This window comes from Danio aesculapii, chromosome 12 (genome assembly GCF_903798145.1).
Source record: "Danio aesculapii chromosome 12, fDanAes4.1, whole genome shotgun sequence".
Lineage (NCBI taxonomy): Eukaryota > Metazoa > Chordata > Actinopteri > Cypriniformes > Danionidae > Danio > Danio aesculapii.
In genome coordinates, this window is record NC_079446.1 from 6295785 (window position 1) to 6367873 (window position 72089).

At 35.9% G+C, this 72089-nt stretch overlaps 2 protein-coding genes across 2 annotated transcripts in view; one reads left to right on the forward strand and one right to left on the reverse strand.

Moving 5' to 3' along the window:
* Positions 1–22431: 22431 nt before the first annotated feature.
* On the reverse strand, positions 22432–32400 carry abi3b (ABI family, member 3b). The gene is made up of 6 exons (XM_056469948.1): positions 32158–32400; positions 27849–28016; positions 27338–27532; positions 27129–27208; positions 26669–27024; positions 22432–23686 (listed from the first exon to the last, which is right to left on the reverse strand). Exons 1-6 carry the CDS (start codon positions 32398–32400, stop codon positions 23418–23420), a joined length of 1311 nt encoding a protein of 436 aa, XP_056325923.1. The 3' UTR covers positions 22432–23417.
* Positions 32401–56971: 24571 nt separating this feature from the next.
* The window catches only part of ace (angiotensin I converting enzyme (peptidyl-dipeptidase A) 1), a 56419-nt gene continuing 41301 nt past the window's right edge, over positions 56972–72089 (forward strand). Inside the window, exons 1-2 of the mRNA XM_056469949.1 lie at positions 56972–57026; positions 59413–59753. Of these exons, the coding sequence (XP_056325924.1) occupies positions 56972–57026; positions 59413–59753 (396 nt within the window). The remainder of the gene's footprint in view (positions 57027–59412; positions 59754–72089) is intronic.

Below are 72089 nucleotides of genomic sequence, written 5' to 3' on the forward strand. Positions count from 1 at the left end.
AATTACACATGTATACTGTGTATATTTAGCTATTCAACTATAAATAACTAAATACTGTACATAAAATATGCAAAAACACATTTACAATAATATAACAATGTAATTGCAATGTTACAACTAAGTTATAACAGTGCACTAACAATGTTATTACAATGTTACAACAAAGTTATAACAATGCAATTACAGTTTTATAACAATGTAATTACAGTTTTATAACAATGTAATTACATTGTTCTAACATTGTATTTACATAGTTATAAAAATGAAATTACACTGTTATAACAATGTTATAAGAACGTTAAAACAATGTAGTTACAATGTTATAACAATGTAATTATAATGTTACAACTAAGTTATAACAGTGCAATAACAATGTTATTATAATGTTACAACAAAGTTATAACAATGCAGTTACAGTTTTATAACAATGTAATTACATTGTTATAAAACTGTAATTACATTGTTGTAACATTGTAATTACATTGTTTAAAAATGTAGTTACGTTGTTACAACAATGTTATAACAATGTAGTTACAATGTTAAAACAATGTAATTACAATGTTATAATAATGTATTTACGTCCAAAATAAAAGTTTGTAATCACTTATATGCTGCATATATTTATGTATAAATACACAAATACTGTACATGAAATACACAAAGAAACATTTACATTTCTAATTATTATCTTGGATGTACATATTACAATGTAATGACATAGTAATTAAATTTGTAATTACACATGTATACTGTGTATATTTAGCTATTCAACTATAAATAACTAAATACTGTACATAAAATATGCAAAAACACATTTACAATAACATAAAAATGCAATTACAATGTTACAACAAAGTTATAACAATGCAATTATAGTTTTATAACAACGTTAAAACAATTTAATTACAATGTTAAAACAATGTAATTACAATGTTATAACAATGTAATTACGTCCAAAATAAAAGTTTGTAATCACTTATATGCTGCATATATTTATGTATAAATACACAAATACTGTACATGACATCCACAAAGAAACATTTACATTTCTAAATATTAGCTTGGATGTACATATTACAATCTATTGACAGTAATTAAGTTTGCAATTACATGTATACTGTGTATATTTAGCTATTCAACTATAAATATCTAAATACTGTACATAAATTATTAAAAAACACATTTACAATAATATAACAATGTAATTATAATGTTACAACTAAGTTATAACAGTGCAATAACAATGTTATTACAATGTTACAACAAAGTTATAACAATGCCATTACAGTTTTATAACAATGTAATTACAGTTGGATAACAATGTAATTACATTGTTATAACATTGTAATTACATTGTTATAACATTGTAACTACATTGTTATAAAAATGTAAATACATTGTTATAACATTGTAATTACATTGTTATAAAAATGTAATTACAATGTTACAACAATGTTATAACAATGTAATTACAATGTTGAAACAATGTTATTACAATGTTATAATAATGTATTTATGTCTAAAATAAAAGTTGGTAATCACTTATATGCTACATATATTTATGTATAAATACACAAATACTGTACATGAAATAGACAAAGAAACATTTACATTTCTAAATATTATCTTGGATGTACATATTACAATGTAATAACATAGTAATTAAGTTTGTAATTACACATGTATACTGTGTATATTTAGCTATTCAACTATAAATACCTAAATACTGTACATAAAATATGCAAAAACACATTTACAATAATATAACAATTTAATTACAACGTTACAACTAAGTTATAACAGTGCAATAACTATGTTATTACAATGTTACAACAAAGTTATAACAATGCCATTACAGTTTTATAACAATGTAATTACAGTTGGATAACAATGTAATTACATTGTTATAACATTGTAATTACATTGTTATAACATTGTAACTACATTGTTATAACATTGTAATTACATTGTTATAAAAATGTAATTACAATGTTACAACAATGTTATAACACTGTCAAAGAAAGCTGATCCTGATTGGCCCTCATGCGTGCATTCAAAATGCTGATTGGCTCACAGAAAGAACCTTACAGAGCCTAGCTAGAGTTTGACTTTGTAGATAAAACCTTTTTTGTTTTTTAAATAAAAAGTCTTAAAGTGTAAACAACTTATGAAAAAAATTACATAATGTAAATAAGTTGTCACTTAATAAGTGAATATGTGAATGACTCAATTTTGACAAAAATGTCAGATAGAACTTTACTGCCATAAGTTGGAAGGAAAGCACCAGTATTAAAGGCCAGATTTTTATGATTAAATCCAAGATAAAAGTTTGGAACTACATGTATACTGTGTATATTTATATACCTACAACACACAAATACTGTACATGAAATATACAAAAAAAAAAAACATTTACAATACTATCATGGATGTAATTACAATGTTATAACAATGTAAATACAATGTTATGACAATGTAATTACATCTAAAATAAAAGTTTGTAATTTCATATGTACTGCGTATATTTATGCATAAATACACAAATACTGTACATGCAATATACAAAGAGACATTTAAATTTACAAAATATTGAACCATTTTCATAAACCCCATTAAATACAAATTACAAAATATTATTAAAATACATATTTGAAATACATGTGTCATAAATACTTCCTATTCCTAATAACAACCACCTGGATGTACTTTATCCTTTACTTAGCAACATGATAATCCAAAACAATGTGATAAAATATGTTGGTAGTATACATAAACACTTAAACATCATAATGCTAATCCTAGCTTTGTGCTAGAAACATATAATATTAGTGAAATTGCTAAAACATGCTAGAAACGTATTAGTAACATGATAACAACATGCTAAACATGTTAGCAATATGTTAAAACATGCTAGCAACATACTAAAAATGTTATTACCACATTAATTCATGCTAGCATAATCCTCAAATGTTTAACAAACGTAGCTCTATGCTAAAATGATGTGTGGTAAATGATGTTAGCAACTTGTTAAATAATTATAGCAACATGTTGAAACATGCTAAGCTCTTAAAGTCTGTGTCTGTGGGTCTCTGTTTCATCATGTCTTAGTTGCTTTCTCTCTTTTTGCTGCGTTTATCCTGACATTCCACAGTGGTTATCCTTCTCTGAAGTAAAACATCCCAAGAGTGGCTGTGCATGATAACATGTTATCATAGTGCTAATCGATGCTAGAGAAAAAATTGGGATAAAGTACATCTAGATAGTTATTTTCACAGAATGCAGCTCTTCAGTCTTATAACAGCCCTCTGCTTTACATCTAGCTTTATTCTGTGATAACAACCACCTGGATGAACTTTATCCCTTACTTAGCAACATGATAATACAAAGCAATGTGATAATATACGTTGTTAGAATACATAAACATTGAAACATCACAATACTAATCCTAGCTCAGTGTTCGAAACATGATATTAGTGAAATTGATAAAACATGCCAGAAATGCATTAGTAGCACGATAGCAACATGCTAAATTGCTAAAACATACTAGAAATGCATTAGTAGCATGATAGCAATGTGCTAAAACATGTTAGCAATATGTTAAAACATGCTAGCCACTTACTAAAAATGTTATTACCACATTAATTCAAGCTAGCATAGTCCTCAAATGCTAATGTATATAACTCTGCGCTGAAAAGATGTTAGCAACTTGTTAAATAATTATAGCAACATGTTGAATCATGCTAAACTCTTAAAGTCTGTGTCTGTGGGTCTCTGTTTCATCGTGTCTGAGTTGCTTTCTCTCTTTTTGCTGCGTTTATCCTGACATTCCACAGTGGTTATCCTTCTCTGAAGTAAAACATCCCAAGAGTGGCTGTGCATGATAACATGTTATCATAGTGGTAATCGATGCTAGAGAAAAAATTGGGATAAAGTACATCTAGATAGTTATTTTCACAGAATGCAGCTCTTCAGTCTTATAACAGCCATCTGCTTTACATCTAGCTTTATTCTGAGATAACAACCACCTGGATGAACTTTATCCCTTACTTAGCAACATGATAATACTAAGCAATGTGATAATATATGTTGTTAGAATACATAAACATTGAAACATCATGCTAATCCTAGCTCAGTGCTCGAAACATGATATTAGTGAAATTGATAAAACATGCCAGAAATGCATTAGTAGCATGATAGCAACATGCTAAATTGCTAAAACATACTAGAAATGCATTAGTAGCATGATAGCAACATACTAAAACATGTTAGCAATATGTTAAAACATGCTAGCCACTTACTAAAAATGTTATTACCACATTAATTCAAGCTAGCATAGTCCTCAAATGCTAATGTATATAACTCTGTGCTAAAATGATGTTAACAACTTGTTAAATAATTATAGCAACATGTTGAAACATGCTAAGCTCTTAAAGTCTGTGTCTGTGGGTCTCTGTTTCATCGTGTCTTAGTTGCTTTTGCTCTTTTTGCTGTGTTTATCCTGACATTTCACCCTGGTTATCCTTCACTGAAGTAAAACATCCCAAGAGTGGCTGTGTATGATAACATGTTATCATAGTGCTAATCGATGCTAGAGAAAAAATTGGGATAAAGTACATCGAGACAGTTATTTTTACAGAATGCAGCTATTCAGTCTTATAACAGCCCTCTGCTTTACATCTAGCTTTATTCTGTGATAACAACCACCTGGATGAACTTTATCCCTTACTTAGCAACATGATAATACTAAGCAATGTGATAATATATGTTGTTAGAATACATAAACATTGAAACATCATGCTAATCCTAGCTCAGTGCTCGAAACATGATATTAGTGTAATTGATAAAACATGCCAGAAATTCATTAGTAGCATGATAGCAACGTGCTAAAACATGTTAGCAATATGTTAAAACATGCTAGCCACTTACTAAAAATGTTATTACCACATTAATTCAAGCTAGCATAGTCCTCAAATGCTAATGTATATAACTCTGTGCTAAAATGATGTTAGCAACTTGTTAAATCATTATAGCAACATGCTAAGTCTTAAAATTGTGTAAAAAACGATTTTTTCTTCTTGAGCAGATATATGTTTAGAAAATTGTACTGGCAAACAAAAATCTGATTGAAGTACACCTGTTGTGAGAAAAAAAGCATATGTTGCTATGTTTTGATGCTAGTTTGTTGGTTTATGCTGGCTTTTTTCTGGTAATGTACTGGTTTTTGCTGGTCATACCACATTAATAAGCGCAAAAACTTTAGTACTACCTAGACTGATGTACATTTCAGGCCTAATATTTCACTTGTAAACCAGTGTTCACATCACCCGATCCATTTAATTTGATTTTTAAAGTGCTTACAACGCAAAAAAAACATGTTTTCTCAGTTCCACACACATATATTCCTAGACATAAGTAAATATTGTGACAAGGAAATAATATGTCAATTGCTAGAAGAAATTAACTTGTGATTGAAGCTTACAGTTTTGTGATAACCGAACAAAAGAGAGAGCTGGACTGACAAAAGAAGATAAATACAGATACAGAGAGGCGATTTCAATAGCCTTCTTTGTATTCATATTACTATCTGAGGGAGTGAGCAGACTGGAGGATGCCATTTGTCTGTGTTTCTACCACTCTAAAAGCTATACATCAAACGACCACCCTGTCTAGCATATGCATATATGCATGTGCGGTTATACACAAATTGGGCCTATAACGAAATAAATCAAGCTTGCAATATTGCATATTTATTTCAGTGAAGCGGCTAAAACTCTCCATTAGCAGTAGGGACCAATTCATCCATCACAAGTCTGAATCTGGTGTGCTGTCAAAATCATTCAGCTGAAATGACAAAGGCACAGAAACACACACACACACACTAACCTGGAGGTCACATATGCAATGGCAGTGTTCTGCTTCACGGTTCGCCATTCACTCGTATCACTCTCAGTGGTGCATTATGGGAGAGGACGGCAAAGGCATTTCATTTCAGCATCTGCAGTGCCATTTTTCATCTTCTTCTTCGGAGCAAATCAACTCTTTACAACACAAGATGTCTAGAAAAGAAAGGTGTGCATCGAGAAATTCAATGCCAGTTCAGTCATCAGCGTTAGCTACAATAGTTTTAGAAAACAGAAACTTTTAAACAAATAAACAAAGCATATTTAACAATGTGTGAAAAAAATCATATGTTTTCAATGTTTCTAACAATGTGTGAAAAATGTATATATATATGGAGGAAAAACTTGTGAAAAATTGGCAGGAGCACTCGTGTCTGTTTGTTGTGTCATCTGAGCAATACCACAGTTGGGTCGAAAAAGAAAAAAGTTGAGGAGAATCTACTAATTCCCTTCAAAGGTCAAGTGAGCAAAATCAGTACATTTGTTTTACCCCACTAAAGGCTTCTTTCTCATTATGTAGTTAATAACAAAAGATATACTAGGCAACCTCACGTTGTTTCCATGTCACTTTTCACGTATGTGTTTGTTTGTGAGATGTAGTTTGTGGACCGAGACAAAGTTGTCAGTGATTCTTCCTATGGAAAAGACATGTAGTGTGAAACCCCCTGTTGCTGATCCGTCTTGCAGTGTAAAAGCAGCGACGGAATGGTTCTCCATGCAATGTGAAAACATCTGTGGCTACTCCAAAAATCGTGCAGTCTGAACTCAAGATAAGCAGTTCACTGCAGAAGCGAGCTGCTGAAGTCATATTAGGGGCGAATTCATATCACAATATTTTTCACTGTCCAGACCAGTGTTTCCCAACCCTGTTCCTGGAGACACACCAACAGTACATATTTTGAATGTCTCCCTATCTGACCCATTAACTTCAGGTTTTGGAGTCTCTTCTAATCTTCTGATAAGTTGATTCAGGTGTGTTTCATTAGGGAGAGGTTGAAAATGTGTGCTGTTGGTGTGCCTTCAGGAACAGGGTTGGGAAACACTGGTCCAGACGACATCGATATTATATCATGATATTAATATTTAAAAAAACCTAAATCACATTTTATTAGATCTTAGTTAAATGCAAAACCTTTTTTTAACTTTAAATGACTAGAAATTGACATAAACCTGTCATGTCACAGTACATTAGCCGTTTCCATTCTCCTAATTTATGAGCATTTTAGAATATGGCATAAAACAAATGCATAAAACAAGATGCTCATAAATTTTAAAAACTGAGTAAGATACACTTTTATAGTATAGGAAAATGTGCATAAACTATGATTGAAACACTTAATGAATAAATTCCAGCATCAAAACAAAAAAAATTGCTACACTAGTTGTGTTAGTGGCTGTTCATCTTTCAGTGTTTTTAAATGTTTATTATGCTCATGTAATTAAGTCATAATTTTGTTCTGATTTAATTTAATCACAGCATTTGAGGTTTGTAACTATCCGCTTGTTAAGTGGTGACGTATGAAATACTGTTTCCGGGGTCAAGCCGCTACTAATTTGAATTGAGAAAATATTCGTTTATGACCAATTTTTAGTCATATCACACATTAAAGTGAATTACATATAAAAGTATGATGTACACAATAGGGCTGGGAGATTTGAGCTAAAATCAAAATCTTGATTAATTGAACATTTTAACTCGATTACAATTAGTGAACGATTATATTATGTTTTTATTAAAATTTTTTGCCCTCATAATATACTGACAGGTTTTGTACAGTGAATATGCTCACTTATGCGCAATTTTTGCTCACGAAAAATGTTTGAATGAAGGGTGCAGGGTGTAGCAACCGGAGGGGACGGGGGGGGATACATCCCCCGCACTTTTAGAGACAGACCATTTGGAAACAGGTGATTAAGAATGTAAAACTTTGGATTTCATACAGCTGTCCCCCCCACTTTTATAATGTCCACTACACCCCTGGAAGGGTGCATTACTTGATTTTAAAATAATTGAAGAAGACACGCACTATCGACTATCTATGATTATTTATTGAACATCAACATTGAAAAACTGAAATTAAAACACACATTGCCTAAAACCAACTTTTCTCATTAAAAAAATGTTAATAAGTAACATTTTTGGATACAAAATAAATTATTTTCAATGTTTTTCATATTAAAAATTAGAAATTAAGCAGTCTCTATTCTAAATAAAATAACACTTTAAATAATATAATATTTTAAACAGTGCGTTTCTTGCATCCTCTGTAAACAAATATTTTAATGTAAATAATCATTTTAATGTACTGGATAATATGCCGTCTCGGGGCATCTCAGCGCAGCTTCCAATCGTCGTCAGTGTAGTGCAAAGTGAGGAGGTGATCAGATGTGCAGAGATCAGACGTGGCTGCAAAGTGTGGCTAAAAGAGTGGGTCACGTGACTCCACATGCGGTAGAGAAAGTAATAAAAATCAAACTGGAAATATTTGATTAATTATAGGCTATTAATGTCGATTTCTATTACTTTTCGATTAATTTCCCAGCCCTAGTACAAGTCTCTGGACTTGCTGCATCACAGACACCAATATTTTAACGAATTCTAAAAAAAAAATCATATTCTGTCCACCTGATATTAGGCATGGATATATAAATTGAACATAACTGTTTATTACTACCATTTGTTATGTCTCCCCATATAGTTTGATAGAGTGCATGGACCTGGAAGCCGCTTCGCTTGCCATTACACTTAACAAGTGGATACCACTATGATGTTACACTCTATGTACTTATATGTTATATTAATTTACATCTGGTTTTCCATGACTGTTTGTGTTCATAATCATTAAATATTGCTGATCACACTTCATTTTAACGTACAATTAACATTATTAATAAACCATTAACTATGCCTTTTAGCTCAATAAACTCCTAATTTGCTGCTTATTAATAGTTACCATATTTAGGTTTAGGTATTGGCTAGGATTAGGGCTGTAGAATAAGATCATGTAGAATATGTACTTTATAAGTACAAATAAACACCCAATAACTTAATAACAGGCAGGTAACAAGCCAACTGTCTAAACTTGGTCCTGGAGGGCCGGTGTCCTGCAGATTTTAGCTCCAACTTGCCTCAACACAACTGCATGGATGTTTCTAGAAAGCCTATTGAGAGCTTGATTAACTAGCCCAGGTGTGTCTGATTGGGGTTGGAACTAAACTTTACAGGACGCCGGCCCTCCAGGACTGATTTTGGGCCCTCTTGATCTAAAGTGTTAGCATAATCATTAAAAAGTTACACCAAGAATAAACAAATAACTGCATCTACTTTATTGTATGGATTAATAAGTTATTTGGACACTTTCATGCAGTTCATATTTGTTTAGCAGCATCAATATTTATTAAAATTCATCAAAGTATCCATTTTTACTCATTTAATTCACAATTTTCAACCATGTCTGTTTCTCATGACTTTTCCCTGCTGTACAATCACATGGTCAACAGCTAACAGCATTGATAGCTACGCATCAAGTCTAATTAGTCTCATATTAATGATAAAATTGCATGCTGAAAGTGTGTTGCATTAAAGGGGACCTATTATGCCCCTTTTTACAAGATGTGCAATAAGCCTCTGATGTCCCTAGAGTGTGTGTGTGTGTGAAGTTTCAGCTCAAAATACCACAGAAATGATATTTTATAACTCTTTGAAACTACCCCTTTTAGGCTTTGATCCAAATTGTGCCGTTTTGGTGACTGTCGCTTTAAATTTTGCCGCTTTATAGAATGTTCTCTTTTCAAAAGGGGGCAGAGCTACAAATGCATGTGCGTCAGCATAGTGGAAGATTCAAAACAGGACTATTGTTCTCTGTGTGGAAAAACTGAAAAGAAGTGGCTCAGAAAAACGCAGTCTATTGAGACTAGTGTTCCTTTGTGCATCCTAAAACACATTTATAAAGGCTCTTAGTTGCTGACATCATCTTTAGCATATATGGCATGAAAAGTCTAATGGCGGACGGCTGCTTCTCACTCAGGGCTGTCTATGCTAATGAGGGAGATATTGTCACTAATAGGTGGTACTTTCCCCTTTTGATGACATGAATAAGGGGAGAACGTCAATCAAAGTGTTTCTGCAGACTGTTTTTCTCAAGTGTGATCATAAAAAATAAAATGAATGAATTTTTACCATTAGAAACTGGCTGTATTCACAAACTGCTGCCACACAACTGTCTTTAAACCCCTTATAAAAGAGATTTTTGCATAATTTAATAAACAATGTGAACAGTACTCTGTATAATTTCAGTTTTTACATATGTGATGTTGGGTTTAGGGGTGGGGTAGACGTTAATAAAATACAGTTAATGGATAATTTAATAAATATTATAAATAATTCTCGTTAGGCAAGTTATGGCGCTTGTGGCCCTTTTTAGATTATCTGCTGGCTAACTCTCTTGATTCTTAAGCTGAGCAATAATGTATGAATACATATTCATTCTTCATTTTCATTTATTTATCTTTATTATTATTATTATTTATTATTCGTATTTTTTAATAACATAATTTTAATTTTATAATTTTAATTATGTATATTTTGTTTTTTTTGGGAAGTTAAAGGCTGTTGAGTGAGGGAAGTGTTTATTTGTTGTAGTGTTAACAACAACATGGAAGGATAATTGTAAAATGAATGTTGTAATTGATATTCAATGTAGAAAAACTACTAAAAGAAATTTTAAATAATAAATAATTCTCGTTAACTTCTGTCCACAGCTGTATCCCTTCTAGAAACAACCACAAAACATATCTCAAACTCTGTTGCACAACACTGCGCACCGTTTCCAAAAAACATGTCATTCAAACCTGGAAACCATCCTAAAACGTTGTGCACCAGTTTGAGCTCGATATCATGTTGGGAGTAAAATAATGGATATCATTCCTGACAGCACTGTTTCCTGTAAACATGTCATTCAACATGGAAACCATAGTAAAACGTTGTGCAAAGGTTTGAGCTTGAACGTGTGCACGCAGGCATCATGTTGGGAGAAAAATAATGGCTATTATTCATGACCATGCTTTGATGTAAAACAAATTAAGTCAAGCTGTCAAATAAATTAGCCTTAAATTTTAAATAAGTCATGGGTTTAGAAAATCTGGAACCGAACCTTAGCTAATACTGTAAAATAACACTTCTGCTGCTTATAATTCTGTGGAAACTCTGGCACATTTTTTTGTGAGAGATTCTTTGATGAATACAACAGAATGTGTCAGTTTTCTTGGGGCAATAAATAATGTGATTTTCGGTGGCGTTGAAGCACCACTGGCACATTTCAGGCTTATTGACTGTCCTGACAGATAGATGGACGGCTTGGCAGCACTGTTATATTGTTATATGTCCTTGGGTGAATAACATGAACATTTTGATAAATTAGGACATAGTCGGACAGCATGCGAAAACTTTTGGATTGACAGCCTGACACATGCAGTTATTACACTCAGTTTTACAGTCCAAAATATTACGAGACAAGCAGCTTTTTAGATTACTAGACAATATCGATATGTTTACTGTTATTGCCAAGAACGTAATGCTAAACAGCCTGTTACTGCGTACTTTTCACCATTACAAAAATTTAAAAAGTCAAACTAAGTTAACTGTATCCTTTAGTTTTTATTTTTTTATTTTTAAAGCAATATACATTCATGTTCTGTGAATGCAAGACATCATCTGATCCAATATAAGGTCATTCATAGGCTCCATTATTCTAAATCAAAACTTCATAAAATAATCACAACAATCTCTTCAAGTTGTAATAAGTGCAAAGTGTCAACAGGAACTTTGTTTCATTCTTTGTGATTATGCAGTAAACTACAACCATTCTGGAAAAATATGAAGTATATTCAACGAATCTAGAACCTGACCCTAGTATTGGACTTTTAGGAACAGAGGACAGTTCTTAGTAGAAACCAAACACAAGCAATTCTATTTTGTACGTGTAAATGTGGAAATCTGATGCAGGTCCTACCTTTGAAATGTGGGCTAGAGAACTTGGAAATATGTTACACTTAGAGCAGGGGAGGGCAAACTCGATCCTGGAGGGCCAGTGTCCTGCATAGTTTAGCTGCAACACTAATTAAATGTCTTCACATGTCTTCAAGATCACTAGAAATCTATAAACAGGTGTGTGTGATTAGAGTTGGAGCTAAACTGTGCAGGACACCGGCCCTCCAGGACTGAGTTTGCCCACTCCTGACTTGAGATACACACTAAATGACAAAATGTCTATTTTTAACAAGATTTGGGAACCGTTCATATTATTTTTGCAGATAGACTGACCTGATAGATTTTTACAAGACTATTGTTTATTAATTAATTAATTAATTTTATTTCATTAATTATTTTATAATTATCTTAAAATTATTTTATTATGTATCTTTTGGTTTCATTTTCCATGTATACCTTGCTTTAGTTTTTAAATTTTGTCCCAGCCAGTTCCATATTATATTTGTAAATGTGCACCTTGTACACACGTACATTTATTGTTCATCAACTTTAAAAAAAAATGTCTTTAAAAAATTGATCCTTGTGAATTCTTTTAGAAGTCTGACATGACATATGACATACAAGTTCATATTTGGGGTTCACATATTTAAAATCATAAAGCCTATGCAATATATATAAATTTATACAATATATTTGTGTGTGTATATATATATATATATATATATATATATATATATATATATATATATATATATATATATATATATATATATATATATATATATATATATATTTATTTATTTATTTATTTATTTATTTGATCAAATCACTTATTATTAAAAATTATTAAACATTATTACAATTATTTTATTATTTACATATTATAATGTATAATATTAATCATATATTAATTATAGAATTTATTTATTACAATGTGATAGTATTTTCATCTATTTTAATGTTTTTTTTTACAGTCTATGCTTCAGATAGATATAAACTTTGTCTGTCTGTGTGTGTTGGGGATATGTGAACACATATAACATTACAACTAAAATATTTAAACATATGTAGCTACGTATTTGTGATTCCAATATTTGAAAAAAAACTGAAAAATATTATGAAATATATGCTGCATATGACATTTTATACAAGATAAATCTAAATATGAACTTATATGCCATACAGTATTTTTGGCAAGTTTTGCCATGTATCAGATTTCTATGTTGTGGGCTATTGGGAAATTTTAGGTACCCAAAGCACTCTAGTTCCCCCTGTTGGACATTTGTAAGTTCAACAAATGACTGCTGAACCATGTTTGCTCTTTAATGACAGAAATAATACCAGACTGCTAAAAAAAGTGTCTGTTTATTGGATCGGACACTTGCTGATGCTGTTGTAAGATGATAAACACATCTTAACGTGACATTACAAGAACAAATCCTGACATGTTCATGCAACACTCCTGAAAGGTCTAACAAAAGCCAGCATCTTCTTATCAAAACCCAGAAAGTAGTTGATCAAGCACACACAGCAGACCAAGAATGAAGGAGATATGAAAGAAATCCTGTCCTCTTGTACAATTTTTGCATATTCTGTGAGTGTTTAGTTTGTTTGAAAGTTAAATTCATACTTTTTTATAGGGCAACATCGTCGACAGGAGGGCATTTCCAAGATCATTTGATAGCTGGATTAAATCTCATCCTGTTGTGCCAAATCATCTTCATCTTAAATGCTGGATGCTTTTCAGTTGGTCTGATGCCAGTAAATAACCTTCGAAAGTCTGTACCTTGTGTACAACTGCAGAAAGATTGTTAAACGTGTAGATCTCAGACACAGAACTCTTATGACACAAACCTCAATAAATTAATTAGTAGAAAACATATACAATCTCTGTAAAATAGATAAGTCAATTGTGCAATGGAGTGTGCAGTGTTTGACGTGATCAATTATGTGCTGTAAATAAGATAAAAGCACACAGCTGTAATAAGAGAACAGAATTATATGTTGTATAAATAAATGCATGCAGTAAACAAGCAGTTTCTCTCCTCTGAGGTGGAAAGATCTGTGTGTTTCTGTTAATCTGAAGAACCATCTGCTTTGATGATCTGGTGTGTAATGAGATATTCAGGATAAGCCTTTGTCTGTAAAATGTCATAAAAAGTGTTGGTTTTATATGATTATTATTATTATTTTTTTATATAAATGAATATTTTATTCAGCAAGGATGCATTCCATTACTCAAAGGTGACAGTAATAACATTTATAATATTACAAAATATTTCTATTGTGAAATGAATGCTATTCCATTCATTACGCCAGAGTTTCCCAACCCTGTTCCTGAAGGCACGCCAACAGTTCACGTTTTCATCCTCTCCCTAATCAAACACACCTGAAACAACTCATCAGAACATTAGAAGAGACTCCAAAACCTGAAGTTAATGGGTCAGATGAGGGAGACATCCAAAACATGAACTGTTGGTGTGCCTTCAGGAACAGGGTTGGGAAACACTGCATTACACTATATAAAAATGAGTATGATTTCCACCAAAAATGTAAATGCATCAACATTATTAATAATGTGATTCTTGAGCAGTGCAAATCTGCACATTAATAATGATTTGTGAAGGGCCATTTGACAATGCAGACTGGAGTAATGATGCTCAGATACTTAGCTTTGTATCAAAGGAATAAATCACATTTTAAAATATATTAAAATAGAAAACAGTGATCTTATAAAATATAAAGTATTATTGCTTTACTGTATTTAGTTCAAATACACAAAGCGTAAATAAAAATAATAAAAAAACACACCTACTCCATACTGTTGAACAGTAAACGGTTTACAGTGCATCCAGGAAAGTATTCATATCGCTTCACTTTTTCCACATTTTTTAATGTTACAGCCTTATTCCTAATTATATTAAATTCATTTATTTCCTCAAAATTCTACACACAATACCCCATAATGAAAATGTGATTTTTTTTTAATTGTTGCAAATTTATTAAAAATAAAAAACCTGAAAAATCACATGTACATCAGTATTCACAACCTTTGCTCAATACTTTGCTGATGCATCATTGGCAGCAGGTACAGCCTCAAGTCTTCTTAAATATGATGCCACAAGCTTGGCACACCTGTCTTTGGGAATTTTTGCCCATTCCTCTTTGCAGTACCTTTCAATGCTCTATCAGGTTGGATGGTAAGCGACAGCCATTTTCAGATCTCTCCAGAGATGTTCAATAGGATTTAGGTCTGGGCTCTGGCTGGGCCACTCAAGGACATTCACTGAGTTGTTGTGAAGATACTCCATTGATATTTTGGCGGTGTGCTTTGGGTCATTGTCCTGCTGGAAGATGAATCGTCTCCCCAGTCTGAGGTCAAGAGCACTCTGAAGCAGGTTTTCATTCAGGATGACTCTGTACATTGCTGCATTCATCTTTCCCTTTATCCTGCCTAGTCTTCCAGTTCCTGCTGCTGAAAAACATCCCCACAGCATGATGCTGCCATCACCATGCTTCACTGTAGGGATGGTATTAGCCTGGTGATGAGCGGTGTCTGGTTTTCTCCAAACGTAACGCCTGGCATTCACTCCAAAGAGTTCAATTTTAGTCTCATCAGACCAGAGAATTTTGTTTCTTACAGTCTGAGAGTCCTTCAGATGCATTTTGGCAAATTCCAGGCGGGGAGTGGCTTCCGTCTGGCCACCCTACCATACAGGTCTGATTGGTGGATTCCTGCACAGATGGTTGTCCTTCTGTAAGGTTCTCCTCTCTCCACAGAAGAACGCTGAAGCTCAGACAGAGTGACCATCGGGCTATTGATCACCTCCCTGACTGAGGCCCTTCTCCCCTGATCACTCAGCTTAGATGGCTGGTCAGCTCTATGGAGAGTCCTGGTGGTTCCAAACATCTTCCACTTACGGAAGATGGAGGCCACTGTGCTCATTGGAACTTTCAGAGCAGCAGAAATTTTACTGTAACCTTCCCCAGCCTTTTGCCTTGAGACAATCCTGTCTCTGATGTCTACAGACAATTCCTTTGTCTTCATGCTTGGTCTGCGCTTTGACATGCACTGTCAACCCTGGGACCTTTTATAGACTGGTGTATGTCTTTTCAAATCATGTCCAATCAACTGAATTTACCACAGGTGAACTCCAATTAAGCTGCTGAAACATCTCAAGAATGATCAGTGGAAACAGAATGTACCTGAGCTCAATTTAGAGCTTCACGGCAAACACTGTGAATACTGATGTACATGTGATTTTTCAGGTTTTTTATTTGTAATAAATTTGCAACAATTTTCACATTGTCAATATGGGAGATTGTGTGTGGAATTTTGAGGAAATAAATGAATTTAATCTATTTTGGAATAAGGCTGTAACATAAAAAAATGTGGAAAAAGTGAAGCGCTATCAATACTTTCCGGGTGCACTGTATGTGAAATGTATTGACTGCAGTACCTGCTATCCTCTGTAGATGACGTACTCCGCCAGAGCCACTGGGTTGACCGGTGACTGAGTGATGGCCCGGTGGAGAGTGGGCCATCTTCATAGCGCTGACCTGCAGCAAAGACTTCCCAAAGCCCAAAGTCACACGGCAGAACAGAAGATGCCTGAGAGGGACAGTAAGAAAGGAAATACGGAAATCAATTTCTCTTCAAGGTTTTGAAAAACAACACAGCAAGGCGATGCTTTGCTGACGAAACCCTTAGATGTGCAGATTGTGCTGGGAAACGTGAAGCGGATTAAATGAGAGTCGTGGCCTGCGTGTACTGCAAACGGATCTCATCTCACCTCTGACACACGTAGCAGGACCTGTCCTTGTGAAGAGGGCAGCCTGTTCCTCCTCCTATTCCATAGACATACTGATTGCTTCTGGAGGAGTCTTCTGTAAAGTTTACTCCGGCACCGAACGTTCCTCCGATGTACGCATGCCTCTCATCGAAGCCCTTGTGAATGATGGCGTTTACAAAAGGCGAGCCTGGAGAAGCACAATCAAAGCATTATTTCAAGATTATAGCTGTGCAATATATTAAAGTCCCCATGAACTGGAAGCTGCGACCGTTTTTTTATATTGTGACACATTTCCTAGAGAAACGGATTATTAAATGAGAAAACAGTGGGCGTGGCTTGTTTTTTTTCAACTGCGAGCTGATTGGATGTAGTAAAGTAGGCATTTCATTCTGAAAGATGAGGAAAAGGGTTTCGGGAGAGTTTTTACAACCTAATACAGTTGGAGGGGCGGGGTTAAGTGTGTTAGCCACGCCCAGATATACAATTTTTAACTAAAAACAAACAGGAAGTGCATTTTCAGATTTCAATTAAAGATAACAAGGGCAAACTATGCTTTTTTTCTTAATGACACGCACAGATGAATTGTTCAACATAAAAATAGCCATGTTAGCTAACAAAATCATATGGTTTGTTTTTGATTTCATCTGAACTTTAAAGGGATAGTTCACACACAAATTAAAATTTCCTCCTCATTTATTTACACTCAAGTGGTTCTAAACTTTTATGAATTTTGTTCTTCTGTTGAACACAAAACAAGAAATATATAGTTACGTATTGAGTAACTTTTTATTTTGACAATGCTGTTGTGTATTGTGCCTGTGTTTTGTATCCTCCTTTCTCTATCTCTTTCGTTTTCAGCTGCAGCTGTGTGAAGGGAAGTGCCAATTACTAAAGCAGGTAGCGTACTTTGTTTTGTTTTTTGTTTTGGACATTTGTTCCCTTACCACCTTGGTTTTGATTGGAAATATTTATGTTTAATAAATTTGTTAACCCTATTTTGACAACTCGGCCTGTGTGTGTGCTTGGGGAGCAGGAAAGGGGACTCCGGGTGAACTCTTTTAATAGACGGTCATCCTTTTCTTTATGTGCATAGCGCGGTGCTTCCGCTACGTAACAGTATATACAGTTAAAGTCAGCTTTCCCCTTAGCTCAGAGAGAGAGCATGAAAAATTGATAAAATTTTGTTTGTAAAAGCATTTTTGAACATTATAGAGCTGTTTAACATTAAAAGGGGAACTTTGGAGGGGAAAAATGTATAAAAACATATAATTTAACCCCATTAAAGAGCGGCTTATTCTTCGAAAAAGATCAGAGTTCTTAGTGGAAACAGATCAAAGTGATGGTTAAGCTCGTCTCTAATTAAGTATTCTCTCAAATGAATCTTCTGGATGAAAGCAGAAGCCTCTCTTACTCTGAGGTCCACTAATCAGTCTCTCCACTGCTTTGATGATCTTGTGTCTGTGGCCCTAAGCGCTGATGCCGATCTCCTTTAGCTCTTTGTGTCCCATTTCCACCAGGACGTCCAGCGTTATCTAACCAGACAGACACACATTAGCATCACACCTCCAGACATGTAAAGAATGATTACTCCACGACACATTCTTCTAATAGTATATAATAGTATCTGGATATTTCCGGTTAAACACTGTTTTTACATTTAGATACAGTTGAAGTCAAAATTATTATAAGCCCTCCTGAATTATTAGTCCCACTGTTTATTTTATTCCCCAAGTTCTGTTTAACAGAGAGAACACATTTCTAAACATAATAGTTTTAATAGCTCATTTCTAATAAATGATTTCTTTTTTTATTTGTCATCATGACAGTACATAACATTTTATTAGATGTTTTTCAAGATACTAGCATTAAAGTGACATTTAAAGGCTTAATTAGCTTAATTAGGCAAGTTAGGGTAGTTATGCAAGCCATTGTATAATGATGGTTTGTTCTGTAGACAACTGCAAAAATATTGCTGAAGGGGGCTAATAAAATTGACCTTAAAATGCTTTAAAAAAATTAAAAACTGCTTTTATTTTAGCAAAAACAGACATTCTCCAGAAGAAAAAATATTATAGGAATTACTGTGAAAAATTCCCTGCTCTGTTAAACATTATTTGGGAAATATTTGAAAACGAAAGAAAGAAAATAAATAAATCACAGGAGGGCGAATAAAATAACCTAGTTAAGCCTTTAAATGTCACATCATCTGCCTGGAAAGAGATGTAAAGGATGATCAACTTGTTGAGTTTGATATAAGAAAATAGATAAAAGAAAACAGAAAATCGTTTCAAACAAGCAAACCGTTGGCATGCATCTAAATTTAAAGTATTCTGTCATCATTTTGCTGAAATAGCATTAAAGGGATAGTTCAAGAATGAAAATTCTGTCATCGTTCACTTCAAACCATTACAAGCTTCTTTCTTCTGTGGAACACAAAAGAAGACAATTTGAAGAATGTTGGAAACCTGTAACCACTGACGTCCATAGTATTTGTTTATTCTACTTTGGAAGTCAATAGTTACAGGTTTTCTGCTTTTATCAAAGTATCTTCATTTGCATTCTACAGAAGAAAGAAGCTCATAATGGTTTATAACCAATTGAGGGAGAATAAATGAGTACATTTTCATTTTCAGAAGAACTGTCCCATTAATAGAAGATATATTGTGCAATACTGTAAATTTTTGTGAAATATGTTTGTGCTAATCGCCCAAGTATTGCTTAAAAATACTAAAAAGTCTTTATGCATAAACAAAACATTGGAGAACTTTGTGTTGGACTTGTGGACATTTGTAAAAAATCCCTATTTATGTTTTATTATGTAAAGCAAGTATTTATATAAGCAAATGGTTTAATGAAGCACTTTAAATGGGAAAGTTCACCCCAAAGATTTAAACTGTCACCACTGAATCACTCTTTACCTGTTTCAAACCTGTCTGACTTTCTTCTGTTGAACACAACAGAAGATATTTTGAAGAAAGCTGGACACCTGTAATCATAGTTTTTGTACATGATCATAAAATCTTTGCGGTCTTTCAGTCAGGTTTTAGAAAATATCATTCAACCGAGACCGCACATGTGAAGGTTTTAAGTTATATTTTATTAACTGATGATGCTGGAGATTGTTCTGTGCTTGTGCTCCGAGATCTGAGTGCTGCGTTTGACACAGTAGACCATGCCATCTTGCTGGCCCATTGGAGCATTGTGTAGGGATAAAAGGGAGTTCCCCTGGATTTGTTTAAATCTTATCTTTCCAATCGCAGTTTTAAAGTCACCATTGGTGAACAATCATCTGAGGCAGCCTTTTTGTCATGTGGTGTTCCCCAGGGATCTATTTTACCCCCTATTCTTTTTTTCCTTATATATGCTTCCCCCTGGGTTCTACTTTTAGAAAACATGGTCTGTCTATCCACTGTTATGCAGATGACACTCAAATGTACCTGCCCTTAAAACCAAGTTCAAGCGGGTTGGAGACTCTTTTGTCTTGCCTGTCGGATGTAAACGCCTGGTTGTCTTTAAACTTTCAAGATTTTAATGAGAGTAAAACTGAAATAATTTAGTTCGGCCCATCAAATTCGTCTAGGACACCACCTGTAAATCCAGTTTTTCTGGGAAGCCTTGGGTAAAAAAATCTGGGTGTTGTTTTGGATGATGGCTTGAGATTTGCTAAACAGATTAACGCAGTGGTCAAATCCTGCTTTTTTTCAGCTTTGACTTTTAAGAACAGTCAAACGTATTCTATCTAGAAAAAATGTGAAAAAATAATTCATGTTTTCATTACTTCTAGATTGGACTACTGTAATTCACTATGTTTTGGGATCAGTCAGACTACTCTATCCCACTTACAGTTAGTTTAAATTGCTGCTGCACAGCTTTTTACCGGTACCAAAAAACATGACCACATCACACCAGTCTTACACTCTTTCCACTGGTTGCCTGTGCAATATCAAGTCACTTTTAAAATTCCCCTCTTGGTTTTTAAATCCCTAAATGGCTTGGCTCCTTCTTACCTGTCAGACATGTTGACTGAACATCAGCCTGGTCGGTCTCTTCGGGCATCTAACAAGACTATTATACATCCCAATATCGAGGTTGAAATGCAGGGGTGACCAGGCTTTCGCAGTAGCTGGTCCTACCTTGTGGAATGCTCTGCCCCTCTGTATTAGATCTATATCATCTCTGTCTGTTTTTAAATCTAGGTTGAAAACTTGCCTGTTCGTCATTTTATCGGTGAGAATTGTTTGTTTTAGCTACGTATAATAATTATGAGTGTGAATTGTTTGTTTTAGCTATAATTTTATATCTTTCTCTTTGAGATTTGTATTGTGCAGCACATTGGTCAAGTTTGGTTGTGTTTAATAGTGCTATATAAATAAAACTGACAAATTGACATTGTTTTTTCTACTATGGAAGTCAATGATTTTCATCTTTCTTCAAAATATCTTCATTAGTGTTTAACAGAATTATGAAACTAATTTGTAGTTTATTTTATTTTTAATAGGGACAGTGCTCATTAATAAACAGTGAAACTGTAAATAAGCCAGAGTTAGCCACAAGGGCTAATTTTCATCTGTTGCCCCCTGCCAGATTTGAAAAGGCAACCTAAAATCAAAAAACACATCATCACACATACAAAAACAGTAAAGTTACACATGACAACAGGATAAAACATGTAATATAAATTTCTAAAAATGTTAGACAAAAGAATTACACATGATAACAAACTTGATTTGCTAAAGGTTCATAAAGGTTTGGAGTTATTAATCAGAGTACATTTTCAATTTTGTATGAACTATCCTGATACAGCTTACTATAATTATATTAGTACTATATGCAACACTTAGATTATTGGTATTAAATAATTTACCTAAAGGAAAAGTCAACTAAGGGCGACATGGTGGCTCAGTGATTAGCACTGTCACCTCACAGCAGGAAAGTCGCTGATTCGAGTCCCGGCTGGGTCAGTTGGCATTTCTCTGTGGGCTTTGCATGTTCTCCCCGTGTTGGCGTGGGTTTCCTCCGGGTGCTTCGGTTTCCCCCACAGTCCAAACACATGAGCTATAGGTGAATTGAATAAGCTAAATTGGCTATAGTGTATGTGTGTGAATGAGAGCGTGTGGGTGTTTCCCAGTACTGGGTTGCAGCTGGAAGGGCATCTGCTGTGTAAAACATTAGCTGGAATAGTTGGCGGTTCATTCCACTGTGGCAACCCCTGATGAATATAGTGAGTAATCCAAAGGAAAATGAATGAATGAAAAGTCCACTAATGAATTTTAGTTAGATTGGTTAATATAAACAAATATTAAATTGAGAGAAAAAATAAATTGCATAAACATTAAAACTATTATGTTTAGAAATGTGTTGAAAAAAAAATCTTCTTTCCGTTATATCCAATTTGGGAAAAAAATATACAGGGGGGCTAATAATTCTTCAACTGTACACGAGGAGAACATGGGGCATCATTTCCTCACCTTTACGACTTCCAGATCAGCAGACTTGAAGGTTTCTGAAAGCCTCTCTGTATTCAAGTTGCTTGTAAACACTCTCTAGGAATAGAAAATATATAATCTGGTAAAGTATGAGAGTCTTTAGCACATGTAAATTGGCAGTGCGAGTGTTTCATTTGCATGTGCGACTAAAAACAGATGTGTATGAACTGTAAAAGCTATTTTAGGAGCACATACAGTACAATTAAAAAAATCCTAGTATGGTGAAAGCTGAAAGCTAAAATAGGAGAATAGGGAAAAATAGCTGCATTAAATAAAAGTTTTTATTTGATATATTATTTGAAAAACAGATATTTACATTTTACTCAAACTCATCCCTAATTAACCCAGAAACTGAACATTTCAAGCGGTCTCCTAATTGTACATATTCAGTTGAAGTCTGAATTATTAGCCCCTTGTTTATATTTTCCCCCAATTTCTGTTTAACCGAGAGCAGATGTTTTCAACACATTTCTAAACACAATAGTTTTAATAACTCATTTCTAATAACCGATTTATTTTATCTTTGCCATCATGACAGTAAATAATATTTGACTAGATATTTTTCAAGACACTTCTATACAGCTTAAAGTGACATTTAAAGGCTTAGCTAGGTTAATTAGGTTAACTAGGCTGGTTAGGGTAATTAGGCAAGTTATTGTATAAGGATGGTTTGTTCTGTAGACTATCAAAAAAAAAAATAGCTTAAAGGGGCTAAAAATTTTGACCTTAAAATGGTTTAAAATTTTTTTTTAAACCTTTATTCTAGCCAAAATAAAATAAACAAGACTTTCTCCAGAAGAAATAATATTATCAGGCATACTGTGAAAATTTCCTTGCTCTGTTAAACATAATTTGGGAAATATTTAAAAAGGGAAAAAAAATAAAAAAGGGGCTAATAATTCTGACTTCAACTATATATAAATATATATATATATATATATATGAATTGCTAGTTTTTTTATTAGATGTTGGAAACAAACTTCCACATTATTCACACAATAAAGCATTTAAAGAGATTTCCTTTTGTTTTTTTGAGTATCATAAAACGGGTAAAAACATGTTGGTTATTACACACTTTAATGTGCTTTAAAAATACAACAGTTAATATTTAAACTGAACTATAAACATTTACAACATTTATGTAACATTTATAAAATAAATGTTCATACAGTTTAATAAAAATGATATATAAAAAACACTTATCCCATTGAACGTTTCACATTCTTTTACAAAAAAATAACATTGAAATTTAATATGGGGGTGGTGGAGGAGGAGGAGGAGGTGGAAGAAATTTTCCTCCAGTATTAGGAGCAGGAGGTGGTGGTGGTGGTGCCATGGAGACATTTTGTGGAGGTGGAGGTGCTGGTGGAGGAAGTGAAGACCCAGTGTAACCAGGAGGAGGTGGTGGTGGAGGTGGGATACACATATTACCTGGAGTGGGTGGTGGTGGTGGAGGCGGGACGCCCATATTACCTGGAGGAGGTGGTGGTGGTGGTGGAGGTGGGGCACCCATATTACCTGGAGAAGACGGTGGAGGTGGGACACCCATATTACACTCAAAATATTAATTTTTTTGCTGCTTAGTTTTTCTTTTTTTTAGTTTTTTTTAGTTTTTCTCAGTGCCTTTGCTGCATTTCTCACAACACTATTTACATTTGCACAACAGTTAATGCATTTCTCAAAATAATTAGTCATTTGTGCACATCATAGTAGCAGTTTCTCATTCCTCCAGACAAATTGCAAATGCTTTTGGACATGGATCAACTGCTCTCATACAACTCTCTGCTGTTTATAACATTATCATTTGCTTATGTCATGTCAGTCAAAATGAACTAAACCTGTGAATGCTGAATAGGCCTTCCATATAAAGCTAATAGTCCTCATTTCATTACTTGAGTCATTACATACAAAAATGTTGAACTAGTTGTCCAAATCTGTCTAGTAAAGCTGTCAAGCTTTTATTAAAAAAATATATATATATTTGTCTAACTTTACTGTAGTTTTCAAATGGCTGTGCAAATAGTATATAGCGTTGTCTTGAGCAGTTTCAGTAAATGAAAATAATGAAAACATGACAAAGCCATTTAACTATCTTGTTCATAAACAATGGTGTCAGGACTTTTCATCTTGATGACACTAACACTTTCATCAATACTTGCTTTTGAGGAACGAGCTATCTATTTTTAGCAAGTGACATGCTTTTGTGGGTTATCAACTACAAGCCACTGAGAAAAACTGTAAATGAGTTAAAACAACACAATTGTAATGTTTTTTTTGGAGCTACTTTGTAAAAACGATGCAGTGACAGTCAAATATTTGGCTGAACAGATCCACCACTTTACACTCATAAATTATCATATCTTGTGCTGCACGTATTAGGAGGTTTGCTGAAGGTGCCAGCTGATGTGCAATGAGAGGTTTGAATATATAATAAACTATAACAGTTTGCGTTCATTGAAATGTAAGAATGATTAATAAATCCATATGAAACTGTGCCTTAAAAGTGGCATCGCATCCTTAGTTTTGCACTCAGGTGCGCTTTGCACTCACACTACAAGTGTACGGCGCCAAAGCCCAACCGAACCGCGCTCTGGCACACCTCTTTCAACCACCAACTGAACCATGCCCAGGTGCGATTCGGAGCACTCACACTTGTCAAACGAGCCAGGAAATAGGAACAAACCAACACAATCTCACGACAATTCGTAACTTTTTGATTTAGTGGCTACTTTGTATGAATTCGTACGATCTAATTCGTACATTTTAGTACAATTTGCTTATCCCCCAATGACGTTGGGTTTAGGGGTGGGGTTAGGTGCCACGCCTCCTTTTTAAAATCGTACTGAACTCGTACGAAATAGTCACTAAACTGACAAAATGTAAAATACTCTCGTGAGATCAGGCTGGAACAAACGCGTCTGGGCATGGTTCGGATCCTTTACCCTGTGGGTACTTTCACACCTAGATATTTGTTTGGAACCTGGTGCGTTTTCCCCCCTGCGGTGGTCTCGGCTCGGCTGAAACGATTGAGCGATTTGGTTGTAGAGAGAAAGCAATACGATTCAATGAACCAGGCTATACCACTGTGTATACATAGGATGGAAGTTGGATGGGATGTCATTCCTATCGGTGAATGTGCATTTCAAGTTGAATATGAAAGTAAAAGCATGCTGTCGAATTATTAAACAATACATAACACCAATGCGACTTTTGATAGAATAAATTATATATATTTTACAACCCTTGACAATTGAAATTAGGCTATTTCTCATCGTCATGAATTAAAATAAGGATGTATGACAGCTGAGTGAAAACTCGGAAAATAAACCAAATCTGACCAATGTGAGGAGAGTTTACTCGCACGTGACTTGTTTTAATAACTTTGGTCAATTTAGAAGCTCTGCCGCGTGAAAGCAAACCGCACCAAAAACAAAAAGCAACACTGGAACCAGTTCAGGGTTCATACACATTTTTATTACAAAACTTCCATGACTTCTCAAGGATTTTCAAGTCAATTTTCATGACCTAATGTTTCATGTAATGTCTATGTATTTGTGGTAAATCATAAGCAAAACGTTTGCTTATGAACGTTTACATTTATTATAGCATATATATATATATATAAAACACACAACAATCTCTTTAGTTTGAATTTATTTTTATATCTATGTAAAATAGATGATGCTTACACAGCACTAATGATGTGAGACCATGTTTTTGATCAAGAAAAGAAGTAAAAACAACTAACCTCCATCGCAGTATACAGATATTTGTCACTAATAACTAATTTTAATAACTAATACTAACACTTATAACAAATTTTTTGTAACTAAACTAATTTTAGATGATAATAGTTTGTTAAACTAGTAATATTAGGTAAAACTACTTCTAATGTAAAGCCACGATCACATTGCACTTTTCACTCTATAGACTTCCATTCATAGGCATGCGAATGTGCCACACCAGAAACGCAAGCATGTGCGACAAGTTTCGCATCTGACTGCATTTAAAAGTTTAAGCTTGGTGAATTCTTACCTGTGAAATCCCATCAGGTGATTGTGTTAGACCAATAGAAGATCATTCAAAATAAGAAATTTAAAATATGGAGCAATCGCTCACTTTTATTAACGTCTAATCATATTGTTTTATCCTACCCCTATTCACAGCGCCTTACGACGGAATTTCGCAACCACAAGCTCTAGTGTGACTGCAGCTTAAGTCGCTTGGGACAAAAAACATCTGCTAAATGACTAAATGTAAATGTACTTTCCATGACTTTTCCAAAACCTTGTGGGCTTTTCTGTTTTTCCAAAACTTTTCCAGGCCTGGAAAATGCCATGTCATGACTTTTCTAGGTTTTCCATGACCGTATGAACCCTGCTAGTTTAATCCCTATTTCGGAACGAAACAACCGCTCTACTGGTGTGAAAGCACCCTTAATGGATTTGTGTTGAGGCAACATGAAGGAATTGTGTGGAACCAAGCATTTTTACAGTGTACCTGGAGGAGGAGGGGGTGGAGGTGGGACACCCATATTTCCAGGAGGAGGAGGAGGAGGCGGTGCTGTCATTGTGGTATTTGTGCCAGGTGGAGGTGGTGGAGGGGGAACCAAAGAGCCTCCATACACAGAACCAGGTGGAGGAGGAGACGGAGGAGGTGGTGGAGGTGGAGCGTCTCCCATGTCATCATCTGGCAGAAGTGGATAGTCGGGATAGGCAAACGGAGGCAGGGATGGAGAGCGGACAGACATTAATGAAGGAGAGGGTGAAGCTGGAGAGAAATCGGGTGGAGCTGCGACACTAGAACCCACTGAGGTAGGAACAGATGGTGGAGGAACGGCGATACCCAAAAAAGACCTGAAACCACAGCAAATGCATTAGATTTTCTGATGATAATGTCAAAATGAAGTCTATTCAAAACATCTGTAACTTAGGAAATGTCACCAGCATTTATAACACACCAGTTGAAGGTGCTGGTCTCCTGTGTGCTGAGCTGTACAGACATAGAGTCTTCATAGTCGCTTTCTGTCTTTGTCTCTTCCTGCGGGGACACAGTTCAACAGTAAAAATGTACATAAATATCTCAGAAAACCAGTCGAAGTTTGAGGGCAAAAAATATTTAGTGAATATACTCTACAATTGATCAAATATGAGAAATGTAAATATTTACAGTTTTGTTGCCTTGCCAGTGTCCGTGGCCCAGTTTGTCTAAGCAGCTATAGGATATGGGAACACGTCTGTAACCACGAAACGGCTCCAGTCCTCTTGCAGGAGGAACCACCTTCTGGGTCCGGGGAACTTTTGCCTGTTTGGTGAGCACTCCGATCTCTCCCCGAGCAATCTTCTCCTTGTACATGGCCACCGTCTGAATGTAAATACTCACATTAACAGACTATTTCTAGTACTATTACTTTAGAAGGGGGTGGGGGGATGGTCAGCTGAAGTATGTAAAATTTATATGTGAAAGTGTGTTTGTGTTTACACCCCTTATAAAAGTAATTTGTGCATGATAGGTCCCCTTTAAATGGCCTGAGGATGAGTACATTTTCATCTTAATGGGAAATAGTTCTTTAATGAGGAGCACCAGTGTTATATTTCTAACACAGTCCTGACTTGCCCACGGTTGGCATTGTTTTTGCTGAGACTGTGGTGGTTTTTGTGAAGTGTTAACCGCAGCTCACCAGCGTCAGCATGTTGACGGAGGACTCCATCTGCTTGAGCTGAACCGTCTGAGTGTCCAAGAGCTTGAGCAGATTCGTGGCCAGATTGTTGATCTGATATGTGACACTGGCCAGCGCCTGAGTGGTCAGAGCTTTGGACTCCTCGATCACACTTTTGGTGTCCTCCACCTAATGATGTAAAAAAATTTTTAATAATTTAGAGTTCCAGAATTTAATTCACGTTTATTTATATAGTGTTTTCACAATAATTATCATTCTAAAGCAGCTTTATAAAAAGGTGCAAATAATTACGCTCAAAATGAGAAAAGTTAAGAGTTATCCTACAGTTATGCAGTATATAGTGTTCCAAAATGGTGATGTCTACACTCACTGGCCACATTATTAGGTACACCTGTCCAACTGCTCTTTAATGCAAATTTAAAATCAGCCAATCACATGGCAGCAACTCAATGCATTTAGGCATGTAGACATGGTCAAGACGATCTGCTTAGTTCAAACCGAACATCAGAATGGGGAAGAAAGGTGATTTAAGTGACTTTGAACGTGCAGAGGTTGTTGGTGCCAGACGGGCTGGTCTGAGTTTTTCAGAAGCGGCTGATCTAATGGGATTTTCACACACAATCATCTCTAGGGTTTACAGAGAATGGTCCGAAAAAGAGAGAAATATCCAGCAGGGTATATGCAGGAATCCTAAAGGTAATTTTAATACCTTTTTAAAACTTTTTAATGCCCTTCTCAGAATATTTTAAGACTTCATCGCCACTTCAAGTTCTAATCAGAATCAAAACTTTAACTCAATAAAGAGTTGCTAAAAAACAGTTGTAGTTAAATAAATCAATGGAGCACAACCGTGCAACAGAACTTAGATAAGCTCGGAAGAAACAAAGCTTAAAGGAATAAATTACGTGGTTGTTTTCAGCGACAGGCTTTAGCCACTGTTTAAACTTGTCTTTCTCCAACCAGGAGTATGCAAACTTGCATTATCCTATTTTCAGGTCTGTTTTGCTCTATGGTTTCGCTACATTTGTCACATCACCTTCCCACATTTGTTGCAAATTACGTGACCACCCGGACAGAGGAGCTTGGCCGGACACACCCGGCCCGAATCAATCGAGGGCAATAATTTTATATTTATGCTTTTTTGGAGTCAAAGACTTTTGACAACGCTCGAACAAAAATTAAGACCTCGTAAAAACTGGATTAAGACTTTTTAATACCTTTTAAGGGCCTTAATTTTCTCATCATTGATTTATCAACTTTTATTACTTTTTAAGACAAATGCCTTGTTGATGCCAGAGATCAGAGGAGAATGGCCAGACTGTTTCAATAGAAAGGCAACATTAACTCAAATAACCACTCGTTACAACCGAGGTCTGCAGAAGAGCATCTCAGAACACACAAAATGTCAAACCTTGGGGCGGAGTCCCACTCCTGTCAGCTAAGAACAGGAAACTGAGGCTACAACTCACACATGCTCACCAAAATTAGACAATAGTAGATTGGAGAAATGTTGCCTGGTCTGGTGAGTCCCGATTTCTGCTGAAACATTCAGATGGTAGGGTCACAATTTGGCATCAACAACATAAAAGCATGGATCCATCCTGCCTTGTATCAACGGTTCAGGCTGGTGGTGGTGGTGTAATGGTGTGGGGGATATTTTCTTGGCACACTTTGGGCCCATTAGTACCAATTGACCTTCTGATGGCTACTTCCAGCAGGATAACCCACCATGTCATAAAGCGCAAATCATCTCAGACTGGTTTCTTAAACACATGACAATGAGCTCACTATACTCAAATGGCCTCCACAGTCACCAGGTCTCAGTCCAATAGAGCACATTTGGGATGTGGTGGAACCAGTGATTCGCATTATGGATCTGCAGCCGACAAATCTGCAGCAACTGCGTGATGCTATCATGTCAATATGGAGCAAAACCTCTGAGGAATATTTCCAGTACCTTGTTTAATCTATGCCACGATGGATTAAGCCAGTTCTGAAGCCCAAAAGGGTCCAACACATTACTGGTAAGGTGTACCTAATAAAGTGGCCAGTGAGTGTATGTGTCTAATACATGTTCAATGAAGTGTATTTGTATTTTCCTCGAAGTCCCCGGAGGGTGGGCATCATCTCTTCAAGGGTTCGTAGGGTTGGCAGAATTATGGCCTGTGGATCCATCACATCTGAACCATTTTATCAAATGGCAACTTTTCAGACAGTAAACGTCATAAATGTCAGTAAATATAATGAATATTAGCAAGACTTTTTACAATTTTTTTTGAAAGACATTGTATCATGGCTGCATTAAGTTAATTGGAATGTGAAATCGAAATACTATTTAAAAGAATTGTTTTCTGAGCGGTGTGGTGGCAAAGTAGGTAGCGCTGTTGCCTCACATCAAGAAGGTCGCTGGTTCGAGCCCCGGCTGGGTCAGTTGGCGTTTCTGTGTGGAGTTTGCATGTTCTGCCTGCGTTTGCGTCAGTTCCCTTGGGGTGCTCCGGTTTCCCCCACAGTCCAAAGACATGCGGTACAGGTGAATTGGGAAGGCTAAATTGTCCATAGTGTATGTATGTGTGTGATTGAGTGTGTATGGGTTTCCCAGTGATGGGTTGCGGCTGGAAGGGCATACGCTGCGTAAAACAAATGCTGAATAAGTTGGCGGTTCATTCCGCTGTGGCGACCCCAGATTAATAAAGGGACTAAGCCGAAAAGAAAATGAATGAATGAATGATAATATAATATTAATATAATATAATATAATATAATATAATATAATATAATATAATATAATATAATATAATATAATATAATATAATATAGGTGACACCTTGGTTCAGTGGTTAGCACTGTCACCTCAAAGCAAGAAGGTCACTGGTTCGAGTCCCGGCTGGGTCAGTTGGCATTTCTGTGTGGAGTTTGCATGTTCTCCCTGTGTTTGCATGGGTTTCCTCTGGGTGCTCCGGTTTGCCCCACAGTCCAAACACATGCACTATAGGTGAATTGAATAAACTAAATTGGCCGTGTGTGTGAGTGAGTGTGTGTGGATGTTTCCCAGTACTGGGTTACAGCTAGAAAAGCATCCGCTGTGTGAAACATCTGCTGGATAAGTTGGTGGTTCATTCCGCTGTGGCGACCCCTGATGAATAAGAGACTAAGCCGAAGGAAAATTAATGAATGAACGAATATAATATAATATAATATAATATAATATAATATAATATAATATAATATAATATAATATAATATAAGTGCTAATATATGCCCAATGAAATATATATTATATAGTATTATGACTAGCATAAAATATGTCAAATTATTTTTTTAAATAATTAATTTAATGAACAGAACATTTACAACAGCATTTATTTGACAAAGCCTTTTGTAAGTGTACATAATCTATTTTCTGTTCCCTTGGAAAAATACATTCCATCACTGCTGTATAAAGTATTAATCTTCCTTTAAAAAAGCTGTTGTGCTAATGAATGAATATAACATAATATAATAATAATAAACATAATATTAAATACAATCATTAATATATAAGAACTAAAGGGGATGTTGAAGTATATGAATAAAAAGGCTTTTGCTAATTCAGCACAAGACAGGATACAGAGATGGAGACCTAGATAAACATGTTAAGAACAGTTTTCATGGAGTACTAGGAACACATACCACAGCCGTGTTTAGGCATGTATGCCGTCAGTAAAAACAGCACAAAGATGGAGACTGGAAAACAGATCACCCTGAAGAAAGCCGTTTTCAGCAACCCATGTGAATAACTTATAATGAATGTAAATAAATCAGTTAAACAAATGTCGCTTTTAGTCTCATACATGATGTAGCCTATGAGTTTTGCAAATGTATGAATAATAAAATCCATGCAAAATCTTTAAAAGAAGCATCAAAACTTATTAGTGCGAGATAAATATTTACTTCAGCACTATATTCGCTATATATACACACTAAACATCAGCACTAAATATATGTTTTGGCCTATGTACACTGAAAAAAATAGGGATTAATTGTATTTACAGTACAATTTTTTAAGGTAACTGGTTGCAAACAATTTATATGGTGGGAATTTAAACAAATAACTTAACTTGAACATTACAAAATTTCATTTGTTTGTTTAAATTCAGCCCATATAAATGGTTTGAAACCAGTTACCTTAAAATAAATGAGCAAATCCAATGATGCTTTTGTTCAGCGTGAACATGGAGTCACTTTAAGACTTATAAAAATATAACCTTTAAAAAAAATCAAAACAATATTCAAAAGCATATTTAAAATACAAATACAATGGCTGGCTCACATTGAGGTATTTGTTCTGACAGTAGTCGGCCACCTTGTGCAGATTGCTGTGGTTGTCGAGTAGAGCTTTTCTTGCGTTCGGAGCATCTTGGAGGATTTTGTCTATGTGTTCTTTACAGTTGTAGTCTCTCATTGTGCAGGTCTGCAGTGGATGTTCAGTGCTGCTGGTTATGGCTTCACTCCACCGTCTCTGTAAGATTAAAGGTGAACTAGTGAATGAAGTGTGGAAGACAGGCTCTAACATGCTGACAGAGTGGGTGTGTTTATCTGTGCAAACAGACCTCACTACTCCTCAGTTTAGATCTATTTATCTGTCTGTCTGTCCATGCATATGTTCTGTCTTTCTATCTTACTGTTCATCTATTTCTATCCATCCATCTATCTTTCTGTCTGTCTAGCTGTTCATTTTTTCCTGTCTGTCTGCCCATCCATTTCTATCCCTTCGTCTGTGTATCTTTTCATTCCTCTATTTATTTGTCTGTCTGTCTTTCTCTCTGTCAGTTTATCTTTGTCTGTCTGTCTATCTATCTACAGTATCTGTCTGTCTGTCTATCTATGGATCCATCCATCTGTGCATCCATCCATCCACCCACCCACCCATCCAGTCTGTCTGTCTATCTATCTATCTATCTGTGCATCTATATTTCTATCTGTGCATCCATCCGTCCATCTATCTATCTATCTATCTATCTATCTATCTATCTATCTATCTATCTATCTATCTATCTATCTATCTATCTATCTATCTATCTATCTATCTATCTATCTATCTATCTATCTATCTATCTATCTATCTATCTATCTATCTATCTATCTATCTATCTGTCTATGCATCCATCCATCTGTGCATCCATCCATCTATCTATCCATCCATCCATCCATCCATCCATCCATCTATCTATCTATCTATCTATCTATCCGTGCATCCATCTATCTATCTATCTATCTATCTATCTATCTATCTATCTATCTATCTATCTATCTATCTATCTATCTATCTATCTATCTATCTATCTATCTATCTATCTATGCATCCATCCATCCATCCATCCATCCATCCATCCATCTGTGCATCCATCCATCCATCCATCCATCCATCTGTGCATCTATCTATCTATCTATCTATCTATCTATCTATCTATCTATCTATCTATCTATCTATCTATCTATCTATCTATCTATCTATCTATCTATCTATCTATCTATCTATATGTGCATCCATCCATCCATCCATCCATCAATCCATCCATCTATCTATCTATCTGCGCATATGTTCAATTGTATGTGTGTATATCTGTCTGTTTTTGCATCTCTGTCTGTCCATATGTTCTATGTTCATCTGTCCATCCATCTCTCTGTCTGTGCATCTGTCTCTGCATTCATCTGTCTGTGTGCTTTTATTTTATGGAAAACATTTCTTCAGTATATGATAACATAAATCATTTTATTTTGTATGAACTACCTTAAGATATAGTTAATGTCATGGTGTGGCCACAAGAGGTCACAATACTGCAGACAATGTGTGTTTGATCCTCTACTACAGCTCAGTTAGTAAGGAATTAACCTTTCTCTTTCTTTCACGTGTTGTCAAGAGATGTATAAAAATACACTAAGGTCTGTTAATAGCTAATTTATAATGTTCTACAATGAACCATGCGCATAAAGTCTGTCCAGAAAAGCAAATATTAAATATTTAACCATCCTATCAGAGTCATGAGCACAAACTCCAGTAATTATTGAGCTTATATTGCTCTTAATGCCCCATCAATGTGAGTCGTACAATTTATTGATGTCTCTGATAGGAACGACTATTGCATTGTCAACTGATTACTGATAGATTAGCCACCATATTTTGCCCGTGATTGATATTTCAAGAGCAAAGTCTGTGTGCCGCTGAGGTTAAATGATAATTAGTTATCATTATCGCTTATCTGTATGCCAGTTACGTGCATCACGTTTTTACCACAGAGGGAATACATTGTCATTTTCTTCATGCATGCAAAGCACTTTAATGCTGTATTAAGAGCAAATCATCTTCCCGTCTGCATCTTCTATTGATATAAAAATGATATATCTCTAATGTGCTACAATTATGCGATAACATTAAGGCTAAATTGTGAATGCTGTTCATCGCACTTAAGTTGAGAAAGGTGAAGATCTTTGTGCTTAACCCTTATGTGCTTTTGGGGATGTTTTCATCCACTCTGGGGTGGTTTTGAGTCTCAAGTTGGACACAACTTTCTCTGAGCTTCAGCAAATAGGAGGACTTTTGGTGACAAATCTTATTTTGACATATATATTGGAAAAATGCTTTGAAATTTTTCAAAAACTCAACAACACTCAAATTTACGACCCTTTCGATATGTTGGTGGCTGTTTTTGCCCCATTGGCTTCCATTATAACCACATTTTTTTGAATGCAAATTTATGCAACCCAGGCTCATTCTGAACATGTACCTCCATGGATGTTTCTGGAGACCGCAAAATACATCCCGGCGGCACTATTTTCTGCAGTTTTTGTTTTTGCGAATCCGCCAGAGGTCGCTGTGTATGCTTTTCGAGATCTCAAATTACTTAGCTTGATATGTCTGAGAAAATCTAAATAAACACCTCAGCTCTTAGAACATAGTAAACATAGTAAGTGTATTTATGCATACACACTATACTTTGTTGTTATCAGGGATGGGCAGTATTTATGATACATGTGTTTATCATTTTAAATACAAAATAGTTTTTTGTAATTTGTATTTGATTGGGTTTATGAAAATAGGTAAATATTTCATATCAAAATACTTTAGTCTCTTGTATTTTTGTATTTTTAAAATACTGTAAAATATTTTATAAGAAGTCTATATGATGACATCATAAAAACGCAGCCTCTGATTGGTGCTTTCTCAGCTATTTGCAGAAAATTGATGAAGGTATAATAAGAAATATAAAACAGTTAAAGATGGCGTAATGGTATTCACTAAAGGCCGGCTCAATCTGTGTGATTTTTTTTATAATCCCGAATGACTGGAGCATGTCAGACTGAACGAACATGGCTCCCATGTCACACTGTAAGATCTCAGCTGTCATAAAGTTAGACTGAACGACAATGAAGACGCGTCAAAGACGAAAGAAAATGCCCCGGAGTTTGACGTCATCCACCCGTGACACTTTCACTATACCGCGATCTGAAATGATTCCTCACAGCAAACGGAAACAATCTAAAGTGTCAATTTTGCACACAGCACGCCCTAAATAATAAAACCAGGAAGAAAAAACTGTTTTGACAATTCACCGTGGTCATTTGAATTGTCGCATGGATTGCATCATCAAATTCGGAGCTTCTATTCTTGGATTGACGCTCATCGCAGCTGTTGTCACACTGCAGGAAAGTCTCTGAAATTTTCGGACACTGCCAGAACGTCATCAGAGAAAAAAATCTGATCGCAACGGGCATTAAGCGGCTGTCTGTGAACATGTCAAACCAACGATTAAAGATCACCGATTTTAGCCAAGGACTTCAGGAATCTTTTAGGATTTCACAAATTTGTCTCAGATGACAAAATCGTGGCTGCAATCTCACATTGTGAGCAGGGTTTAAAGGGGGTAAACTGAAACTCTTCCAGTTGAAAAAGAACTGAAACAACTCTGGGAGATTGAGTAAACATCACATATAATATAATAGTAATTTGGGATGGATTGCTGATGCAGCCGCCAAGAAAATAAAACAATATAAAAAAAGTCCTACAGTGGCTGACTAAAACTTGATCAGAGACACACTGTTGTTATCAAACACTGTTCACTTCACTAAGTCCGTATAATGGTGAAGGGATTGATCGAATTTGCCTATTGAGAGAAGGTTTGAGAAGAAATGTCATCCTCCAGCCTCCCATGTAAAAGTATTTTGTCGTATTTTCAAAATACAAAATACAGAATTTTATTTTTATACATGTAAAATTGAGGTATTTGGTAATTTAATTTAAAATACATTTCAATGCATTTTTGCCCATCCCTGGTTGTTATACTCCAAAAACTTTTACTACTATCTAAAGGGTTAGTAGTGCCAACTGATGATCAACAGAAAAAATGACAAATTTGACCTCTTCCCAACAGGGAAAACCAGCAACAATCAAGAATGCATGATAATATGACTTTAATCATATCATAATATAATATAATAATCATGACTTTGCAATCAAAAAATGTCACTATAATAGAACTCACTTGGGCAAAAACAGCCACCAACATAATGAAAGGGTAGTCAATTTAAACAATACACAAGGGTTAATATCAGCGGCGCGTGTTGTTTTATCTGTTGTATCCAGGAGAGCTGAAAACAGTTCCACAGGAAGACTGTCCAGTATGCAGAGCTTTTGGGAGACAGCAATGAAAAAAAAGCCATCCTGTTAACAGTATTGCCTTTGTTTAAGAAGGCCCTTCAAGGGTGCTGCAAAATGATCCGCTTGACCTTTAAACGTAATTACATTTGTGAGTTAGATTCTGTAGTATAAAACAGTGCAGCAGAAACATAAATAGCAATAAAAGCAAAGTAAAGGAGTACAAACCTTTGAATTAGTGATATGATTAGCTGTCATAGGAATTTTTTGGTGTACACGAGTAACAAAAATTTCAAATGTGTTTCTTACTATTATATATATCATTAAAAATATGTCTGGATCATCTGAACTGCTGTATTCTGTAACTCATCTGCACCTGCAACAAATTAAAATCTCAAGGTTTTAATTAACACATTATATCGTCCCACAAAATGATACTAATGCTTTTATTGTAACCAGAGTTTGACTGGTTACCGTTTTACATTATCCCCCTAAACTTAAGTCACAGGATCATTATGGATACGTACCCCTGCATACATTTCTGAAGACCGTGAGATCCCAGGAGTTACATTTCTTTGCAGTTTCTGTTTTTCACAAATCTGCCAAAGGCCGCTGTGTAGGCTCTTTTAGATTTCAAAATTCCCAATCTCCCACCCACCCTTTCTCCTAAACCCAAGCGATAGTGTTTCCAAAAAAGCATCAATTTACCCACCCACCACCTTCCCTAAACCCAACCAAGAGTGCTTTCAAAAGCAAACCAAAAAAGTAAAGCCCTCGTTGCCGCCTGATTTTTTACCATGTTACCGTTATTTACTTTTTTACTTTATTTTTTGCCTTTTGTTTATGTTTTACCTGCTTTCTGAAACTGTTCTTCACTGTACTCGAACCCCATCATCGCGGTCAACTCCATCTCAAGTCTGCCGACGTACGTGGCGAGCCAATGGACAAACTGGTAACAGCAGAAAAGCCGTCCACACGGAGGAAAGAGGTGGGCTGGCAGCACGAAAAGAAACAGATATCATCTGCGGCATCATACTGCCCTGTAGCGTTCTTTTTATACACAAAATGCAGCCATATGTAGCTCTGGTTACATAATTAGTGCTCTCCAGAAATGTATACAGGGGTACGCAATCACAATGAACCTGTGTTGAATAAAGTCAGTGTGGGATTTTATTTAAAACTATTTTCCAATTTTCACTCTAATAAATGTAAAAATTACAACAAAACTGTAAATAAGAAACTGAATGTAAAATCTTGATTTAGAAAGACTGAAATTGTTCCACAAGATATAAATGTGTTTCTACGTTTTAAACGTTATGAATTTAGCTTAAGCTTGAATTTACAAAATCAAATCGTAATATCAGAAAAAATCCAACATCATTCTGAAAACATAGTCCTATATACATTTCTGGAGATAGTGAATTTTGTAGCCAGAAGTACATATGACACTGTTCCTTTTCGCGCTTACCAGCTGACCGCTTGCCTCCTTGTGGATGGCTTTCCGGCTGTTACCAGTTTGTCCAGTTAGCTCGCTGTGTATGTCAACAGACTTGAGTGGCAGAGACGACGATGATGAGCTTTGAGTTCGGTGAAGAACGGTTCCAGAAAGCAGGCGAGATGCCAAAAAAAGAAAACAAATAAGCAAATAACAGGGTGAGAATGTGGTAAAATCTGAAAATGTGGTAAAAATCAGGCAAGGACTTTTCTTTTTCTGGATTGATTTTAAAATTGTCAGTTGGGTTTAGGGAAAGAAGGCGCTGGCCTATCTGTGCTTTTGAAAACACTATTGGTTGGGTTTAGGGAAGGAGGAGGGTGGGCAAGTCGATCGGTAAGTCATTCAGTCAGTCAGTCGACAGTGGCCTCTGGTGGATTTATGCAAGAACAGCAGGGGCAAATGGCACTTGAAAGAGAAATTTGAGATCTCAAAAAGCCTCTGGTGCATTCGCGAAAACAAAACTGCAAAAAAAGTACCTTCTGGGACATATTTGGCACTCTCCAGAAATGTATATAAAGGTACATATTTAGAATGAACCTAGATTGAAAATAAAACACAATTATTCTATCAAGTCACACAACATTTTCACAATGTGAAACAAACATGTCATCCAACAAAGCGATACTATATCTTATTTATTTATTTATACCAAAATGAAATGTATATTCCAAAATAATATTTTCATTGTAACCAGAGTTTGACTGCTTAGCACTTTACATATTAAAACAAGCAATAAAATCAACGTGCGATTTTCCAATTTTCACTCAAAATTTCAAAATCACTACAAATTTCAAAATTACAACAAAACTGCAAAAAAAGATGCTGAATGTAAAATCTTAAATTAGACACAGGATATAATATGTTTCTATGTTTCTAACCATCCAAACTAATGTTAACAAAATTTTACTAAAGCTCGACTTCACAACAAACAATACCTTAACAAGGACAGGGAAACACACCTTAGGTCAATCCGACCTTATCACCAGTCAACCACAGTCTTCTGATAGACTTTCCCTGTTGATAAGTCGTCTCTCTCTGGTGATTGGCTTAAAAAGTTTCAAACCACATTCTGTACTATCTAGATGTTTAGACCTCCTCAAAAACTGGTTACACGCCGTTCTGATATGGTCATGAGAATATCAGCTCATAAAGGGAGAAGAAAACATTCCTTTTATCTTTTGCTGTTGACGTCAAAGGCATCCAATCAACAATGCTCTTTTGAAGCTCATTTATTTAGTATGTAACTTGGTTATATGGCTAATGCTAATACAATAGCCAAATCTTTGTCCCAATGATCTGTTAGCGTTCATGTGTCGGCCATACAAGTAAATCTAGATGAAAAACCCTGTTATAAATAGCTTTGTGGTTATACGTTGATTGATGAAAATGAGAAACAGGGTTGCATATTAAAGAAGTGCCATTGCCATCCCCCCTCCTGGCTTAATGTACATTCAGTGGATATTCTGAAATCACATTTCTCGTAATGTCAGTGAGAGCCCTGCTGTTTTATGATTTGAACATAGCAGAAAATGCAGAAAGAGCCAACAGTTGCTCCGAGATGACTTCATTTAACGGGAATATATACAGCATGAATTGCTGCCAGCCCTGGGGTTTCCAAAAACACTCTGGGAAAAAGAAATGAAGGTTCATGTTTTCACTCAAGAGAGCTGCATGGGAATTTGGAAACTTGCGATGTAGATCATGTATTATATGTCCAGTTCACAAAAATCAACTTGACACATCCTAAAACAGACCCCTAGCTACGGATACACAAAGTCTAATTGTTAGTGATTGTTTATAGAACCAGAAGACTCCTATTCTGGAGAAACTAAGCCCAGAATTGATTGAACAGAGAGAATAAAGATGAATTTTGAAAATCATTTAGCGAATCGTTTTCTCAAAATCTTTTTTCCCCACGACTCTAGAACTGCCGTCCTGACGAATCAGACATTACAAAAGACATAAAAGAGTAAGACGTGAGAATAATAGACCAAGAAGGCTGGCCGGTTGTGGTGACACAACATCAGGATCTATAGGATAGTACACTGTAAAACCCAATAAGTTAAGGTAACTCAAACCAATTGAGAAAACCAAATACAACAAACCATTTAAATTCAAAAACTAATCGTAATGAGTACTATGAACTTAATTCATTTAATTAAATGAAGAAATTTGAGCAAAGTAAAACCCAATAAATGAAGAGTACTCAAACCAACTGAATACTGTAAAACCCAATTTTTAAAGCAACTGAAACCATTTGGGGAAACTGATTGCTACAACCCATTTGAGTTAAAAAAAAACTAATCTATAGAAATACTGTGGACTTCATTTTAGTTAAAGTAATGAGGTATTTATTTAATTCATTACCTTCAACACTGAGTTCAAAACTCTTTTCAAATGAGTAGAATTAACTTTCAGTCAATTTAGAGTTAACTCCACTCATTTCATTTGATGAAGTTAACTGTTGGGTTTTACAGTGTAGAAGGAGCTGAAAGCAACTTGCCATCTAGTTTAGTTTAGTTATTTATTTCTTAAGCACATTTAAAAATGACCAAAGTGCTGTACAAAACAATAAAGAACAAACAAACGTACATGAAAATTAAAAATGCAATAAAATTCAGTTGTTATGAAACACTTTAGGTAAAATTTTTTTATTTAAGCTAGAATTTGAACAGAAAGAGTTGATGCAATTAAAAAAATTGGTGATCACAGACAGCTATTTGGATTATGAGGAAGAATCAAGAGCGAAAGGTAGACAGGAACTAAGCCATGTAAAGATTTGTTGACATATCTGTAGACTAAAATTTAAAACTCGATTCTGAATTTCAATGAAAGTCAACGCAGAGACTGCAGGATGAGAGTAATATGATCAAAGTTTTGCTACTAGTCAACAGTCTAGTTGCAGCATTATGAACAACTTGTAGATGCACAATTGCTGAACTATTTACTCCATAATAAAGTGAGTTACAATAATCTAAGCATATGGTGATAAATGCGTAAATCACTGCTTCAAAAATTGTTGAAAGAGAGAAATTACTTCATTGTTGCAAGACAATGTAAATGTAAAAAAGCTGATTTGACAACCAAATTAATCTGCTTATCAAATCTAAGACATAAAGCAAATAAAATACTAAGAGCTTTCACACGTGGTTACACGAAGTAACATAAGAGCTCAAAAACCATAGATCAAGATGACCACCAGCATAACAATCACTAGGTCCAAACAATATGATTTCACCTTTGTCTCATTTAAAGCCAAACAATTCTGAACAAGCCATAATTTCAGATTTTGTAGGCAATCTAGTACAAATTCAGTTAAACAAATATTACTGTGTTTAAGTGGGAAATTGGGGTAATCTACAAATAAATCAAACCAGACTCCATATTTAGAGAACAAGGATCCTATAGTGGCAGTATATATAAAGAAAAAAGTGTCAGAGCAAGTATTGACCCAACTCTATGAGCGAGTCTGTTGCTGAGGAGAAATCTCAAGGAAACCTGGCTTAGAAATTCCTGCATCCTTTCAAACTGATCCATCCAAGATCAATTGTGGTGACTTTAAGAGCTACATAATGAAAGAGGAAATTCATGGTTTGGCAGACAGGAAAGTGAACATCGAGTGTGAAAACTTAGTCAATCATTCAACACCAACCAACCAATCAATTCACTATACAGCATGTAGTGTACTTTATGAGGTGGATGGAAGCATAGATTTTGAGAGATCTTTGTGAAACTAAAAATACCAAACTGCTTAGTCAAATTACAGATGGCAATAAATTCTCCAGATACTAAGTGATCTGAGTGGCTATTCATATTAATTTTGTTGCTTTATGCACTTATTTTATGTATCAATCAACCAACCAACCAATCAATATTTGATTTCCACTATACAGAATGTAACTAAGGAGGTGGATGTTAATTTTATTTCTTTATGCACTTCATCAATCAATCAATCAATCAATCAATCAATCAATCAATCTTTGATCTCCACTATACAGTATGTACTTGAGGATGTGGATGGAAGCATAGATTGTGAGACATCTTATGTGAAACTAAAACACCAAACGCTTTAGTCAAATTAGAGATGGCAATTAATTCTCCAAATATGTGATACGAGCGGCTATTCGTTTTCATTTTATTGCTTTAAGCACTTATTTTATTAATGAATGAATGAATGAATCAACCAATCAAATCAATCAATCAACCAGTCAACCAACCAACCAAATCAATCAATCAGTCAACCAACCAACCAAATCAATCAATCAACCAGTCAACCAACCAACCAAATCAATCAACCAATTAAGCAGTTGATCAATCAATCAATCAATCAATCAAATAAACAACGATCCAAACAACCAAACAACTAGTCAACCAACCAACCATCCAACAACCAACCAACCAACCAACCAATCAGTCAATCAACCAACCAATCAAGCAGTCAACCAACCACTCAATCAACCAACCAACCAACCAATCAATCAATCAAATAAACAACCAATGAACTAACCAATGAACTAACCATTCAAACAACCAACCAACTATTTAACCAATAAACCATCCAAAAACAAACCAACCAACCAACCACCAACCAACCAATCAATCAACCAACTAACCAACCAACCAACCAACCAACCAACCAACCAACCAACCAACCAACTAAATCAATCAATCAATCAATCAATCAAATCAATCAACCAACCAATTAATCAATCAATCAAATAAACAACCAATAAACAAACCATACAAACAACCAACCAACCAAATCAATCAATTAATCAATCAATCAATCAATCAATCAACCAGTCAACCAACTCAATCAACCAACCAACCAACCAACCAACACCTTTTAGTCAAATTAGAGATTAGAGAGGACATTAATTTTTCAAGTACTATGTGGAGACTATCTGAATGACTATTCATATTCATTGTATTGCTTTATGCACTTAATTTATGACAACGATAGTCTCATTTCCCTCTAATTCTAACTTCACTTAATAAATTGGAGCAAGCAGACACTTTGGAGACTTGGTGATCTCAGTGGAGTTATGAAAAACAAACTTTGGCTGATAAAATCATGGAAACTCTGCCAGAAAGAATGAAAGAGCATCAGGGGAGAGACCTTTCAAGACAACAAAACCCCAACAGCAGAGATGTTTTCCACATTGGAGTGAGTTTTTGTGATTTTGCCTCGGCTCTGTGTTGTGCTCTTCTCTTATCTCTGCAGATTGAGTGTTGTGAGCAATCGCGCCTCTGACACACTTCACAGACTTCCATTACAGCTGCAGAATTGAATTACCAGCTGAAGTCATTGAGAGCTGTGGATGGCTTCGTGACGGGGCTTCTGGGTAAAGTTCATTCATTTCTCATGCTCAGGTTGTTTTTTATTTTAAGGGTTTTCACCTTTATTGATAGGACAGCGAGATATACAGACAGGGAAAGTGTTGGGAGCAGAGATAGAGAAGGATCGGCAAAGGACCCCAAGCCGGGAATCGAACTTGGGTCACTGCGCGCACATGGGTGCTATGTGTCGACGCACTAACCACTAGGCTATTTTCAGTACCTTGTTGAATCTATGCCATGAAGGATTAAGGCAGTTCGACAGGCAAAAGGGAGTCCAACCTGGTACTAATAGGGTGCACTTAATAAAATGTCCGGTGAGGGTATGTCTTGTGAAGCTTTGCGCCGGATAGCCAGTGGAAAAAAGAGCTGAGACGAAAATATCATTATCATCAGTCAGCCTCCTTCAGCGTCACAAGTATTACAATTCAAAACACAAAATAAAAGTAAACAATATTAAAAAGTACAGCATTTTGAGGGGAAGAGCAGAGCACAAACTCCTTTCTACCTCTTCTCACGCACGCAAACTGACTCCCGCAGCGTAAATGCTGGGGGGTTGGGGCGTAGCTCTTAAAGGGCAACACACGTACATAATGTGATACATACACATAGTTGTGGATGTTACAGTCTTGTGAGCTGATCCAACAGAATCAGTCACAGTGGCCCAAATTTCTAAATTAGATTAAAAATATTTTCAAAGATTTTAGTAAAAATGGAAAGAGGAGACTCCACGCTTTATGATGAAATCCTAGCCAAATTCATACCATTAATGGTTTTGAAGATAAGCTCATTTGAATTACGGTGGTCAGCCCTGTTTTTATCCAATTGAATTTTTTTTCCAATTTTTGCTGACATCCTTCAAAATCCATTGCATTTAAAGAGATAAACTATATATTTTACAGATTTATTTGTACATATATACAAATGCTATTAAACCAGGCTGGAGCTCAAATCATTTTTAAGTAATCACTTGAATAAATATTTTAAAATCAGAAAGGCTGAACAGAGGTGCTACATTTGAACAGATTTAAAGAATTAATAACAGAGATACCAACAGTAAAAGTGAAGTTTAAATTTTAAACTAATTTCGAGAGGAGCATGTGCTCATGATTGACCCAGCTGGTCCACATTAGCTAATCATGATCCTCCAATCAAAGGATCCCAAGTCACTATATATGTCCTCATTTCCTCTCTACAACTATCTTCGTCCAGAAGAAACCCCCCAAGAATGGGCGGCACGGTGGCCCAGTGACTAGCACGTTTGCCTCACAGCAAGAATACCAATGGCGTTGGGTCTTCACTAGGCCATCTGGTGTTTCTGTGCGGAGTTTGCATGTTCTCCGTGTGGGTTTCCCCCGGGTTCCCTGGTTTCCTCCCACCATGCAAATGTGCTCTATATTATAGATAAAATAAGCCTAAATCTTTTTCTAATGTCTTACTCTCAGGAAGTTCACCTTGGCCTCAGCAGCGGGAGAGTTTCAGATCGACCTGAGCTCAGTCTCCCCTCGCCCTGTGAAAGGAGGGAGCCCTGGGCTTGAGGATACCTTGAGCTCAGGGCTCTCTCCTGGGACAGCACGCCAAACAAGCTATGTATAAATCGTGAGCTAAGTGTGAACTCTTGAATATACGTTAAAATAAATCTCATATTCGGCGAGAGAGGCCATAGACAGGTGTATCTCATGAACAAATTCTTTATCAAATGACAGAAAACAGGGCTTGCACAAAATAATACATTTAATAAATTGAAGTTTGAATAACATTCAATCCGTGGTGTTTCTAAACATCTTGAGCCGTCATTATAATATAAGTTGACTTTCAAATCATAAACTACACTGTAAAAAAAAGTTGATTCAACTTAAAATTACGGCAACCAGCCTCAGGACGATGTAGAGTTTATTCAACTTAAGTCGAGTCAATCGCATTACTTGGGTTGAAAGTTGAGTCAATTCAAAAAAATGCTTTGCTGCAAGTTGCCTTTACAGTGCATTTTTACAGTGTATTTATTTAAAGCAGCTGGTGTCAGTTTTCAGGCATGTGCAAATATAACAGCAGCTCCACATCCATTAGCACTTTCTGTTGCCGCTAATGTGCTGGATTGTGCGTATCAGAACACAAGACTGAGAGCTCATCATTCATTCAGCTGTCAACATCAGTTGAAGAAAACAGGTCACTGTATAAAAACAAAAAAAGAATGAGCCTGAGTGACCAACGCCCTTTAGAAATGAACAATTAACAAGGAAAAAACAATTAAAAATGAAAAAATATCTGACAATCGGGCTCTCACTAAGCTAAAAAAAACCCTAAAAGTATTGTCTTCAGATGTACAATGAGGATGTTTTTGTAGCAGAACTTGAGAGGAAATCCCTGCTTCCCTAATGAGGTTTAAATTGCAGGGTTGTGCTGTTTTTCTACCGCAATCTCGTTCATTTTTACTGCCTGCGTCTTTTACTGCCGGGCAATAATACCAGTAGATTTTGCACGTTTTAATCTCCAGGGCAGTTTTAGTTTGGTTACAAGCTTATATCATGTTCCAGTTTTAACATGTGACTTCAGAGTGTAAACAGCACACATCACATGGATTGGGACAGATACAAGGCTGTGTGTTCAGAAAAACATGTGGAGTGTGTGTGTTTACACTGTTAATCGCAATTATTCGCATATTACTGATTTATTTGAATTGCATATATGGTTAAAGTCAGGGCTTAATTTGTGCTGGAACACGTCGGATCAGGAACCTCTGAAATCTGATCCGGCACTTCATTTTACCGATCCCCCTCCTCAACCGCCCTCCTCTCCTGTCCGCTGTTCACTTTCACTTTCTTCCAACCCTCTTCACTTTCGTCCATGACACCCCTCCGCCATCCAACACCCTGCCTCCCCCACCCCCGCTCTCCACTTTCAAAACCTCTACATCCTCAACATGCCGGATCCATTACACCGATCTGTTCCAGGACCTCCCAATTCACAAATTAAACACTGGTTAAAGCCAAAATTATTAGTCCTCCTGTGATTTTCTTTTTCATAAATTTCACAAATGATGTTAAACAAAGCAAGGAATTGTTCACAGTATTTACTGTAATATTTTTTCTTCTGGAGAAAGTCTTGTTTTATTCTGAATTTTATTTTACTTTAGAATTTGTTTTATTTAGGCTAGAATAAAAGCAGTTTTTCATTTTTAAAAAACATTTTAAGGTCAATATTATTAGCCCTTTTAAGTAATTTATTTTTATTGTATACAGAACAAACCATTGTTTTACAATGACTTGCCTAATTACCTGACTTCCCTACATTCTCAGAAATAAAAGTACGCAAGCTGTCACTGGTGTGGTACCTTTTCAAAAGGTACACATTTGTACTTAAAGGGTTCATATTGGTACTTCAAAAGTATATATTAGTACCAGAAAAATTATACTAATATGTACCCTTGAGGTATTGATATGGACCTTTTAGGTACAAATGCGTACCTTTTGAAAAGGTACCACCCCAGTGACAGCTTACGTACCTTTATTTCTGAGAGTGTAGTTAAGTTTTTTGCATCTACATCAACAGTTTGCTATTCGATTTAAATGGATAGTTCACCCAAAAATGAAACTTGACTTTATTTACTCACCCTCAAGTGGTTCTAAATTGTTATGAGTTTCTATTTTTCTGATAAACACGGAAAATATATTTTAAAGAAAACTGTAAACCTGTAATCATTGATTTCCATAGAAGGAAAAACTATGGAAGTCAATGGTTACAAGTTTCCAGCTTTCTTCAAAATATATGTTTTTGTGTTCAACAAAAAAAAAGAAACTAAGTTTTAACCAAGTGCAGGTAGAGTAGACGATGGTAAAACGTTCATTTTTGGGTGAACTATGCCTTTATTTGATCATTTATTCATTCATTTTCCTTAGCATAGTCTCTGATTTATCAGAGGTCGCCACAGCAGAATGAACCGCCTAATTTATTCATAATTTCTTGAAATCACACATTTGTGCATTGAAAAATAATGCTTTCAGTTAAACATTAAAACACCGCTGTCTGTAGAAGGAACAACATTTAATTAGTTAAAATGTATTTGATATTTATAATGCACTAGGGGCGACATGGTGGCTCTATGGATAGCACTGTCACCTCACAGCAAGGAGGTCGCTGGTTCGAGTCCCGGCTGGTTCAGTTGGCATTTTCTGTGTGGACTTTGCATGCTTGCCCCGTGTTGGTGTGGGTTTCCTCCGGGTGCTCTGGTTTCCCCCACATGTGCTGTACATAAATTGGGTAAACTAAACTGGCTATAGTGTACAGTATGTAAGTGAATGAGTGTGTATGGATGTTTCCCAGTACTGAGTTGCAGCTGGAAGGGTATCCGCTGTTTAAAACATACAGTATGCTGGATAAGTTGGCAGTTCATTCCACTTTGGCGACCCTGATAAATAAAGGGACTAAGCTGAAGAAAAATGAATGAATAATGCACTGAACATTTATTTTTGACCAAAATAAAACTATGGTTATAGGAAGTAACAGACAAGTTACTATTTAGTTTAATGATTAAAATTACAGACAATGTTTCTTCTAAATTGAAAATAAAAGCATTATTTATAGCAATACTTTTTTGCCCAAAATTTTCAGACATGTTCACTCACAATGGAAAAAATTATTTGCTTATTTGTAAGAGTAAAATTCAAGTAAATTATCCTAATCCTATTGACCTTATTCTTCAATGTGGAAGTGCGCTCATTTTTGTGATTGTTTTAGAACTTCCGATTCAGTTGCCTATGGGAGAAATGACTAGGAATAATAAACGGCAGAAAATGGTCAAACTACTTACTCTACAAACAAGTGTCTGCGTGACAATACAGACAAAGTAGAATAATATAATAAGAAAATATCAGTTTGCAACACCTAGCAGCAAAACGAGCTGATTTTAACATCTAAAAATGAATGGAAGTGAATGAGACCGCAAGTCTCGGGCCAAAAAGATTCAAATGGCTGCGCACACTCGTACGCGGAGAATAAGGTGAATATCAAGTACATTAAACTTGTCAATATCATGTAAAATTTACCTTTATTTAATAAAGAGTGTTATAAATATTAAGTAAAAGTGAATTGATTTTCTTCAAAGTTCATTAATTCTTTAATTTTTTTTTTCAGCTTAGTCCCTTTATTAATCAGGGGTCGCCACAGAGGAATGAACCACCAACTTATCAAGCGCATGTTTCACGCAGCGGATGCCCTTCCAGCTGCAACCCATCACTGGGAAACAATCACACACTCTCATTCACACAAATACACTACGGACAATTTAACCAGCACTGAAAAAAATTATTCAAAGATGATTCCTTGGATTTACTCAATTTTTTTTACGTTAAGTGGTTGTAAACAATTTATTTGGGCTGAATTTAAACAAACAAATTAAGTTGAACATTGCTCAATTTAATTTGTTTGTTTAACAGTTTTGCATGCAACACTTTTTTCAGTGAGCGACCTTCTTGCTGTGAGGTGGATGTGCTACCCACTGTGCCACCGTGCAGCCCTCTTCAAATTTGAATGTACTTAAATTAATCAAGTTTAAGGTCAAAAGAACATTTCTTTTATCAAATTAGGTCAGTTTTATTAGTTAGTTAAGATTTTTTTTCTCATTTGTTTTACCAATTCAAAAACAGATATGATGTTTTTGTGGGCATTCCCAAGTATGCCATACAAGACAAACAATTTTTTTGATCAAATTTTCTTAATATTATTTGCAATGATCAGAAAGCATAGGAAATTCATAGGAAATTAGGAAATTCTAGTTATCATTGACATTTAATATTACAATTTTACCACACCAAAAATCTTTTTTTACAGTGTATAGTCAATTTTAGACAATGCAAAACCATTGAGGGCTGCACGGTGGCGCAGTGGGTAGCACGATCACCTCATAGCAAGAAGGTCACTGGTTCGAGCCTCAGCTGGGTCACTTGGCATTTCTGTGTGGAGTTTGCATGTTCTCCCAGTGTTAGCTTGGGTTTCCCCCGGGTGCTCCGGTTTCCCCCACAAGCCCTAAAACATTCGCTATAGGTGAATTGGGTAAGCTAAATTTTTCATAGTGTATGTGTGTGAATGAGCGTGTATGGATGCTTCTCAGTGATGGGTTGCAGATGAAAGGATATCCGCTGTGTAAAACATTTGCTGGATAAATTGGCGGTTCATTCCACTGAGGTGACCCCAGATTAATAAAGGGACTAAGCCAAAAGGAAAATGAATGAATGAATGCATGAAACCATTAATTTTTAAAAATCTACATATGGTAAAATAATAAAAACTGTGATTGTGACCAATTGTCATTTTCAGTGGAAAGTATCTATTTTTGCAGTTTAATTATACAAACGCAAACAAATTTATTTATTTTTTGGTTCTTTTTTTTGTGGAACTTGTGGAAGACAAAACTTGTGTGAGATACACTGTTATATTTTGTAAATTACACAGTATTTAACTGTAATTTAGACTGTATTTTACTGTGTGACAGTTTTAAAGTTGAATTGTAAAAATTTCTGTATATTTTACATTAAAGACATACAAAAAATTCTGCAAATACAGCAAGATAAGCGGTGCTGTGAATGTAAATACAGTACTTTTGCTGTAACAGAATATACAGTAAGTTACTGGTAAACTGTTTCCATTAAGTTACTCTAGATTCTATGGAAATTGTTAACAGTAGCTATTACACATGTTCATAATCTTACAAAATTACCAGCAGAGTTAATATATAATACACATATTTCTTTTCTATTTATTCTGTTCATTTTATATTTAACTTGTAAGAATTTTTTTTTCTTTTTCACTTTGTTCTATCGTCATTCGTCTATCGTCACATAGATATTTAGACATCATTTGTACATCAACAATGATGACGGCCTTCTACAATGATTAGCCCTTCAGTGACATGATAAATGAATTTATAATATACTTCTGCTAAATAATAAGCTGAGATATAAAGAGAAGCTGAGATACAATGGTTATATGAGGATGTCAGCTATCATCTTTATCATGTAACTCTCAGCCTTTACCTTTGAATGTGATAGTTTATCAGCAGTTAAGAGTTAACAGAATTGCGTTTGGTCAATAAAAACAAAGAGGTGGAAGTTTAGCAATGCGGCGGTTATCAGAACTCACTGTCAGCATGTCAGGAGTCATTTATGCTGATAATATAGAGGCCATTTCAGCACATTCATCGTGAGGTATTTACTACAACAGAAATGCAGCTGTTTATAAACCAAGAAAACTTTCAAACCTAGAAGATTTGTCCAACCACCACAACCACTGAGATGTTGAAAACAATACTTAATTTTTTTTTACTGCTTCTTAAACTTAAAACAAAACAAGTAATTGAGTGATACAGTAAAACAAACGTAATTCACATTTGAGAAAAAAGACAGTGTAGCTATTTAAATTAATAACATATAGTTTTAAGGTTTGTTTAACGCTTTTAAAGTTTTTGACTGTTCTAAAGCATAAAAATACCATAATATGTTTGCAGATATTTAAGAAACTTGCTGAGTGAACTATGGTTGGCTGATGTTGACCCATTTGCCATTGTACAATGTCTAATGTGAAACATTACGATGGACGATGGCATCGTCATTGTAGGTAGTGGTGAAGTAATTATTTATGTATAATTAATTAATTCATAACAAAAGAATTATTTGTAGCCTATTGTTTCAACTACCTGACCTGCATGGTGTTTGTTTTCCCCATAACCAAATCATAAATAAATAAAGAGAAGTTACACACAAATTACCACCTGTCAATCACTTTTTCCGTGAGACTCTGGCATGCATAGGCAGAGCGATCTGTGTCGTTATAGTGGCATTGACAAACTTGGTTGGTAAAAAGGTTCTCAACCAACAGGAACCAACCAACAGTATGAGGTTTTTGCTGAAATGACTAAATACAAGCGTGAAAGCAAAAGACTGAAGCAGTGTACTGCACTGTGACACGTTACCTGATAGATTCAAAAGACTGAAGAGTCGTTAGATAGAGACAAGATGAATTAAAAATCACATTTAATAACTTTAATGAGACAATCCAGTGGTACTTCCTTGATAAACTGCCTGACGTGCACTGCTCTCTGGGGTTTTATGATTAAAGCACCCGCTGACTGATGAAGCTCAGATGCAGACTGCAGCATATGCTGCAGCGGATGACAGAGTGTGTGCGTGTGTGTGTGAGATCACGTGATGTGCGTTTTCAGCGGTATAGTGTGGATCGAGATTTTTTTAGAAATGCTAGATAAAACGCCAGTGTGGACGTGGATTGTTTTCGTTCTAAAATGCCATTTTAAAACTTAGAGGTATAACTGTAAAAGTGGCCTAAGTGTGTATTTTTCGCAAGTGGGTTGCTGCTATGACAGGGGAGAGGGAGATTTCTATTTATTTACGGTTGTGAATTCCATTATGGGATGTTGATCTCAGACTATTGATGTTGAAAACTCTACTTTACAGACTTTTTTGACATTTTAATAGTTTTAAATAATATAATGTAAGAAATAATATCGAGAAATAAGTCTGTCAAATAACAGAAGATTTACTGGCAGTAGTTTATTACAAGGTTTTTGTAGCGTAATATATAACACAAACCCCAGACAATAAATCCCTTTTAACTATTAAAAATGTTCATAAAAGTCACTTGTTTAACTTTTCAAAGTTAGAATTTGTTGAAAAAAAGATCAAGGTCCTATAATGCAATTCAAAAGCATAAAGAAATGTCTACAAAATATGGAAAACATAATTTATGGATAATTTTTCATATTGTAAAGGGTTCCAAAATACATTAGAGAATCAAAAATGGTTCTTCTCTAGCTTCAAAAACCCTTATTTTGAACTTTTATTTTTAAGAGCGTACTTTCGAAGAGGAGGTAAAAGTTTAAGGTTTAATTAATTTCATAACAATTGACCAGTTTGTACAGTGTTTATAGTACTAGCTGCAGTACATTTAGCCTATTCAATGACTTTTTTTTTTTTTTGCAGTTTGAATAAATCCACATAATATTACTTTAAGTGCCTTCAAAAGGCAACTTTGTTAAACACGAAACACATCAGTGTAAGCTGACAGAAAGGAGTGAGTGTTTATTTGCTGTGTGTTTAACTTGCCAAGTGTCCTTGGCACAAGATATTTCAGACTCTCTAAAGGACCACGCTGTTCTCCATTTTTCACAGCTTTTGATTTCCTGGACCAAAAAAAGTGCAGAACTGGGGTCTTGTGGAGCAGATTTTTTGGGAGCGGACAGTCGTTAGTTCAGTCAGTGAAGAACCTTGGACATGGTCATGACACCATAAGCTGCCCTAAGCCAACCTCTCTCAAAAAAAAGAGAAAAACCAGCGCATGAATTCCAGGAGGATGACATTGTTTGCTCAAGGATTATGGACAGAATCTCCAGCGCGCTCAGCTGCATGTGTGATAATGCCACCTCAACATTCCCTACCTACACAAGGAGATCTATTCTCTGAGTCACATTAGACGTTGACACCTGACTGCACTACACAATCTTTGATTCCTGTATGTACTGCAATGCTCTGTAATGTTTAAACTACATTTGTTACAGACGAAATAATGCAAAATGCAACAGTTATCTTGTTATCAGTGGTTTGCAATGCCACAACATCCTGCCGAGAGACAGTTTCCTGTAGTCAGAAAGAGTATTAACATGAGACAGACCACTTGTTTCTGCAACTTTTGCAATAGCTGTAGTATAAAATATATATTAAAAATGCAGCTCACATTTTACAGCATTCACAAATGTTTTAAAACAATTTCTACTTCAAATTCGCTAGTAAATTTCCCCAATAATTACATACATAATCATCTAAATACACACCATAACCCAATTCAATCAGATGTGTTTTTCACAAGATTCTTTAGCATCTTAATGAATGTCTATAACTTGCTTTGCTACAAATGTCTTAGAGTGCAAATAAACACCGTCAAAACACATTAGTTGACAGCTACACATTTTGATGTGTCTCTTTAAATGATAATGCTCACCGCACCACTCATACTGATCTATTCTTGAGATAGCAAAACCAGTGCAACCGAGAATTGAGCTACTGCTTCCTCCTGACCGCGAAACCGTATGACTGGTTATTTGAAGTAATTTCCACATTATCATGATGAAATCTCAGACTGTGCTGAAGCATCTCGTAAATGTATAATCACTTATCATTGCTTGACATCGCAGCCTGTCGTTATTATTGTAAAATGTAGTCAAATGTGGAAAAAGTGACATTGATGGCTTAAATACTGAGAAATACGAAACGCACTGAAAAAAAAAGATATTTTTGCTAATTTTTTGCAAACAATTTATAAGGGCTGGATTTAAACAAACATATTAAATTTAGTAATGTTCAACGTCAATTGATTTTTAAAATTCAGCTGATATAAACTGTTTGCATCCACTTACCACAAATATTTAGTAAATCAAATGAATACTTTTTTTCAGTGTTGGCAACCATCGTTATTCACAATAAGTAGTTTTCTTCGAGGTGGGCACATTAAAAGAACTAGCTAGTTCAATCAAATCCGGCACTAACAATAAATCACACACACATTTTTAAACTCAAACAGTTTATAACAAACTTTCTGCATTTCTCTTTTCAACTTTACTTAGCCGACAGACTCTTTTGACTCTTCTAAAGCCTAAAAATAGCATAATATGTTTGCAGATATTTAAAAAACATGCTACGTGAACATGTTGATCTGAAAACAATGCAGAAGTCAGATATTCTGCTTTGAAAATGTGGGTTACGTGCTGGAACGGCTGCCTTTGTTTTGGTTTTTTTAACCCACCCAATGCTAGTTTAGCAAATTATATTTCAGCACCCTGGGTTGCCTTGTTGGAAAACGGCGTATTTCATTCATTCATTCAGAAAGGCTCTTAAAGCATGCACTTGTGACCGAAATGTGACCTTTGGTGGACAGTAGCAGACTCCGAAATGAGATGCAGATTCAGAGTTCCACATGAGGTAGTTATTAATTAGCAATGTAAACATTAGGTGAGCAGGTTACATTGTAACTAGCATAGGGCGATGTCCACCAATTTGGCATCTTACGATGTCTAATGTGAAACATCACGATGGACGATGGCATCGTCGTCATAGGCAGCGGTGAATTAATTATTTATGAATAATTAATTAATTCATAACAGATTAATTATTTGTAGCCTACCGTTTCAACTACCTGACCCACATGGTCTTAGTTTTACCCATAACCAAATCATAAATAAACACAGAAATGACCACGTCAATCACTTTTTTCCGGGGGACTCTGGCATGAACAGGCAGAGTGATCCGTGCCGTTGTAATGGTGTCGACAAACTTGGTAAAAAGGTGCACAACCAACAGTATCTGAGGTTTTCACTAAAATGACAAAGTACAAGCGTGAAAGCGAAAGATCGAAGCAGTGAACTGACGCTGTGACACGCTACCTGATAGATTCAGGAAAGCGAAGAGTCATTAGATAGAGACAACATTAATTAAATATCACGTTTAACAACTATAGCGAAACATGATCCAGCGGTACATCCTTAATAAACTGTTCGACGTGCACTGCTCAAAGCATCCGCTGAGCTGGAGCTCTGACGAGCGCATGACAGTGTGTGTGTGTGTGTGTTTGGTTATGTGGATGGAGGGCTTTTCAGAAACGCTAGAGGAAACACCAGTGTGGATGTGGATCATTTTCATTCTAAAATGGCATTTTAAAACGAAGCTGTATTAGTGTAAACGGGGCATAAGTGTGTATTTTACGCGAACGAGTTTGTGAAAGGGGGTGGGGTGGAGGATCGCGATGCCAGCTCAGCTCAACATCTATTGACTATTAGCGAAGGACGATGGCATTGTCTATCGACCCAACCCTAATTGTAACCCCATGTACTAACAACACGCTACGTGAGGACACGAAACACGACAGAAATTTAAATACAGCCATTCAGAAGCACAGAATAGTGCACTCACTGCACTCCAGCAAAATGGTAAGGTATATAACCTAATTAACACATATTAAACCACTTTAACAATATTAAATGTAGATGCTAAATCACTGATATGTGTTGGTTTTGAGTCAAAGTTCTAAAGTTCAATTTCATATGGTTTATTTTATTTTCAAGATCTGAGATGAACTATCTGCTGCTGCTTTCAGTAGTATGGCAATAAATGTCCTGTAAAATGGCATTCAAACTGACATTATTAACATTTTATTCTGATTTAAGCACATGAGGTGTACCTGAGGTGGCCATTGTCAGTTTTCTGTGGTTCAGCTGCAAGAAATAGAAGCCGTTTCTAAAATGTAAATTTCAGTAAATGTATTGGTTAGGACAAAAACTTCTTTTAATATGAAAATATTTTTTTGTGTCATTGCTTTTATTTTAGAATCAGCCTTAAAGGCTTGCTTCTTGGTCCTCAATCTGGCAACTTGTGCTTGCGTGTGTTTTGATCCAGGAATGTATTACCTAGTTCAACCACTGACTTACATGCTGCACCTTTAAGTGGATTGAACATAAAACAATTAAGTTGCCCCAAAAAACTCAAGAATTTTTTGTTTCAGCTCATTTTAAACAAGTAGTTTGTACAAGCAGCAAGTACAAATTTTTCAGTGTAACTAAATTCAAAAAAGTCTATTAATAAGTACAAATTTCATACACTGTCATCTTTGAAGTAACACAGTGGTCTCCTACGTCTTTATCACTGCGAACGGGTCAACGCATGACAATTTTTAGCAGGGGGTAACGATGTATGTAGATTGCAAAACATTGCTGCAACTCTGATACAAGTTTTATTAATGGAGACAATTAAAAAGCACTGCAGTGTTTGGGTGTTCTGTGTTTGTCTGAGATAATTAGTCTACCGAAATGTGTATATTCCATACAAAACATGAAGCTGATCGGTCAGTTCTCGTGGTACGCTCGTGCCATTCTGTAAAGTTGAGATGTTTTGAACTAGGTACACCTGGAAGAAAAGGTGCACCATTATTGGAAATAACGAACTTGTACATGGAAAAGACACGATATGTGAACAAGGTTGTCATTTGCGATTTACAGCAGTTGATCTTCTTGCACAGGCATGCTAGATTCACCTGATTTATTGATAAAAGGGTTGGGAATACATTCTTCTTCTTCTTCTTCTTCTTATGAGTATTATTGTTGGTTGGCATACAACTTTTAGGTGTATTAGCGCCACCTGCTGGTAAGGAGTGTGGGCCATGATCACTTGGGGATCCATTCCTTGGCAGCTCGTGGGTCTTTTCCCCTTGGCAAAGACATCTGTTTCTTACTCATTTTGCTAGCTTGTGGGTTACATTTTGCCACTCAAGTGATCGGGATATAACAGAGAATATGGTCATATTTCAAAATAAAAGATTTTTCAAAATAAAAGATCGTTCAGACTCAGATAACAAATAAAATTAAAATAGATAATGATGTCCTCTGCAGCCCAGTACCAATTGATCCACAGGGGATGGGGACCACTGAAGTAAAAGACTGAAATGATATTTACTAAAATGTACTAAATGTATTCTAATCATTTTTATTTTCCATTTTATTAATTATTATTCCTTTCAACTTTAAAAGCTGGTGCTAACTGACCCATTTTAACTATTTAAGCCCTGACCCTTCAACCTAGATAGAACAAACTTTCATGGTTCATTGCCAAGATGACTCTCCTTATGGGGCTCTGCTATAGTGCACCACAGGAACAGGTCTCAGTTTGTATAAAGATTAAAATACTTGACATTCTGTATTCTAAGAAAAGGCTCTTTATCCAGCATCGCAAATGTAATCATGAGTGTTTGCAGCAGAAGAAGCTGTTTAAACTGCATCTAAACTGTTTCTCTGATGCATCATTTTAAGATTTTCCTCCTTAGTGGACACAGAGCAATATATCCCTTTTCTCCAAACAATGACTGATTGGAGAGCTGAAGTTTGCCGGCTGTGCTTTATACTTGTAACTCTTCAGTTCACCAGAAAAACAAGACTGCAGTAATGTTGATGTCTTCAGAGAAAAAACTAAAACAAGTCATGCATATTTTCATTATTGCAGGAAGTATAACACAAGGTAGAGCTGCACAATATTGGAAAAATCTGACATTGCGATATTTTGATTTGCTGCGATGTATATTACAATATGAATATAATTTGACCAGATGATTTGACAAGCTCTATTTAGAAAAATATCATTAATTTAATTGACTGGAGTGTTCAATCCTTTTTCTATGCTTGCATCTGCATTAAGTGAAGTTTATTTATAAACTAATTTCTAGAGGATCACGTGTTTATGATTGCTTGCAACCGGCCCCATATTATTAAATTTATGATTCACCAATCAGACGATTCCTAAGCCATTATAAATACCCTAAGTTCCATATGACAGCCATCTTCATTTTGAAGAATCCCCCTTTCCACCCCTACTCCTCCTCTTTTCCTAGATGGTTGGCATGGTTGCCACATGGTTGCCTCACATCAACTTCACTGGTTCTAGTCCTTACTAAGCCAGCCAACGTTTCTGTGTGGAGTTTACATGTTCTCCCTGTGCTCACGTGGGTTTCCCCCGGGTTCTCCGGTTTCCGCCCACCATCCAAAAACCTGCAACTTAGGTTAACTGACTAATCCAAATCAGTAACCATAGACATGCTCCTAGTAAGTAGTTATCTCCTAAGAGCAACCACTATCTGTTCATTAGCTACTACAGCAGGGGAGTTCTCGAGATCTACCTGAGCTCAAACTCCCCTCTCGCCTTGCAAACGGGAGGGAGCCCCGGGCTCGAGGATCGTATGAACTCAGGGCTCTCTCCTGGGACAGCATGCCAAACAAGCTTTATAATCAATCATCAGCTAAGTGTGAACTCTTGAAATATAATAAATTACACGCAAATATCGTCACCTTAGAATTAAAGGTTCTATCTGTCATTTTTTGTCAAAATTGAGTTATTGACATATTCTTATTATATGACAACTTATTTAAATTATAGGATGTTTTTTTTGTAAGTCGTTTACATTTTAGGACTTTTTTATTTAAAAAAAACAAATGTTACACATTTTGTTTGCTATATGGAATGCAAAAACTTTGAAGCTCAATATCTCAAAATCCATCAGAACGCAGGATAGACCCTTGTAATTGCAAGGTGATTATATAAAAACGACAGAGCCAAAATAAAAGTTCAATAAATAGTGCTTTAGGGTTTTCTGGGGAGTCTAACAGTAATGGAATATAGAAATTGATCATTTTGGAATAGGCAGCATGGTGGCTCAGTGGTTAGCACTGTCACCTCACAGCAAGAAGGTTCGAGTCCCAGCTGGGCCAGTTGGCATTTCTGTGTGGAATTTGCATGTTCTCCCCGTGTTCGTGTGGGTTTCCCCAGGTGCTCTGATTTCCCCCACAAAGACATGCGCTATATATGTTATCCAAACCAATGCGTGCGTTTCCCAGTTTGTTTGACAAGTGTGAGTGCTCCGAATCGGGCCCAGGCACGGTTCAGTTGGCCCTGGCACGGTTGGAATAGGTCAGAGCACGGTTAATTTGGGCTTTGGTGCGGTACGCTTGTAGTGAGAAGTGCAAGGCACGTCTGAGTGCAAAACTAAAGACGCGATGTCACTTTTACGGGAATAATAAAGGGACTAAGCCGAAAACAAAATGAATGAATGAAGTCAGTTTTGACAAGTGAATGGTTACAGGTTTCCAACATTTTTCAAAATATCTTCTTTTGTGTTCAACAGAAGAAATAAGTCAAAGTTTTGAAACAAGTAAAGAGTGAGTAAATGATGACTTTGAATGAATTTAAAATTTTTGGGTGAACTATTCCTTTTACTACACTCCTGAATCCAGATTAGACTCAGAGGATCTCACAGCGGTCTTGAATGATTTTTCAGTCAATAAGTATCAGCTGTCCAGGAGGAGCTGTGAGACTGACAGGTAAAGAGAGAGAGAGGAAGGGGATTGGAGAAAATAGGAGAGAGAGAGAGAGAGAGAGAGAGAGAGAGAGAGTGAGAGAGAAGGAGAGGAACTGTGTGTCTCCTCTGAGAGAGAGAGTGAGAGGGAGAGAGAGAGGGGGTGGGCTGGGTTAAACTGACACTTAAAAGAGCCGTCTGTGATCGTTCAGTGGCTGATGAACAGAGGGAAAAGGAGAGCAGGACACGGATAGGAAAGCAGGAGCATCCAGCAGTGAACGTGTCCAGACGGCTCCTTCGGAAACTTTTAACCCGGCACTCGGCGTCTCAGCTGCGGTCCATTATGCTGCGTGCGGTGGTGCTGCTGACTCTCATCAGCTGGAGCGCGGCTCTGAAACCCGAGTGGATGCCGGGGGATTATCCTGCCACTGAACAAGGGGCCGAGAGGTTTGTGAGCGACTACAACTCCACCGCTGAGGAGGTGCTTTACTTCAGCACAGAGGCCAGCTGGAACTACAACACCAACCTGACTGATTACAATTCACAACTGCAGGTATTGTAGATGCGTGCGTGTGCGCGTGTGTGTGTGTGTTTTACACTCAGAAACATTGCTTACAGTGTAAAAAAAAAAAAGGGTAATGATTTTTACAAAAAACAACAACAACAAAAAAGCTCCAGTAAACGTGTACTGTGTGTGTGTGTGTGTGTGTGTGTGTGTGTGTGTGTGTGAGAGTGTGTGTTTTCCACTCAGAAACATTGCTTACACTGTAAAAAAACAAAAAAAGGGTAATGATTCTTACAAAAAAATAAAAAAAGCTCCAGTAAACGTGTACTGTTGCTACACGTTCAAAAATGCTACAGTAAAAATATGACTTTAGACGTGTGTGTGTGTGTGTGTGTGTGTGTGTTTTTGTGACATATCAGGACACAAATCTGTATAATGACATAGGTATGACACAGGTATAACAAAAAGGAGGTGAAATATGAGGACATTTGTGACGCCCTCATTTCTCAAAAAGCTTATAAATCCCACAAGAGTGTGTGTGTGTGTGTATGTGTGTGTTTTACACTCAGAAAGATTGCTTACACTATAAAAAAGGGTCATGAGTTTGATGATAAACTAAAATTATCCAGTAAAATCTGATTGTAGATGTAAGCAATGTTTCTGAGTGTAAAACACACACACACACACACACACACACACACACGCACACACACACACAGTGTAAAAAAAAAAGGGTAATGATTTTTACAAAAAAACAACAAAAAAGCTCCAGTAAACGTGTACTGTGTGTGTGTGTGTGTGTGTGTGTGTGTGTGTGTGTGTGTGTGTGTGTGAGTGTGTGTTTTCCACTCAGAAACATTGCTTACACTGTAAAAAAACAAAAAAAGGGTAATGATTCTTACAAAAAAATAAAAAAAGCTCCAGTAAACGTGTACTGTTGCTACACGTTCAAAAATGCTACAGTAAAAATATGACTTTAGACGTGTGTGTGTGTGTGTGTGTGTTTTTGTGACATATCAGGACACAAATCTGTATAATGACATAGGTATGACACAGGTATAACAAAAAGGAGGTGAAATATGAGGACATTTGTGACGCCCTCATTTCTCAAAAAGCTTATAAATACCACAAGATGTGTGTGTGTGTGTGTATGTGTGTGTTTTACACTCAGAAAGATTGCTTACACTGTAAAAAAGGGTCATGAGTTTGATGATAAACTAAAATTATCCAGTAAAATCTGATTGTAGATGTAAGCAATGTTTCTGAGTGTAAAACACACACACACACACACACACACACGCGCACACACACACACAGTGTAAAAAAAAAGGGTAATGATTTTTACAAAAAAACAACAAAAAAGCTCCAGTAAACGTGTACTGTGTGTGTGTGTGTGTGTGTGTGTGTGTGTGTGTGTGTGTGTGTGTGTGTGTGTGTGAGTGTGTGTTTTCCACTCAGAAACATTGCTTGCACTGTAAAAAAACAAAAAAAGGGTAATGATTTTTACAAAAAAATAAAAAAAGCTCCAGTAAACGTGTACTGTTGCTACACGTTCAAAAATGCTACAGTAAAAATATGACTTTAGACGTGTGTGTGTGTGTGTGTGTTTTTGTGACATATCAGGACACAAATCTGTATAATGACATAGGTATGACACAGGTATAACAAAAAGGAGGTGAAATATGAGGACATTTGTGACGCCCTCATTTCTCAAAAAGCTTATAAATACCACAAGATGTGTGTGTGTGTGTATGTGTGTGTTTTACACTCAGAAAGATTGCTTACACTGTAAAAAAGGGTCATGAGTTTGATGATAAACTAAAATTATCCAGTAAAATCTGATTGTAGGTGTGTGTGTGTGTGTGTGTGTGCGTGTGTGTGTGTGTGTGTGTGTGTGTGTGTGTTTTACACTCAGAAAGATTGCTTACACTGTAAAAATGGTCGTGATTTTAAAAATAAAAAACAAAAAATGCTCCAGTAAAAATCTGACTCTAGACATGTGTGAGAGTGTGTGCTTTACACTCATAAACATTGCTAACACTGTAAAAAAGGTAATGATTTTGACAAAAACCTAAAAATGCTCCAGTAAAAATCAGACTGTAGGTGTGTGTGTGTGTTTGTATACACTCAAAAACATTGCTTACACTGTAAAATAAAAAGAGTCATGATTTCAATAATAGAAAAACTAAAATGCTCCAGAAAAAAATCTGAAACCAGGTTATCAGTAAGTCTCCTTTAATATATATGCTGAATAACTGTAAATTTACAGTAAATCAGATGTAAATTCCCTCAAGGGGGGGGGGGGGGGGGGGGGGGGGCAACCTAATTGTTTCATCTTCAATCCACTTAAATTTGTGAAAGCTAATAAGTGAACTTAAGTCCTTTATGTTGCCCCAACACAAATCATTTATGTGGAACCCAGGATTTTTACTTTACATTTTTAGTTTACATCTAATGTTGATAAACGATGTGTATTGCATTACTTTAGTTTAGTACAGGGGTGGGCAAACTCGGTCCTGGAGGGCCGGTGTCCTGCACAGTTTAGCTCCAACACTAATCAAACACACCTGAACATGCTAATCAGTGTCTTCAAGATCACTAGAAATCTATAAGCAGGTGTGTTTGATTAGAGTGGGAGTTAAACTGTGCAGGACACCGGCCCTCCAGGACCGTGTTTGCCCACCCCTGGTTTAGTATGTTACTATAATGATGCTCAGTAATTATTAGTATGTTCATTCAGTATGTTACTTGTGGAAAAGGTTATTTGTGATGAGCTTTGCTTCATTACTATGCCTTTTTTTTTATCACCGCATGCTTATGGTTGTGTTATCTGTGGAACAAAGTTGTGTACATTTTTTGTACTTCAAATCAGAGTACAAAATATGATAATTTGTTGTAAAATGCAGAAATTCCCTACAATATGTTTATCAGTCTGTGTAACAAAGCGGTGGCATGGTGGCACAGCGGTTAGCACTGTCGCCTTGCAGCAAGAAGGTTGCTGGTTTGAGTCCCGGCTGGGCCAGAAGGCATCTCTGTGTGGAGTTTGCATGTTTTCCCTTTGTTGGCTTGGGTTTCCTCTGGGTGCTCCAGTTTCCCCCACAGTCCAAACACATGTGCTATAGGTGATTTGGGTAAACTAAATTGGCCGTAGTGTATGAGTGTGTGAATGTGAGAGTGTATGGGTGTTTCCCAGTACTGGATTGCGGCCGGAAGGGCATTCACTGTGTAAAACATTCTGGAATAGTTGGTGGTTCATTCCTCTGTGGTGACCCCTGATAAATAAGGGACTAAGCCGAAGGAAAATGAATGACTGAATGTGTCACAAAGCTGATGTGTAGATGTTAGTACCTCAAATCATTGTGTATAACACTTTAAAATAATCAAATACAGTAGATTTCCATTAACCCCAGCTTTCGTTTATTTATTTTTTTGCCATAAATGTTGAAGAGTTCTTACATTACTGATGTAACAACTCACAAGTGACTTCCAAGTGGAACGGTTGAGTCTAGCCTGGGTGGTTTTGCATATGCGACTGATAAATCAGCCATAAGAACAGCTCTTTGGACGGCTAACTGTGATAACTTTACTAAACTCAACATCATTTTATATCCTCCGTGTTTATTAGGATTATAGTTTTATATGACTCTTGTAAAGTTTAGATGAGGGGAAGATTGAGTAACATTCTGCAGAAGTCTAACTGGTCATGACTAATGATTACAAAACTCGTTTCATTGCTCATTCACAGACGTAATATTCTCAAAATAGATGAGAGCATGAGAGAATTGTTGCCACATTGCAGTGGTTTGAGGCAGGGAGAAGTTCTACATGCAGCAGGTGGTTATTAATATACAAAGGAAGGAAATCCAAGGATTCCCAGTGATCCTAGGTAAAGGTAAAACCACACGTACTGTAGCAGCTTTGTTTTCTAAAACAATGACTGACTACTCCATGAACAAACATTGAGCTATATACAGTATACAGTTGAAGTCAGAATTATTAGCCCCCCTGTTTACTTTTTTCCCCAATGTCTGTTTAACGGAGAGATTTTTTTCAACCCATTTCTAAGCATAATAGTTTTAATAACTCATTTCTATTAATTGATTTCTTTTATCTTTGCCATGATGACAGTTAATAATATTTTACCAGATATTTTTCAAGACACTTCTATACAGCTAAAATGACATTTAAAGGCTTAACTAGTTTAATTAGGTTAACTAGGCAGGTTAGGGTAATTAGGCAAGTTATTGTATAACGATGGTTTGTTCTGTAGAATAAGGGGATATTAATTGTTCTGTAGAATAAGGGGCTATTAATTGTTCTGTAGAATAAGGGGCTATTAATTCTGTAGAATAAGGGGCTATTAATTGTTCTGTAGAATAAGGGGCTATTAATTGTTCTGTAGAATAAGGGGCTATTAATTGTTCTGTAGAATAAGGGGCTATTAATTGTTCTGTAGAATAAGGGGCTATTAATTCTGTAGAATAAGGGGCTATTAATTGTTCTGTAGAATAAGGGGCTATTAATTCTGTAGAATAAGGGGCTATTAATTGGTCTGTAGAATAAGGGGCTATTAATTCTGTAGAATAAGGGGCTATTAATTGTTCTGTAGAATAAGGGGCTATTAATTCTGTAGAATAAGGGGCTATTAATTGTTCTGTAGAATAAGGGGCTATTAATTGTTCTGTAGAATAAGGGGCTATTAATTCTGTAGAATAAGGGGCTATTAATTGTTCTGTAGAATAAGGGGCTATTAATTGTTCTGGTGAATAAGGGGCTATTAATTGTTCTGTAGAATAAGGGGCTATTAATTGTTCTGTAGAATAAGGGGCTATTAATTGTTCTGTAGAATAAGGGGCTATTAATTGTTCTGTAGAATAAGGGGCTATTAATTCTGTAGAATAAGGGGCTATTAATTATGTATAATAAGGGGCTATTGATTGTTCTGTAGAATAAGGGGCTATTAATTCTGTAGAATAAGGGGCTATTAATTCTGTAGAATAAGGGGCTATTAATTGTTCTGTAGAATAAGGGGCTATTAATTGTTCTGTAGAATAAGGGGCTATTAATTATGACCTTAAAATAGTTTTTAAAAAAATTAAAAACTGCTTATATTCTAGCTAAAATAAAACAAATACGACTTTCTCCAGAAGAAAAAAAAATATCAGATATACTGTGAAAATTTCCTTGACTGTTAAATATAATTTGGGAAATATTTAAAAAAGAAAAATCAAAGGGGGGCTAATAATTCTGACTTCAACTGTATATACACACACTGACAAAAGTGTAATGAGAATCATTGGAACCCAGGCTTATTATGGATACGTACTAGAGCTGCACGGTTCTGGCTAAAATGAGAATCGCAAATTTTTTATTTGATTTTTTTTTTTTTGTGCTTAAAATCAAGATCACGATTTTCTCACAATTCTGGAGATGTAAAATAAAGGTTAATATGATTAGGCTATTATTATTGTTAATTCTCAAACATATGGTAAACAACAATAATAATATCAGGCCTATGTGTAGGTCTAAATGCTCAATTTTTTATAGACTCGGAATAATAGACTTGAACATACTTTTAATCTGTCCTGGCCATTAATGCACATTAAAGCGATGACATCAGAATACAACTATTCATAATTCTGAAGAATTATTATGTTTGACACATTTGCTTGTAATTTGTCATTGGCGACATTATTAGACCATTTTTCTTACTGGTAAAATGAAAGCTTTGTCATTATCAGATTCTCTCTTGCATTTTCTTCAACATTATATAAGCTAAAGTAGTTATACTGACACTGTTAACCATTTATTTTTATGCACAACACTTTTTGTGTTCGCTATGAAGGAAAAAACATATCAAATGCTTGTAATAACTCATAATCACAACTCTAAGCGGGCCGGTTTCACTTTCACTGCTGAGAGCGGCTCATGGCTGCATTCACTTTTAGAAAAAACACACGCATGCAAATCATACTTCCCTCGCCGCTTAAACGATCGCTCGGTGTCGTTATAAATAACTAGACGTTATTTACAACTTTATTACCTGTTATTCACAGCCTATGCAGGTTCTGTTCACTAAAGTAGACATCATTGGTGTTCATGCGCTGCACCTATCGGTCGTAAACAAACAGTGCATCAGCCCACATGTGATTTCGTGCCCGCGACTACAACAATACATTAAGACAGATATAAAATTTATTATACCTTATAAATACAGTATGTGACACTTTTAACGCCATTTGGAGGTGTCCATGTTGCTTTCCGCCTTTACGCTTCTCTCCTGACTTTGAAAATATAATTGGCTGAATCGTAGAAAAGCAGAATTAAGATCATGTGTAGGGTCAAATCGAGATCGCGACCTTTTTCCGATTAATCATGCAGCTCTAATACGTACCCCTGTATACATTTGTGGAGAGTGCATATCTGCCATTAGAGCCTTCAGTGGTACATAATTATTGTGCATCACCGTATGAGTGCCAGGTAAAAAGTAAAGCTTATAACATCTCATCATACTGAAAAAAAACTGCTTACCAAATCAGCTTCTCCATCAATAAATGGAAAAGCAGAAGTTGATGTACTGTGGACTGCTTACCAAACACAGACACACACACTCCTCCTTCAAACAGCTGTCTCAACAGCGTTTTACAGCTGTCTCAACACTCACTCACAGCTTTCCAATGGGTGCTGGCACCGCAAACAGCTCCAACCTACATCTAACCCAGAAAAAGCTGATGGAGAGCTGGGCAGAACCTGAGCAGTGCCCGGTGTGATGTCTATTATTTCAGACACATCAAACGAGCTGATCAAAGCTCTGGTTTGGGGCATCTCTATCGGCGGGTGTGAGTCTCAGTCTGACTGTGAGTGTGAAGAGAAATCGGCGTCCAATCAAAGCAACACACCTGTCGCACTCATTCCAGACAGCAGACGCTCGTAGTTGCTGGAGCACGTATTTTAGATTTCGCAGTCATCACGACCAGCGGACGGCGCATTTAACAGATGGTTGATGTAGGTTTTAATGATAATTTAACATGTGCTGATGTTGATGACTGAAGCATCTCAGAGGGTATCTGCAGGTTTCTAAGGCCACGTAATGTTCTTGTTTTTTCCGCATTCAAATGCATCATGTGAACGTGTGTTTTTTCCTATGTTAATCTCATCAAAACAAAGCATGCACACCTCAGAATGTGTTAAAAATTCAGGAGGGTGCAGTGCTTTCAAGCCAACCAGCATTATTTTGCAGTCCATGACGGCATCCAATTTGTACAGCGAAATAAAACCCTCAACATCTGGCAGTATGCAACATTCTATGACAGCAACTCAGAAGTGGAGTTTGAACCTGACAGTTATTAATATTTGACTAGATATTTTTCAAGACACTTCTATAAAGCTTAAAGTGACATTTAAAGGCTTAACTAGTTTAATTAGGTTAACTAGGCAGGTTAGGGTAATTAGGCAAGTTATTGTATAACGAAGGTTTGTTCTGTAGAATAAGGGGCTATTAATTGTTCTGTAGAATAAGGGGCTATTCATTTTGACCTTAAAATAGTTTTTAAAAACTTAAAAACTGCTTTTATTCTAGCTAAAATAAAACAAATAAGACTTTCTCCAGAAGAAAAAATATTATCAGATATACTGTGAAAATTTCCTTGACTGTTAAATATCATTTGGGAAATATTTAAAAAAGAAACAAATCAAAGGGGGGCTAATAATTCTGACTTCAACTGTATATACACACACTGACAAAAGTGTAATGAGAATCATTGGAACCCAGGCGTATTATGGATACGTACTAGAGCTGCACGGTTCTGGCTAAAATGAGAATCGCAAATTTTTTACTTCATTATTTTTTTTTTAAATCAAGATCACGATTTTCTCACGATTCTTGAGATGTAAAATAAAGGTTAATATGATTAGGCTATTATTATTGTTAATTCTCAAACATATGGTAAACAACAATAATAATATCAGGCCTATGTGTAGGTCTAAATGCTCAATTTTTTATAGAATCGGAATAATAGACTTGAACTGACTTTTAATCTGTCCTGGTCATTAATGCACATTAAAGCGATGACATCAGAATACAACTATTCATAATTCTGAACAAGTGGAGTTTGAACCTTCCCACTAAGGTATGCCTAGTTCTTTTTAAGGTATTGTGGTAATTTGCACGTTGTGTCAAATTGCCATGTGTCTACATAATAGCTGTATACTCTCCGTTTAACTCGTGTACGATAATTTTCCTCCAAATACGATAATTTTGAGGTTTTGGTCTGATACTTTGACATTTCCAATTTGGCAACACTGCTTTTTCCCATTGAAAACTATACGAGTGACATGTCGTGTGTATTCTATAGTCTTTGGCGCAGGTCACCGGTCAAGCTGGTCGTCACAAAAAACAAAACAAAAACCAACAGATTCCGGTCCTTGACTGGTCAATGTGCATCTCTAGTTCTTCATTTGTTAAAGTACGGGTTGACGCAGCTGTTAAAGCCATTATAGAGCAAAATCCCCACAGACTCTGTTTACGTCAGCAAAAACCCAGCAAATGTTTGAAATGAAAAGTGTGTATTTTATTAGGTTACGCCAATGACTATAAATGGACTTTGGTTCTGCCCATGTTGTTCTGTGTGATGATAGATGAATATGTTTAAGCAGCTTTAACGGGGTTGGTTCGATTGCATTTGCACCTCTTAAACAAGGGTTTAATACATTTTTAGACTAAATATGGCCTTATTTTTATACTATGTGATTAAAGACGTTTTAAGGATCCACGGACACCCTGGAATAAAGTGAGAAGCTTCACTGTAAAAAAATGCTAGGTTCCACACAATTCCTTCATCTTGTTTCAATGAAATCAATTACGTTCACTGAATCGCTATCCTATTTAAGTGGATTGAACATAAAAAAAAATTCAACTATCCCAAAAAAAACCTTGTGTTGTTTCAACTCATTTTAAATAAGTAGTTTGAACAAGCAGCAAAAGTCCTTTTTTAAGTGGATGCAAATGCCTTTGAAGGAGAAGTTGTTGTTTTTTTCAATGGAAAAGTGTCACAGACTGGCAACTTGGAAATTTATGCAATAACCATGACTCTATATGGCATCAAGCAAACATGGCATCAGCTAGACAAGGTCATTTGAGTATTACTTTACTGTCTGCTTGATTTATAATGCTTTATTTTGATGGTCCCCCAACAGTCATTAGACTAATTCCACTGATACTTGTTTCAACTTATTCTACTATCCCCAACCTAACAGTCTACACACTCTACGTAGAGTTACTTCACCCCAAAATGAAAATTCTGTTATTAATTATTTATCCCCACGTCGTTCCAATCCCCTGACACCTTTGTTCATCTTCAGAACACAAATGAATTTTAATGAAATTTGAGAGCTCTCTCATCCTTCATAGACAGCAATGATCCAGACTGATTCAAAATACAGAAAAGGAACTCAAAGCATTCAAATGATCACCACATGACTTCAGCGGTAATCATACATAGCTTCATGAACAAACTATAAATACAACTTCATTTGCTAAAGCTCTATGTAAGAATAGGATGCGAGTTATTATGCATAATACCAGGCTTGTGTGTCGCGCTGCTGACTCTAATGCCAAATACATAGTTCTCCCCTTAGTAGACGCACACACTGGCCTGATGTAAAAGAGAATTTAGGGCTTTTGGTGCACAAAAGTGTTCTTGGAGCTTCACACTGTATGATTGAACAGAATGTTTTGACAATGTTTGTGGTTTTACTGAACTTTAAACATCTCTGGATTGCTGCTCTCTATAGAGGATGAGAGAGCTCTTGGATTTCATCTAAAACATCTTTTTTATTACATACTATTTGTTATGAAGACGAACGAATGATGGAAGAAAAACGTTTTTGTACTACATTATTACTGTAGACTAACCGCACTTGGCATTGTATTCACATATTATGTCCTTTTTGTTACTTTGGTCACTTCTATTTACAGTAACTTTGAATAAAGGCATTGCATGTTCCAAATGATTAAATGTAAATACTCAGGTAAATGCATACTCAGGTGATGTAAACACTGGCGATGCTTCTCTTATTGTCTCTGTGTGGCAACACAAGACAAAATTTATTACATTCAGCCACTGAAGTGACATTTGTTTTGCAATTGCAATTTTATGCATTTGCATAGTTATCGCTATTAATAATAGAACAACTAAATATCTATTTGGTGACTGTTTATAGTTTTGAATGGTGAGAAATATTCATATACGCTTAATGAATGTATATTTGACACTGATCAGTACATTTCATTCCATTACAAATAATTTAAATATAAATGAAGTATAAAAAATTAGGTATATCTTTAAAATACAAATACATTTTCCTGAAATAAATTTAAATAACAAGATACGTTACATTTTTAGCATTGTTTTTACACAAAAAAAAGATTTGTTAAAGGGCACCTAGGTTACCCCTTTTTTTATATTTAATATAAGTCTTTTGTGTCCCCAGAATGTGTCTGTAAAGTTTCAGCTCAAAACACCCATCAGATTATTTATTATAGCTGTTTGAAGTGTCTATATTATAGCTGGAAAAAAAGGTTTTACTGTTGTACTGGCCCTTTAAGGCTAGTCCTCCCCGCCCACCGTTCCCACGTGCCTGTCAGCAATCGCCGCCCTCGGCTGCCTCAGGAAGCAGATCTCACATAACGTGTGTGAAAAATACTACAGTAAGAACTTTAACAATCAGTATTTGATGCATTTTTTGTGGCGTTGCAACAATGAGTCACACACAATGTCATTACAAAGTTCACGCACACACACAGCGAGGACACAAACACATAGCGCAGACACATTCACACACACACACATAGTGCAGACATACACACACACACACATAGCGCAGCAGACACACACACATAGCGCTGCAGACACACACACACATAGCGCAGCAGACACACACACACACGCATACACAGAGAGAGAGAGAGAGAGAGAGACAGCACATTAAGCTTTGCACTCGTTTTGCACGCATATGTGACACGATACTGGTAATCTCCACTGCTGTATGAATATCTGTTATGTTAATGTACAAAATAAACCTGATTTAACGTCCACAAACCGCGACTGAAGCGTCTTCCTTTATAATTGTTCTGACACGCGGCTGTGCTGATGAAATTAATCGCTGTAATTCATTACACAGATGCTCTGTTTTAAAACATTATAAACTTGTGAAACTCACTCTTGATCACGTTTGATGATGATTGATGATCCTAGCGAACTGAACACACCTTTTATTCCCGGCTGCTTTGCGCTCGTCCTCTCTTGTTGATATGATTATACATGTGACTACCGGACATGTTAATGCGCGCAGCTGTCAATCAATATTGGTGGGCGGGGGGACCGCACTCCTACGTAAAGTAGCGGTCGATCTGAAAACCACTCCAAGTGGTCCACCGTTTTTATGTTGTTAAATTTGAATAAAAAGGACTGGGTGTGTTTATTTCACCCCAATATGACAGTTTATACACTATACTTACACACATTTCTGTCCAAACAGCTTGAAAAGTAGATTTTTCACCATAGGTGTCCTTTAACAATTTTTTTATTGCATCTTTATGTTGTGTATTCAAAAGTACGATTACAAAAACATTTATAGAAACTACTGAAATTGTGTGTGTGTGTGTGTGTGTGCATGTATAATAAATAAATAAAATAAATACAATTGCAAAAATATCATCTAAGAAAAATGACAGGTTATCTGTTTTACTCTTGAAATGCACAAAGCCATGCAAATAACTTTTGGAGTATGGGAACCACGCATAAAACTGGTCTAAATTGGATGCCAAAAATCTGATTTGTGCCAGATGTATTAAAAAAAACAAACTGAATTGTTTATGTAAATGCGTCCCTCGAGCCTGCATTATTCATGCTGCCAATTCCACAATCCACTTTACTACCACACCATTCCCATACTGTACATTAGACACTCTCATTGTGGCAAACTACCCAAATGTATCCCTTCATTTGTTTTCTGCATTGAGGGAGACATCAGATCAAACAACAGAAGAGCCTGGAATCAGTCAAGAGCTCTTTTAATTGGCCCCTAAAAATAAAAGAGCCTTTTAAAATCACTCAAAGACACAATGAGGTGGAAAACGGATACAATCTGCTCCAAACACTCACATTCCATCACCATCAACCATCTGCAGATTAGAGAGAAAGTGTTTAGGGAGGTTTGAGAGCCAAACGTACGCTAGATTTGATAGTGTCAGTCACAAGCTGTTTATGTCACACCTTGAACCTTGCACCCTATTATGACTTATTATCACGTTCTTGAATAAACATGACAGAGCAAACTCGATCTTGGAAAAACAAGAAGCCAGAGGTCTTTATCTCTGAGGAA

Excerpts from the sequence above, each read along its gene's own strand:
- abi3b (XM_056469948.1), bottom strand. The coding sequence starts at position 32,400 with ATGTTAGAGCCTGTCTTCCACACTTCATTCACTAGTTCACCTTTAATC. Across the intron at positions 27,533-27,848 it reads CCGTCAACATGCTGACGCTG|ACGGTGGCCATGTACAAGGA; the intron begins GTGAGCTGCGGT and ends ATTTACATTCAG. Across the intron at positions 27,025-27,128 it reads GAGACCAGCACCTTCAACTG|GTCTTTTTTGGGTATCGCCG; the intron begins GTGTGTTATAAA and ends CTGTGGTTTCAG.